Raw genomic sequence first — 72,089 nt, 5'->3', positions numbered from 1 at the left:
CAGTTGAAGTAGCCACGGGAATGGAAGAACAATGGAGTTTGTAAGATATAATTCAAGGAAAATGTGCAAATGGTGTATTGTATTGTTTTCATACTTTACAAATGTAGTGTGTGATTTTCCTTGATACAATAAATTGGTTTACCAAATCAAGACTGCGTTCATTACTCAGATACATGAAATTTGTAGGTCCCAAGTAGGATAATATATTCATCCTGAATTTCAGTTTTGGCCACAGTCCAACTTTCCTAAATCTTTGATTATTTGCTAAAAGTTTATATATTTATATCTACGGTAAGTCAGCCATTAACTGTATATTATAAATAATTTTTCCAATCGTAACTATACCTTTTAAAGGGTCTATTATATATATATATATATATATATATATATATATTCTCTATCTGAATAATGTTTCCCCTGTTGGCTTTTATTATTATCTAACTGATCACACAATTCATATCTTTCAAAAAGTATACGCGTAAGTAATCTGTATCTTGTAAATATTTTTGGTAATTGTTTAATTTCCAGGTGCGAGCTTTTTCTTTTCTTTCTGCTTTCATCTTCATGTCTGGTTCTGGAAAATTATACTGTTTTAACTATATTTTTGTTTTAAACATTTTTATGTCGGTATATTGTGACTACTGTAATGGTTTAGGATGATTTCAAAAGAAAAATGTCACTTGAAAAATGTACAAAATTAATATGATCTATCATTGGTTATCGCTAACTTAATTGCCATGTACAGATTTGTTTACTTGACTTCAAATCATACCTTTAGTTTAAGGATCAGAATTACTACCTGGTTATCTAAGCCGAAGGTGTAACACCAAAGTAAGAACCTACATTGGTAAGTCGAAAAAACCCTAGCCATTGAGTTTTTGCTGCTGTCTAACATTTAAAACATAGGGATACATCCACAGGTATCAGAGTGAATAATTTTTCTGTGTGGAGTTGTTGAGGTTGTTGAGTTTTACTGAAATCACAAACTGGTTTAAGTTGGACAGCCATTGAAAACGTGTAAGTATTAGAAATACGTTTCGTCCTCGTATAAGATTCACTGGAAGAGCTCATCCACGATTCCACATTTGAGAGTCGAACTCAAGACCTTCAGTCTCGCTCGGGACCGCTTGATTTTTCGCCTATTGAGCCGGTATACAATAGTGGATAAGTTTAACTTCAATTAATTGACGATAATGCCCAACCGTCTTCCATGGTCTTCAGTTGGTATTGTTCTCACACTGAACACGGTTGAACTTCACTGGTCATGGGTTCCTATTAAAATTCAGCGGTTTTCTAACTTAGACCGGTTCGTGTTATAACTTGTGTTGCCTCCTGGATGCCCTGTTGATGTATGACGCGATGATTCCCGCCAATTAGAGAGCAGTGAATCGATTGGACCAATGACACACGAAACCCATACGAGCAGTATAGAGTCATTGTCGGTCCTGCTTTCTGCCTAGCCCAGCGAGTTAAGTCCAGAACACTAATAACAGCCTCCGTAATATGAAGCATTTACTTCAAGCACACAGGGTTTATATACTAATTAAATTGACCACATCGTACCATAAAATAGGAAATAACATCTGTACAAGATTCAGCCAAAAGTGGCTGTGTATGTGGGGAACAGTAATTAATAAACTGGGGATAACTCAAGAACGGCAAATAGTCTATGGGTCAAAATAAAGCTTATAATAATAGGAAAGTGAATATGAATAGTTTAGGTAGTTAACAATTATACAATAAAAATATACACATAGTATTGGTCCATAAACGGACCCCAAAGTTACCGTTCACTATTCTTATCGGGACATAACAATTCGTGATTTCAATGAATAATTCTCGTTTAAATTAATCTATTCTAATTGTCAATTTGGGCTTCGTGTTTTCTTTTCAACATAATAATTATTTCTGATACATTTAGCATTATTGTTGGTCATTGATTCTAATTGGAATCCTGAGTAAATCAGAAGTTTCTGTTTTCTTTTTTTTTCACATGTTTAGATTCTTTTGGACAACTTCCTTTTAGTCAACCCAACAATCCTTGTCTGGAGCTTTTATCATTTGATAAACCAGATGAACCACCTGCAAACTCTCCGGTTGAATTTTTGTCTAACCCTCTTAAACGTGTGCGCCACCTTTGAAAACAAATAAACATATAATAAACCCTAGATGTCTTATTTTCAGATTATCTATACGATATAATGCGTGCTTTTATCTCATTCTTTTTAATATGTATTCTCTATCTTATAAACATGGAACAATTATATCGTTGTATTTAATGCACTGTTTCGCACGCCTTCATAGACATTCACTATGTCAATTTCATGTACACATATGAATATATATAGATTTCCACATAAGTCATCGAACCTTTTTTCACAGTTCCTTACCATTCTCATTCGTTGTTTATCCTTCTGTTTGTTTTTATATTTTTAATCTTTACGTCGTTTTCTTCTTTTTTTTTTTAAAAAAAACAAACGAAAAAATCACTTTCATTCTTCATGTGTTTCTGTTTATTTCTCTTTCATTTTTAATCTTCGTAACCAGGATTCCTATTAGATAATCTGTGTTAATGAATAAAACGAATCTCCTAAAATAAAAAAGTCAGCTTAATATTTCCAGATAATTTATGTGCAACACTAATCTATTTCTGTATTATTTTTTTTTCCTGAATTAGAAGAAAGGAAATACGATATTCTATTTTCTCTTATTAATACTTATTTTTTTTCCGGTCTATTAAAAATTATTATTTTATTGCCTTAGGTATGTATTTCTCAGAAGCGCCAATTGTACTTTCAATTTCAAGATATTAATACTTTCTAATATTGTTTTTTTTTAGTTTTGTACATATGTCGATTATTAATACTTATTTAAAAGTATGATATACTTGAGCGTAATCACTTAGTTGATGATGATACTAAGGTTACATGAAATCATATTTTGTCGTATCGAAATATGATGACAACTCAAAGAAAAAAATTCGATGTCATTCAATAGGTTCATGTGCTAATTGTTCCACTTTTGTCTAAATCAACGTCCAATCTCTTCATAATGCAAATATGATTGAGGTAATTTTTTATTTATGTCTTTATTTCTTTGAGAAAAAATAATTTCGGTATACAACCAATCTGTTCATAATAAGTATACAGTTCTTATGTAGTCAAGCTGATGTCAATAATACATGAACCTTAGCCTCTAAATTTTTAATCCTGGTATGACTAATAAATTTCTAGATTTAATGACTTTATATGATAGTGGATCTATGATATTGTATTTTTTTATATAGGTTTATTCCAATGTATTAGTGAGTACTTCTAATTAAACTGATCTGATGTGAGTGGCGGTAGTTTTACAAAAATCAGTGATAAAATGAATTTTTTTGATTTTCTTTATATGTAATTCGTTACCACACTTGTTTATAGTAATCTTTCTTGTTTTTTAAAACCTATCGACGGGTTTTCTCAAGACATTTTCACTGTTTAGTCGAGTTTTTGGCTAAAGATGCTTCATCCAAATGTGAAAAAAAAAACTAATACCAGCAGTATTCACTAGTTAACAAGTATAATTTCATGGTTATTCTATAATCAAAGTAACAATCAAATGACTGAGATTTTGAATACACCTTTATAAAGTGATTCATAAGGCTTAATTAACTTACATCCTAAAATGCTCAGATTAAATTGGTCTAGAATAAATTTGGAATAGTAATTATTCACTTCAGTATGAGGTATGTATTAAGTTTCATTTCGTTTTAATAATGGTGTTAAACAGATTCAGACATTATATAGGGACAGAAGTGTAATCCTGAATATGTTTTCATAGTGTTTGATTTATTTGAACTTCTAGATAAAATGATGAGCTCAATTTTTACTGGATCATAAGTTTCAATTATGCTTCTATGAAACCAGACTTAAAACCTAAAATTCTTGTGTAATCAATGTACTGGTTTTAAAATAGTACGCTGGGAATGTTTTGTAATATATTCACCTATTTTTGGCATTTGAATATTTGCTTGACATAACAAATAGACTTAGTTGATAAAGTTTCGACGAGATGTTAAAATTATTGCTAAAATGTTATCAACAACCAGTTGATTTAAATCTATTCAAATTTTTACGTTAGTGGAATTGGAAATTCAGTCAACTTCTTCATTTCTTGCAGTCAAACTTTGTATTTGTCCATACCAGGATGAAAGCATAATCGTTTATTTGATTGGTGCACAATCCATACAATCTATCTAAGATTTTTTTAAACTGGCACTATAGCATTAAGCATCCTTCCAGTGTTTTCATCTGATAGAATCATACCGTTTGTTGACCAGATCTCCAAGCTAGATTTCTGTCATGCAAACTACAGCAGATAACATCACATTCATAAATTTGCAACACGGCATAACTAGAATGATATTAGGTTACACTGATATAATTGACACTTTGGATGATAACGCATTACAAACTCTGACACGGCTGTGAGATTCAGTTGAGATGCATTTGTTGCCTACTATGTGTTAATCCATGAATTTAAAGTCATACTTCACTGTGGTATCTCCATTGATGACGTATGGTGTCTTCTTACATCATGGGAAAGTGCTATTGCAAAACATCTTGTGTTAGAACCGCAGCACTGAATATTTATTGGTTGTAGGATTTAAGAAACTGCTCTTGTCAAGGTGATCCTCCTGTAGATATTATGACAGCATTTCTATCCTTTCTGAGTCTTACCAGGCAATTCCAAGTATGAGAAAACACCATTATACTTACCATCAGGTCGTGATGACTAGTCGATTTCGCGTTCACCATAACCTTTCCAGCTTGATGAATGGGGGTGGGTGTGTGTCAATATTTAATTTAAATTACGTTCGGGTCATGAGCAATCAAAGTATTGTTTAGACCCTATCGACCTGTATATCAAAATGTTTCACCTAGCGGCCCAGCTCTCTGTACAATGGTTTACCTACCGCACATAAAGTTTCATCAGTTTAGTCATCACTACATATCTTAAGCCGAAATAAATATAATGTATAGTTGGGCACCTAACATAGTGCCTTATATGAAACCTTTTCCAAAATGATGAGATCTTATTTGAGCTTTGATTATAGACACTGTCCTGTGAATAAAAATTATTTTTAGTTTATTGTCATTAATCCTATATGCCTGGTGAGAAATAGTTATGTCATGTTAGTATTTCTTCAGTTAACCAAACTACTGTGGCCAAACTGCCTAGATTTACCGCTACGTTGCCGGTAATTTTTCAATATCTTCTAGGGATTCTAAAGATTAGATATTTACGTAGTTCACGAAAATAACCTCAATATGAATTTTCATGGTGTACACTTCTTGGAGTGATTCGTTACTGTCGAGCTGAAAGTAATGCATCATTTAAATTGATTCTAATGAACTACTTTATCCTTTTCAGTTTTACAAAATTATCTTTAATAATTAGCGCCTGTTATTAAAATGTCATTAGCTCACCATTATGATAATTAAAAAGAGCTAGAGTAAGCACGAATAAAATAAAGTTAGTTAGATAACAATGATCAGTTTGCCATGATAGATTTTTGACCGTTTATAATTCATCCACAACTAGTGATCCTTCATAAGAAAAGATGGGTAGTGCCTTGCAGTGGAATACAGGACGCGCGTTTCTTACTATTGTTTACGCCTCATAAATAAAGTCAGGAACGCAGTTAGGAGCAGCTTTTGTTAAAAACCTTTGAGGTTAATGTATATACCATGTAAGTACCTGAATATCGTAAGATATCCAATAAGTCTTAATTGTGCTTGTTTCATCTATTTCTGATACTAATATAAAAAGAATAATAGCTAGTTAGCTAAATTGGACACTTCCTTTTGGCTTTCTGCTTCTGTTTTTCTCTTACCCCACGTGACTTTTCTTTACCGAACGATTATATATCAGCAACAACTATACTGTACCACAATGTTCAAATAATCAACTAATTAATATCTTACACAATAATGTTATTTATTACAAATAACTATGGAATCTTTCTTACCGGTCGAAAAATCCATATCAATTTATTATAACTGATTGGGTAACTCTTAACCAATCATTTTATTTCACTTGATAGGAATTTTGACAATCGTTTGATTGCGGCTGATTATTCTGGTTACATTTATTTGGGATATTTTAAAAAAAATATATAAGCACCTTGACCTAAGTAGATATCATTCTCAGCCTACAACATATGACTTACGGTCAATGTGATATAGTTAAATCTCTGATGTAACCATGGCAATAAGTTCACTATACTAAAAGCAAATCATTCAAAAAAGAGTAAATTATTATAAATGGGAGTGTTTTTTCGTCGTTGAAAAGTTGATATATTTAAGGAACTACACTTCGGGAAAAACCAGAGAAAACTATCATTAATGTTGTAACCGGATTATTTAACATTTCGTTATTTATTCATCAATATAAAATACACTACGATATAACATGCGTAACAAGATTTAAACTTTATATATGGACAAAAGGAAAACATATGATGATTATTTTCTATCATGAAGAAAGCATTAAGATGTCAGATGGGTGGCTATTGGAAACATTTAAATCCATTCTTTAATTTTTACCAACTTATCTTTTCTGGGTCGCATTTGATTCGTAAGCACAACACTACTGGACTTATAAGCTTCATCAACACTTTTAAGTGTTTATATCTTCTCTCTGTTAACTTTATGAATTCCATTTGAGCAACCACTTTTGGAGTATGTGAGTTTGTAGCAAGAGATACTGGGTGTCAGTATAAACACTGGTATAGAACTACATTCCGCTGACAAGTGCCTAATAGGATGAAGCATGTGTCCCGGATTCCAGTGAGAACATCTACTCAAACTTCGACTAATTACCATTGGTTCAATTTAATGATTACATCGTTAAGTAGGAACTAAAATAAATTATTGAGAAATATACGACTTATCGACTATTTCCTACGAATTACATAATACTTTTAGTCAACTGTCTATTAGGTTAGTAAATTATGTAATTTATTAAACGTTTTCTTTTCATTATCAGAGAGGGGTTTTGTGGATATTATAGCAATTTAATAGTTGAGTTCATGAGTCAGTTGAAGCTAGATCACCATGAAAAACCTGGAAGCACTGGACGGCTGTTTTATCCTACTGTGGGACTTCACGATCCCGTCCCGCGAGACGGTGGCTCAATTTCGTGGATTGGTTCATGTTAGACATTAACACCGTTAGATACCGGCTCAGTGGTCTATAGGTTAAGCGATCGCGAGTGAGACCGATAGGTCCTGGTTTCGAATCTCGCGAGGTGGGATTGTGAACGCGCACTACTGAGGAGTCACATACTAGATTGAAACGGCCGTCTAGTGCTTCCAGGTTTTCCATGGTGGTCTCTCTTTATTCAACTCATGAACTCAACTATTAAATTACAATATAATCCTCAAAACCCCTTTCCGATAATAATCATCATATGCTCACTAGTGACTTGCTTCAAGAGTTATTTCCTGGAGTTCTAGCGAGAAAAAGTGACCAGTGCAGTTCAATTGGGTCTGTTGTGAGATAGTAACTCACTGAAGACAATGGTGGACGGTGGCTCAATTTCATTTTCTTTTTACTAAATTATCAGCCAATACCTGTCTCTTAACTTCTTAAATTTTACACAAAATTTAGTTGTTTCATTAGTAGAACATTTTAAGTGCCTTTCCATAAAGCTAAAGCCTACTTCTATTCGAATTTCTTTTATTATAAACTACTATTTATTAAGTAGTATCCAACAACTTTTGTAATTAGTGTAACTACTGTTGTATTCTGATTGATATCGAGTTTGTCATTTTGTTGTTGTTTTAAATTGAATTGTTTGTTTGTTTTTTTCATTCTACAACTCTCATTAACTACTAACATTTGGAAAATATCTTTCAGTTGACAATACTTCACTTATATTAAATCTAAGATTATGAAATTATTCAAATTTCAGTTTATCATTTTCTGTAATGTAGGAGAAAACTAATAAAATTAAAATGAATCTATTCATTTGGATAATTCATTCTTGCTAAGTTTATTAACCAAACATATTTATATTTGAATGAAATTAATTGAAAGGAATAACTTGAGCATGATAGTGAAAATGAAAAAAAACTGGTACATGATCGTGATGATGAAGTAATGTTATGTATTTGAAGTTGATGTAATCTAGTTGAATCAATGGGACACAAAATAAGAAAGGAAGTTTATTGAGAAAATCACTGATGGATTAGTTGCCTTTCGATTGATTAAAACAAAAAAATAAAAACTCTAAATAAGTTAGAGGTGATGACATGTTCTGTTAAAGGTGTGATGGCGATTGTTATTTGCCGATTACCCACGCTTTTTTTGAAGTAAATGGAAAGGAAACTGAAGTAAAGGTGGTCATAACGACTTGATAACCTGACCTCAACCTTTTCTTGACTAACTTAGGATGAGTTAGCTTCTTGCTTTTGAGGCCTTACAGCAAGCGACGGAAATTCGTGTGTCATGGTGAGGTGTTTGAGTTTTGGAGTCGAGTATTTATTACTGCCTACTTGTTTAGTGGGAAGGCAACAGCTCTCTAGATTCTGGATGTTTGTGAAAAATATTCTACCACGGTTACATTTCTATATATAATTTTAAATGAATTGAGAATTGGGTAGAATGTTAATCACAAACAATAATGATATATTTGTGAAATCTCAATAAGAAAACGTAGTGTAAGGCACTTATTCAGAGAACGCATGAATAAACAAATTAAATTCACACAAGTTTTAACTAGGATCATTAATCGATCAATATTATACCAACACTGGAAACCCAAAAGCACTGGATAGCTGTTTCGTCCTAATAAGAGACTCCTGAGCTGTGCTCATCCACGATCTCCACACAGAACTCGAACCCATGACCTTCGGTCTCACGCGTGAACGCTCAACATCTAGACCACTGAGTCGACAGTGTTAATGTTATACTCTAACCAGTTCACGAAGTCGCGTAACCATCTTCCATTTTCTTTAGTGAGTAACTACATCGCATCCGACACGGTTGAACTCCACTGGCCACGGCTTATCACTAGAACCCTGAGAATTCCCTCTTCAAGCTGATCACTAGTGAGCACATGATAATTATCAGTTTGGGGTTGTGAAAATTGTTGAGTTCTTATTGAGATTGTGAACTGATCAATACAATATTGGGATGAGACGGCCGTCTAGTGCTTCCAGGTTTTCAATGATGGTGTAATACTGATCTATTCATGATCTCAATAAAAGCTCAACAATCTCCACAACCGTATACTGATAAGTCTAAATATTACTATGTGACAAAACAAGGATATATTTTTCCTTATCAAAAAGAAAATCTGGTCAGATCAATGTCAAATATCTCCGGTCAAGGTGATCTTTGTGAGATGTACATCCATACTTGTGTGTTTGTCTCTGGGCTTGTTATTGGTAATGTGAAAAATTAAAGTTGAACTTATTTGTATGATACTGTTTATTGGTGTGTTTTACATATATCTTTACACTCCCATACAGTTGACAATGCGACTTGACTATCGGATCACAAGTTTGCTGCTGCTTTATTTTTATCATTTACCAATAAATCTATCTGTCATGATACAGCCTATAGGTTTATACTATTAATAATCCATGATTTTTCATGTAGATTATTTTAGTTACAATCTTTGTAAACATTGCCACTGATATGATAGTAGTTTTTCTTGTACTAAGTTGTTTTCATCAGTCAATCGATAACCGTTATGACCTGTCAATCATTTATATTCACTCTATTGATTACATAATATTTATGCCAATTTTACTGCCATTACTTTCTTTTTATTTATTTTTTTGTAAATATAATCATAGTTTTCAAACCAGTAAAAAACTGTGTGGGGTAAAATAACTCACAATATACCATTTATTATTCATATACATCAAAAGCGACAATATAGCCAAAGTTACCAGAACTGACTCCAGTTAAACAAATAAACCCTTGGTTAGCGGCTCAGTGGTCTTGTAGTTAGGGTCTCAGTACGACACATGAAGGCCCTGATTTTGATCTTCGGTGGTGTAGTGGATACGCACTGCTGTGGTATCTCTTACTAGGATGAAAAAGACATTCGGTGCTTTCTAGCTGTTAATAGTCGTTCGACTATGATCAGTCCGTATTGTTTAAACTATAAAACGCAAGTCATTACTGATAGGCATATAAGAATTAAAAGTATGAAACCTATATCCCATAGATGGACTAATGTTTACATAACGTCAGTCATTTATGTTTATCCAAAGTAAAGTAATCATCAATATTGTTAGTTATCTAACAGTATATTTTGCCGATACCCTGATAGTCGTGTTTTTACGCAATAGTCGGATATAATTCCCATGTTCTCATGATATTGCTAAACTTCATCATAGATCATCAACCTGGGATTTGTGGGAATAGTTATCACAACTAATGAAACTTCAGAAAGCTTGACTAATCAACTGGAAAACTATTTTAGAAATCTGCTTTTTATGCCCAATACACATTTGACGTGACAATACAGATATTTACAGTAAGCTACTAATCAACTATTACTAAAATATGTCTTTGACAGTAACTCTGTCATGGACCTAGACTTTCATGCATGACTATGTGTATTACTATAAATATTGTAATAAATATATTTGTAGTTTTGGTAATTATAATTATTGTAATCTTTCAAGGTGGATTTGTAACTCTTGTACTGAATAATCGACCGCTTATCTCAGTCCATCAAATCAACAATGCTGAATGCTGAAACTTTAATTAATTGACTATGGAGGCTAGGAAGAATGGCAGCTTGGTTGAGCTTTTATAACACCATTCATTTTTATTTTTACCATCACTTTACTGGCGATTCCATGATAACCTTTGAGCTGTTATTAATAGTGTTCAAAGAATATATGATTACCAGATTAGGAAGATATTTTAATTGCATTGTTTTCACGTAAAAGGTTGCTTTATTCAGTATCTACACAATTACATTTAATCCTATTGTTTGTTTAGGTCGTTGTGTGGTTGATATTTGAGTACTTATTAAATTGTCATTAGAGCTTCTGAAGATATGTGTACATTTCTTTCCTAAATAAAGGTAATTTTAGATAACCAAATATTTTTTGTTATTAATAGATGGCTTATGTATTGTTAAATCCTTATTACTTTTAAGTAGAATATCATTTTTCTTTTAATTAATCATGGAAATTGTTTAAAATGAATAAATGATCTACTTACAGAACAATGAAGTTCAGATTGTTTTATTGTTTATATGTTTGGTCTTCGAAATAATAATATAATTGTCTTTTAAAATTGAAAATCCTAGTGTTTTAATTAAAATAAACCCTATGACATGGTCACAGTTTATCACTAGAACCCTGAGAATTCCCTCTTCAAGCTGATCACTAGTGAGCACATGATAATTATCAGTTTGGGGTTGTGAAAATTGTTGAGTTCTTATTGAGATTGTGAACTGATCAATACAATATTGGGATGAGACGGCCGTCTAGTGCTTCCAGGTTTTCAATGATGGTGTAATACTGATCTATTCATGATCTCAATAAAAGCTCAACAATCTCCACAAACGTATAGTGACAAGTTTAAATATTACGAAGCGAAACCTACCAAGACGGTTGATGCAGTCACTAACGTTTTAATCTCCAAGTTTTACACGAAAATTACAAGTTTATTTTAGATCTATATAAATGCATATGTTGTGATATCCACAGAAAAATGACTTTCAACTTGAACAAGTTATTGTGAGATAAAATGTACAAATTAGGCATTAAAAATGCAATATGTACAACATGGATTGCAATTAGTATGGGCTAGAGTAATCACCACCATTGTCCCTTACTCCGTATCCTCGGCTGCGATCGCGTTGAAGTTTCGTTAGGGAATTTTCGGAGTTCTAGTTAGCAGCCGTGACCTGTGGAGCTAATCCATGTCAGGTAGAGACAGGTATCTACCTCAGTACAATGGAATATGGCCGCCCAATTTCGTGGATTGGTTGAAGTTAAACATTAACACCGTTGGATACCGGCTCAGTGGTCTAGAGGTTAAGCGTTCGCGGGCAAAACCGGAGGCCCTGGGTTCTAGTCTCAAAATCGGGGTTGTGGATGCGCCCTGCTGAAGAGTCCCACACGGCCGTCCAGTGCTTGCGCGTTTTCAACACAGTTCTAACATCAATCGGTCCATGATCTCAATCAAAAACTTAATAATATCTACAATGTCGTACTGATAATTCAATAGGTGTGTTGAATTTAGCGCTTTCAGCCATTTACCAATTTTTGAGTAGGTAAGTGCGTAATATTTCAGTGTAGCTCTAATTAGACATTTCATTTCGAGCTCTAGCTTTTATTACAGTGACATTCTTTATCCTGCATAGTAGATGATACCTTACTGACTTGTTCATTGAAGATGAGAATAACTACAGAACCTTAAAATTTAAAACCATTGTGAAAATCACACAAATTTGCAACAACTACTCACTAAATAAACGGGAAATCGGTCGAAAATGAGAAATATAACACACTTGTCGGAAAGTGAAAATAATGCGGATAAATTTAGCTCCGTTCTCACTTACTGATTGTAACTATTTGCACTAATTATACCGTCAAGTTAGTGAGTCGATTTCATGAAGAATACTTTGTAGTTTAAAAAGCTATTTTTATTCTAAATTACCATCAGTTCGAGTACTTTTAAAAACAGTAGAATATTAGTCATGTATTCGGCTCTAGTTCACGATTCCTGAGAAACCTTACGTAGAGATACAGATGCTTTAGTAAAACCTATTTCAGTCTATGCTGTTTGTATTGGTGAATTTAAATCTCTTTTCACACTTTAACGCTAATAATAGCAGATGTATTGACACGAGGAGGGCAAGAGTATTGTGAGTTTATGAATTATACTTAGCTCATCAGTAATTCAAACAACTAAGTAAACAATAATCCAATGTAATCAAATGAAATGTGCAGAATGAGTATTTTCAACAATTAAACATGCACCATAACACGTACTGTGCTTGTTCATTATGAATTTGTCATGGTCCGAAAAAGTACTGCGAACCTACAGAGATTATGAGATACAAAGAAAGAGAATTGCTCAATAAAATCGGAAATAAAAGATCTCTAAAATATAGGGGTTATCACGTTTGATTGCCTGTATTTATTTCCTCAAGGACTTGGTCTACTTGTACATTGACTGTCTGTCATACTGGGATGGAAAAAAACACATTTCTACATTATAGCGTTAAATTTAATCATTTTAATATTGATATGGAGAACCAATCAGAAGTAACCTATTGAGGTCAATAGGTGGCAACCGGAAGTGACCTAAAGGACAAATGCAGTTCATTGGCTAAGAAGTGTTTCACTTTCCTAAGGATTAGAGTGATATATATATATATGAATGAGTATTTGAGCATTTTGTTCGGCAGCGTAGTACAATCCTTCGCCTACTCTTGCATCTTTACTCAAGTAGTCAGCTGGGAGGGGTTAGCGCGTAGCACACCGTGTATCAGTATCGGATTTTAGACACTACCCGTCATAACAGACATCATCACGTACGTAGATATTAATTTAGAACTAGTCATATTAATAAGTTTTAAAGTAACCGATCGAATTAGAATGAAGCATTTAGTTGTCAAGTGATTTTCTGTCAACATTTGTACTACAAACAAGTAGCACTTGAATGGTCTTGTCCTATGAATATATCATACCATTTCGGAATCAAAATCCTATAGAACATATTTCCAATTATAGTCACGTCTGAGTATAAATCAACCCTTATTTAGAACTTTATACGCTACTCCCTTTAACTTAAATTTAGTGAATTCGTAGGTTGTATCCTTTAATTATATAACATAAGTTCTTATTAAAGCTAGTCGACGATAAGCATATAAATATGATCTATTGAGATAGTCTTATGAAGAATCCTTATTTTATTTAACTAAATTGGTAAACGTTTTTAAGCATTCTATATTTTTGATCCTAATATTAATGGTAGGAAACTACATTCCCAAACTATTTTGAAAATTTTACTCATTGATACCAAAAAATGAATTCAAATGATCAAAATCTAATTTATTCTAAAATAAGAAAATAAATAATAGTCCTCTTGCAGTTTACATCACAGGTTGACTTTAGTTATACAATCATTGAAAAACAGCAAGCACTGGGCGGTTGTTTTTTCCTAGCATGTTTGTTCATTTTCGTGAACTCATTAAAGTTAGATATGTAAAGCACTTTTTATCCCGGGTCAATAGTCGAAAGCTTAAGTGTTCACATAGAAATCTAAAAGTTACCAAATCAATCCTTTACTAGGGTTGTAGATGCCAATTACTAGGGAGTCTCAAACTAAGACAAAGAACATGCTCAATGGTCTTTGATTTACAACGATTAACTAAAATCAGTTTGTGATGTAAACTGTGGCAAATCAAACAAACATTTTTATATTAATGACATTTAATCAATGGATTAACTTTATTTTCAATTACATGTTACCTTTATATTCATAGATGTTTATTTATTATCTAAACGATAAGGTTATTTAATATGAAATAAAAATCATTTAATTTATGTTATTAATTAATAACCTCCAATTTACATCATACTCTTTTACCTAGAAGGAAAAATTATTGATTTTTTCTACATTATTTAATTAATTTATTTGTTTGAACATATAAATTTTGGTACAAGCAGGCACCAGATACATATGCACGGCATAAACATTTGCCATTTCATTTAATTGTGTGAGGGCTATGATACTGCGCAGGTGCCAAGACCGAAACAGGTGGTTTTCTTGATGAGACACACCCGGACCCTTTGATCTAAAGGTCTGATCCACAATGCAGTGGAGCAACGTCAGGAGATGCAGTTCTGTGGTAGCTGGTGACTAACGATTGATTCATACGCCATTTGTCCCCTCAGGATACTGGAGCCAGCCCATGTGCACCATTGGTTTGGAATCAGGATTTTCCAACTCCCCTAGGTGAACTTTCCGTGTCCACTAACCCGGTTAAAGCACCGGACATTCGCTTTACGTCCTCTCAATTTCGTAAACAACATCCCTATCGTGGGAAGTCAGTGAGTAGGACTTTCCTGGCAGAGGCTGTATACGCGTGGCCATGTGAGATCATTTCGAGAGAGAGGGCCGGCCCTCCTCACTCTCGGCCGTACCAGGGCATTTGAGGACACTTTATTTAACGATTGACATAAACAGATTTTCTAGTATTGGATAATATTTAACAAAGAAAATCATTTAACAACAGAATGATTTTCTTTTTACATAATAGAAGTTAGTTATAGAAAAAACAAGATTTATTCACTTGTTAAATATTATAATGATGAACGGAACAAACTAAGTTGCAAAACTAAATATTATTATGATCTGTCAATAAAGTACAAATATTTTATATCAGAAAGAAAAATTGATAAGAAAAAATAGTTTTGATTCTTTTAAATTAGTCAACCTAGAAGAAATAATGTAACAGTAGTAAACAAACAGTTTTTTCTTTCAATGAAAGTTTATATTAAATAAACATTTTCTGTAGATTTAATTAACCAGTGTGATTTATTGTTTAATTCTTAGAGGTTAGTTAGTGATAAACATTTTGAACCTGGTAACAAACCGGGTATGTTGTGAGATAGTTACATATTGAAGATAATGGTAGACAGTTGCTCAATTTCGTGGGTTGGTTCATGTTAGACATTAACACCGCTGGATACCGGCAGGCTTAGTGGTCTTGAGGTTAAGCGTTCTCGTGCAAGACCGATAAGTCCTGGTTTCGAATCTCGTGAGGTGGGATCGTGGATGCACACTTCTGAGGAGCCGCACAATAGGACGAAACGGCCGTCCAGTGTTTCCACACTTTTTAAGGTTGTTTTGACTTTTAAAAGATTGGACGTATGCTAATTCGTTATTGATTTTATGTCCAGCTTTTATCACGTGAATTATCCACCAATCGAAATACTTTTCTAATCTTAACACTGTACCAAATCAATGACGTTCGACCAGTATGAGTAATCTGGCGCCCTTATTGGTCCCTTGCCCCCTTAGCTCTTCCAATTGAGTCCAGAACACCAATTACAGCTTCAGCTATGGGAATCATTTATTTCAAGCATACTCAGTTTATATACCAGACAGACGGGCCGCATAACACCATAAAATAGAAAATAATATTTGTACAAGATCAAGCCAAAATGTGACTGTGAACGTGGAAGACAATAACCAATAAACTGAATATAGTTTAGGGACAGTAAATCGTATAATAATAATTTATAGGTCAAAATGAGGTTATAATAGGATGAATATAGATATACATAATCCAATCACTCAATAGTTAAACAATAAGAATATGGGCTATTCCATGTGTGTATACCAATTCAGCTGCTCCTGTGGAGCTAGATACATAGGCCGTACTCAGAGGGCTTTATCCTTGCGTATTCGTGAACATGTACCAGCATGGTTGGGAAAAGGAGTCACCAAATCCATTAACAGCACCATCCTTTCTCACTTGGTAGATTGTGAGCATCATATCAAAATAGAGGAAGCTTTCTCTGTTCTATATCAAGTTCCGAAAAATCTACCTCAAAGAGCTAGATTACGATTACTTTACATAGCCGAAGCCATCTGCATCAACTCCAGGAAGCCAAACTTATGCATCCAGAAAAGGTATATCCAGCCTCTAGTTTACCTTGGCCTACGACTGGATCATCGGATACCTAAACTAAATATTATTAACCTCTCCCCCATCCTTTTTTGGTCACCTCTATCTTAATCTTCACATCCATCATTCCCAATTCGTTTATCGTAATTACCTCGATAACACTACTTTTATTACATATTATATTCACACACCAATCTTATTATTATTACTATTACTATTTATCATAATTATCTCAATTAACAAGATGAAATTCTCCTACTATGCATTTTATTCACACATTTCTCCTATATTACTATTATACTGATTGTGACTGGACACTTCATTACAAATCATTTTGACCTTTATTAAATGACCTTCCTAATTTACAAATAACACAATTTTGAAGTACATATGTCGTAATAGCAGATGCAAACGTTCACCATTTTTAACATATAACATTGTCAAATTAATTAATACATGCCTCATTTTGGCCTTTGTAAAATATCATCATAATTACTGTAGAGCCTGATAATGAAGTTATTGAAAACAATTGTTCACTCAAATATTGCTCATTTTTATATTAGTTTTAAACTATGAAAGAACAGTATCAACTTATGACTTGTGCTTATTTTACTAAAAAATGGTAATGTCAGTTATGAAACTTATGTATTATTTAATTAAAAAAAAAGGCAAAACAATTTTAATTCAATCGATCATTCTATCGAATAATTGATCCTTGAATTCGTCAACACAATATTTTTTTTTCACAATACATTTTCTAGTAAATTTTTCTGGTGTTTATGTCTAACTCTAATGAATCAACTAATTGGTATGTTGGGTAGTAACTATTAATGAAAAAAAAAATAAATACTAACAACTAACAGGGATGGCTCACAAGTTAATTTATTGCTAGAAAAAAATTAAAACTAAACAGAGAACAATCATAGATTGAAACAGAATATTCATGGTTATTAATAATCTATATTCACTGATGATAATGATATTATTATTATTATTATTATTATTATTATTTATATAATATCAAAATAACTAGACAGGGAAATCAATACTAAGCAATTCAAGGTTAGTCATTACTGTAACTTAAATAAAAACAGTAACGATAGCCAGTATTAAAACCAACAATAACGATAACACAAAAAAAGTAAATACATATAGCAACGAAGAATAACCAGTAACCGACTCTTTTGTATCTATCTATCTATCTATCTATCTAACTATCTATCCTGTATGTGTTTTTCGTAAATATCACTGGGACAGATACCTTTGCCATGTGGATATTCAAATATATATATTTCTGAATTGTATTTATAAATACTATTCTCTAGAAATGATTTCTTCATATAATTTATCATTATCATTTAATCTATTTCAATTTAGATATTAGAACGGTACTGATGCTATTAACTAAAGACATATATATTTAAATAATATAAGGAATAAAAAAAACACGTTCATTGAAAAAAAACTCTAGAAAATGTGAATCAACCTTAAAGGGGTATAAAAGATTGTAAATTTTCATTGTAGATCGGAAGGGGTTTTGTGGAGAATTTAGTATTTTCATAGTTGAAACCATGAGTCAATTGAAGCTAGACCATCATGGAAAACTTGGAAGCACTGGACGGCCGTTTCGTCCTATTATGGGACTCCTCAGCAGTGCGCATCCACGATCCCGCACTCGCGAGATACGAACCCAGGACCTACCAGTCCTATGACTCCTGATTTCAACTATGAATAATTTTCATTGATCAAGGATAATATTTTTTTATTTGTTATTATCATTTGAAAAGTACAGTCCAAACAATCATGACCATAATTGTTATATATATATATATATATACATATATATATATATATTGTTATGGGATTATTAATTTCTAAAAAATCCCTCATAAGTGTTTATGGCTAAGGTGATCCATTGATTCATCAAAGTTCAATAAATGTGCAGTATCTATTATTATCTGGTACTTTATTGTTTATTTAATGAATGAATACTTCTTTGAAGAATGTAAGTTTCATTAAAGATTTCACTATATATGTGTTTCTGATTTCGAATGTTGGAATTTACTATACCGATGGGTTTACAGTAGAAAAAGCTGTAGTTAACTTCGTTTGCTTGAAATAAAATTTTCAGTGAGCTTAGCAATACTAAATGAAGCATTCGTTTATTAAGCGAACAGTAAAATGCCAGAAAATGTTGGATGCTGAACTCTTATTGAACATCGAAAAATAGATACATAACCTCAGCCCGTATGTATCATTGGTAAAAGTGTTGTTTAATTCCATAATAACATACTGTTGCCACTGTGGATTTTCTGAAATCTTATTGTAGGTTAACTCCCATGTATTTTTATATTGTTTAATTAAAAGTGTTCACCGGAGAAAAACGCGCTTATCTTATTTATTGTATTACGAGATTGTACCTTATAAACCTTACGTGATTCAATTAGTTATAAATCTTATGTTTTCCTTATCCCGAGTTATTTCCCATATAATGCCCCCAAATGCCCTGGTTCGGCCGAGAGTGGAGAGAGTCAGCTCTCCCTCTCGAAATGATCTCACATGACCACGCGTATATAGCCTCTACCAGGAAAGTCCTACTCATTGCCTTCTCGCAAACGGGGTGTTGTTTACGAAATTGAGAGGACGTAAAGCGAATGTCCGGTGCTTTAACCGGGTTAGTGGACACGGAAAGTTCACCTAGGGGAGTTGGAAAATCCTGATTCCAAACCAATGATGCACATAGGATCCAGTATCCTGAGGGAACAAGTGGCGTATGAATCAATCGTTGGTCACCGGCTATCATGGGACTGCAGCTCCTGACGTTGCTCCACTACCTTGTGAATCTTATCTTTAGGTCAAAGGCTCCGAGTGTGGCCACCTAAGAAAACCACCTGCTTCAGTTTGGGCACCTGTGCAGTATCTCAGCCCTCACACAAATGAAATGAGATTTGTGGGGCGTATATGTATCTGGTTCCCCCTTTGTACCAATATTTATGTGTTTAAATAAAAATTTAAATAAAATAAATCCCATATAATTTTTAGACAAATCCCGTTATGTAGTAGGATAATGTGCTATTAAAAAGTTTAATACGAAATGTTTCTGCGAATATTATACCGCAGGTATGCAAATCAGAAAAAATATTACAGTACATGGACCGTTGGATTATGGATTGAGTTTGTAGTTAGATTATGCATTAATTTCCAAATTGATTTATTTAGTTCAGACTACTTAATAAGATAACTGGATAGACAAACACACATACCTAGGAAATGTACATGAGTAAATAAAGTTAACAACAAATTATGAAAATTAATATCGGTGACCGAAAATGGCACATATAATAGTTACAAGAATCTCTGGTTTTATGCTGATTCAGACAAGAATAGATTTGGATAAGGGTGCAATGGAAAACTTAGCTACTGTAGTCTATTAATAAGTACTTTTATTAATATACAGAAAAAATCAAGTAACTAAACGAACTGCCGTTTTTAAAATAGTTTGGATGTTTTTGACTGCAATCATAAAAAATAACTTTTTCAGTTGCAGTGAGTTGTTTTGTCATATTTATTGTCTTGGTAATCATGATTGGCGGTCACTTCACATATTTCCTTACTGTTGTAGTGTAAATACTCTTAAACTATGAACAAAAATGACTTCGTCTTCTTTTAGTGAAGCTTGAAGCTAATCTTGGAAATGAATATCAAACTTTTACTGATAAATTTATTATATCTATAATAAGATAACCAAACAGGTCTACAGCATTTGTTCATAACCATAATAAATAGGATAATAATTTTATGTAGTTAGTAGAACGAAAGTTGGTGATATCACAGTAGCTGTTTCTAGCAGGCGAAATTAAAGACGTTGTGAGGAAAACGTCGATCGGTATAAAATAGATATGTGTTCAAACAAAACAGGTATAGCAACTCTCGTACAGCCAATGTCTTCTATGGTTAAATTTAGTTAAGCCCTTTTATTAACTTACTTAATAGGCTGTTATTTGTACAGTAACAATTCGCATATTTCTTTCTACTATTATGATCACTATCTTGTCTGTATAAACATGTGTACTTAATCACGTGTGACAGCCTACGCACATATCTCTCTACGATGTTAATAGCCTAAATATCTCTCGATGATTCATTCTCTTTGTCATGTATATATGTACTCAAATCCTATTTATTAGTCTTTGCGTTGACTAGCTGCTCCTTATTCTATTTGACTATGAGTTTGTTTATGTATTTACTCGCATATACACACATTCACCTCTCTGCTTCAAATTCGCCTGATGGTCTTTCTTGTCTGTGCTATCCGCTAATAAACTGTAGTCGCCGCTTCTTATTGCTTTCTGATTACAAACACCGTTTGGGTTTACGTAATAACGGTTATTAAGGTTATTGATTAACGAAGCTAAGCCACTACACAGGTCATTTGTAATCACTTTATCATTTCCGAAAACATAAAAAGTATTTCTAACTTATTTAGAGATTTACTCGGACATCTTATTTGAATATTTTTATTTATCTAATTAGATCAAAATTAAGATTAAATATCTCGGTTAGATGTGGTCGATAACATTTTCAAGAATTTTTTATGTAAACTAAATAAATTTGAAGATCAAAAAGAAAAAATTTCCCCTCTTTGTTTGGAGTGATACTTTAATACAGGAAAATCATATCATTATCTAAAATAATAATAACTTGAAAATTTACTTCGACAAAGAAAATTCATATCTGTCAATTGGATGCTGGCTCAGTCGTCTATGGGTTAAGAGTTCGCGAGCGAGACTGGATTCAAATCTCGTGAGGGGGGATCGTGGATGCGCACTGATGAGGAGTCCCACAATAGAATGAAACGGCCGTCCAATACTTCCAGGTTTTCCAAGCTGGTCTAGCTTCAATTGACTCATGATCTCAATTATTGAAATTACTATAACATCCATAAAAATCCTTCTTGATATTAATTGGACCCGAAAAACTATTTTCATCCTTATATTCCTTCCTTACCCCTTGATTATTGCTTAACCTCATTTGATATTTAATCTCGAAAGAAAATTCAAATAACATGAGATAATTCATTAGAATAATATAAGAACTTTCGTCTGAATTAGAGCGAATAGTTTCACAGTATTTGGGCGCCGAGTTGATGTAAGACATTAAAGAGGAAGAATATGTTCTTCATATTTAATATGATACCTATCCTCTTTTTTGTAAAGTCTCAGCGAATGAATTTGAAGTTAATCCACCGTTTCGCCTGGCACTCTGGTTCAAGCTTTTTCAAGGAAGGGGCTTATGTTCAATTATTGTTTTAACATATGGTTTTATAAATAATGAACATTGTTTAAATTTAAAACATGCAATAAACAAAAAAAGTAATCACATTTCTTTATTTTATGGAGTTTAGAATAAAACATTAACATATATAGCTTCATTGTAAACCCTAAAATATAAATTTTTTTAATAAAAAAAATGGTCATTAATTAGTTTTACAGACAACAAACACTTATCCACATGGAGATAATGTATTTTAAATTTAATGGAAACTGAATGAAATTATTTAGGTAAACTTGTGCATTCGGAAGAATGGAACAACTTTTTTGCAGTAAGATATTCTTTTATTATTAATTAACAAAAAATGTATTTTTTATATATAGTTGGAATTATAAGTCAATTGATGCTAGACCACCATGGAAAACCTGGAATACTGGACGACCGTTTCATCCTATTGTGGGACTCCTCAGCAGTGCGTGTCCGTGATCGTAACCAGGACCTGTCGGTCTTGCGCGCGAACGTTTAACCTCTAGACTACTGAGCCGGTACCCACCGGTGTTAATGTCCAACTTCAAACAATCCACGAAGTTGAGCAACCATTCACCAATGTTTCCCAACAGACCTAGTTGAACTCCACTGGTTACTGCTTCTCACTAGAACTCCAGGAAATACCTCATGGAGCCAGTCACCAGTGAGTATATGGTGTATTTGTTTACATTTAAAATAATAAGACTAAACTATAAACGAATGTTACAGTTTTTCTTAATGTTACTTCCAATTTTATATCTAACAGTAGTAATAAATAAAAATCTCAAGAAAGGTTTTCATCTTTACATTGGACTCTGAATATTCACTTAGGTATTTGAAGATAGTTGACAGGAAATACAGATTGACCTGGGTTTCATATTCTTTGAGACTCACAAACCATGCTTATCTGTTCTCTTAAGGGGACTAATATTTTTTGATAGGTTTGATTCTGTGTCACATAGCTTTACAGCTTTTGACGTTATGATTGAACTACACAGACCTTCAATGACCTTTTATAGAACTGAAATGTTCCCAATCGATTGATTATTGTACAAGGACTGATATCATATTTGTTTGATCCTTTACATCTGATCGAATTATAGCTATCAAGTCCCATCGTGGTCAGCTATCAATCTCCTGGACACTTTGTCATGTAATGCGTGAAAGCATAGATGATTTTTTATTGCTAAATGTATTAAGAACTTCAGCTGCCTTCATTTCGATGTATGGATTATACAGTCGGTGAAAACCATGACTGATATACAATTGTGGAGAATTTTTAGTGTGTTGTGTTCTCATTCGTTTTTATCTTTAGTCTTTAGGGAATCGAGCCTCATCGATAGGTTCGATCTCACGTCATTCAGTAGACAAAAAATCGTTAGCATCGAGCGACCCAAGAAATTATTTGGTCGCTACTGTCAAATATTTCAATAAGTTAAACTGTTTAAAATTGTAATCAATCACTAAGTAATATAATTTATGTAACACTTCAAATTTCTTTCATTACTATGAATTTAAATGCTTCGAAAAGTCTCTTTCAGTGAACTTAAACACGATGAACATGGTATTTACTAAAATTTGCATTTAACCAAATCTGTTTCATTTCTGATTGCATTTCGTATATTTATACACAATATTCATCCAAATGTACTGAATCAGTATCGTTCAATGATTGAAGTTTCAGGAAAATGATCACTTTAATAATTTGTCAAACAATGTGTAGGGCCAGTGAAATGTCACTGAACCCTAGTCAAATCATCCGGCAGTTGGATCACTAAGTATCGAACAGATCATTGATCCCCGTCAAGGTCAAACACAATCAAAGTGCATCAGTTAATCATACGCCATGGACCGGCCCATGCGGCAGTGGTTCTACTTTCGTTTGTATCTACTTTAACTAATATATTCCTCTAATAACGTCCTTTGTTTTGTACAGTCTTCATAGCATCCATGGTCCCTTGATACGTCGATGAGGCGATCCACGTAAGGTGCCGATCGCGAGGTGTGACTTCGAAGTTAGTTTGTTCGTTACACCGTTCCCGTCTAACTGGAGTAGGCCTCCAAGCATCCGACATAGATCATCAACGTTGATGGTCTACAAATGTAACTCATATAACTAGACGAATTTTCAATTTTGGCTGTATACCTAGAAGTATTGATTTCTAGTTGATTACCAACTTGAAAGAACTAGAAGAAAAGATGTTATTATATTTTCCAAAAGTCAAATAAACAATATTGTAAATTACATTACTTGTATAAAACATGATACGAACACGAAATAGATAAAATTATGTAAGTTCATTTATCTGAAAACCATATACTTGATCAAATGTAATAAGGAATTATCTATCGTTCACAATACTATTCACTTCCTGATACTATATCTAATTTAAAGTTTATAAGTCTACATTTTAAGTTTATTACGGATGGAAAATTGTACAAAAAAGAATACTCTTGAGAAATGATACATTAAACCATGAGTGTGAATGTATTTACTTATGTCGATGCATAGATATATATGTATATACGGTTGTATAAACATTGACAAACGATGTCTACAGAAAGAGTGTACTGTAGAAGAAAGTACGAAATCATAAACTACTTTAAAGTTAACACTTTAGATATACGTATATATGTATAATAGTTATAAGTGACTATTTCTACTTCCTTTGTTTATATATATAAATATATTTTTTAATTCTATCTTATTACATTCAAAGAAGATAGTTTCAATATTTCTACTTTCTTGCTTCCTTTGTCTCTATGTTAGCCCATACTTCATTTGGAGTATTCTCATTGCTATGAAAAGTAAAATAAGAGATAGAACTGTCTACAAGATAAGTAATTTCTAATTATAACTATTGAAACAAACTATTTTTAGACCATAGTTTTTCTTTCATAGATAAATTAGCTTCCGTTTGAAATATCATTATTGTTGTTGTTGTTAGTGTTTTTGATTCTTTTTTTTCTTTGTCTCTACACATTTTTCTTTTTTTATTTTGTCTAAAATTGACTATTTGCATAGAAACATATGCAAACATCCAATTATTTTTACGTGTATATTAATATTTGATAAAAAAACATCAAACAAACCAGAACAGCAGAATGCAATTTACATGGAACAACATATCAAGTTAGGGAATATTTCCATCTATATGTAATAAGATACTTTTGACCAATAGAATGACTTTGCCATAAAATAAATAAAAACCAATAAAAATACACTGGGTACAGAATATAGAAAAGAAAACAGATATAGGACATTAATATGATTGGTTCTTCTTTATTCATGAAGTTAGCAGTGTATCTGTGTATCAAAGTTGATATATATATATATATATATATATATATATATATATATATATATATATATACATATATATGTAAGCTTTATTCTAAACGGAAATGGTTAAATAGTTTCATACAGAGAGTAACTTTCATTATTAACAGTGAAAACTCTGTAATCAACAAAATTTATTTGACAATTTAAGAAAATTGTTGAGTTGCTTTTTGAAACCAGTTTTTAAAGATGAAATCTAACCGATAGACTATTTTCCAATTTTGCTTATTCCAAACAATCAGACAACATATAGTAACTCAGATAGTAACTATTCTACATAAAATTATATTGTATGTCATTAATTAATTTTATTTTCAATGGTGTTTTAATTAACAACACGACTTTAAAATAGATCTTTTTTGTAAATAATGTACATGTTTTACACTTCACCGAATGCCCTGGTACAGCCGAGAGTGGGGAGAGTCAGCTCTCCTTCTCGAAATGCTCTCACATGGCCACGCGTATATAGCCTCTACCAGACGAAAAGCGAATGTCTGGTGCTTTAACCGGGTTAGTGGACACGGAAAGTTCACCTAGGGGAGTTGGAAAATCCTGATTCCAAACCAATGATGCACATAGGATCCAGTATCCTGAGAGAACAAGTGGCGTATGAATCAATCGTTGGTCACCGGCTATCATGGGACTCCATCTCCTTACGATGCTCCACCACCTTGTGGATCTTATCTTTAGGTTAAAGGCTCCGAGTGTGGCCACCTAAGAAAACCACCTGCTTCAGTTTGGGCACCTGTGCAGTATCTCAGCCCTCACACAAATGAAATGAGATTTGTGGGGCGTATATGTATCTGGTTCCCCCTTTGTACCAATATTTATGTGTTTAAATAAATAAACAAAATTCTGACTTGATAATCAGTGGTTTTATATATTATACATCTTTCTTCAAGTATTTCAAATATAACCTCAATATTCTACTCCAAATGTAGCATTTTCATGCTTTAGATAAAAGCGAGATGAAGATGAATTCATAAAGTGATGTTTCTTATTTCAATTTATTCAAGAAATTATCTTTGCAATGCTATTCTGAACAATAATTTGGTATAAAATTCATACATAAGTTTCAAGTTTCATTTATTTTAGATATCAAAGGTATATCATAATTATTACTGGTAGAGATAGAACTATCATTCTCTGATTAAATGCTAATCCACTTTAGAATGGTTGGAAAACAAAAACAAAGTCTTTGTGCTTTAATATCTAATAACTAGGAAAATGATCTAAGAGGGGTATTCTAACAATAATCCTTTTTTCTGGTAATTTGTAAGTTTACAAGAAAACTATCATAATTTTGTAGTTCTACATCAAGGAATGACTTTAGTTAGACAACTACTGAAAGCTAAGAAGTAATATAAAGTTGTTTTTTGAGTATAGGACTTCTCAACATTTATCATACAACAACCTTTAAAGAATCCCACTTAGGACCTACAGTTCTAGGGCGAGCGATTATTCTTCGGACTATTAATTTGATAACAACTAGTTTATATATTTAACTTCATTCACTTTGTGATACTGCACAACCATTATTGGTTGCCGTTAGTGATATTTGTCTCAAGATTTAACATTTGTCAAACTCGGCTAGCAATGGATTCTCATTTGAGCTTAGAGAATCACCTCTCCAAGTTAATCACTAGTTAGCATATCACGAATTTTCTAGAATATGGGGTCATTCGGCTTCTTGGATTTAATGGTTTTACTATAATGGCTTTCTAAATAAAACTTATATTTCTTGTGACTACTTGTCGATATAATATTAAACCAAATTTTTGTAATGTAATATTGAAGTGATTTTAAAAATAAAACAAATTAATTGTATTCTGAAACCAAGTATATAACTTCAAATGAAATCCGTAGTCAGAAATAGATTACTTTAATCAAAGAATGAGATACAAAAGACAAAGGTATAATTAGCAAACTGATAAAAATTTTGAAAATGAAACAATCACCTTACATTATATATTTGGTGAAATTATTTGAAATGACCCTAAACGTAAAATGATACCCACTTTGAAACTGTATGAATTAGATTGTCGATTGTCGACTAATATTCATCCGCTGGTCAATATTTTCATGGAGCTGGTTAAGTTTTCAGTCAAATGTATCGAAAAAATTGTCATAAAAAGCCAATTAGCTTAAATCTCAAACTGTTAAGTGTAACTTAAGAATGGACTTAAAGTTGGTATTAATTCAAAAAGAGAAATCTCCCGACAAATATTTAACCGGTTTCTAAATATTCACATAATTCAGAATTACATTTACATCATATGCTCACTAGTGACTGGCTCCATGAGGTATTTCCTGGAGTTCTAGGGAGAAGCAGTAACCAGTGGAGTTCAGTCAGGTCTGTTGGGAGATATCAACTCACTGAAGACATAGGTGAATGATTGCTCAACTTCGTAGATTGTTTGAAGTTAGACATTAACACTGTTGGACACCGGCTCAGTGGTCTAGAGGTTAAACGTTCGCGCGCAAGACCGATAGGTCCTGGTTTCGATCACGGATGCGCACTGCTGAGGAGTCCCACAATAGGATGAAACAGCCGTTCAGTGCTTTTGAGACTTCCATGGTGGTCTAGCTTCAATTGACTCCTGATTTCAACTATATAGAATTACATTTTGTTAAAAATAATCAAGGTTTACATCGGACACTAAATATCTATAATCCATAAACACTCGTGTGAATAATCAGTCACAAAGAACAATCATAAAACTATACTCATCAATAAATACTGATATTAAATACTAATGTGGTGAAAGAGAACACAGAAGTGGAAACAACCAAATGTATTTGGATACAGAATTACAGGATATCTTGATAAAATCTGAGAACCGTACAATAAATTCTTCATTTGCAAAATGTCAGTCAATTCTCTCAGACTTGATTATTCCTTCGTTTCCACACCAATCTTTCTCTGTTCTAGTTCTTCCATCTTCTTAACCTTCTGCCTCCAGTCATTTCACTTTCTATTAATGATATATATTACTAATATCAGTCGATATCAATAGCATACACCACACTAAGACTATAAGATTTTGTGAATTTGAACAGATAGTTTTTAATTAAAATAATATACAACTAGCCTTAGCAATGTTTCACTTATCCACGAATAAGTTTTATAGCTTCACGTAAAGCTTAAGTTAATTGCTGATGTGACATGCTATTAGATTAATTATATTATTCATCAATGTGTTTAGTTGATTACATTCTAAGTAACATAGAAATAATGCTCTACTATATATTTTTGTACATAAAATTCGTTTATGTTATAAATAAGAATGAAGAGAGAAACATTTGAAGATTGAATTACCTACTCAGATTACTACATTTAAACAAGAGTTTTATTTTTAAATTTATTAGTAATGTATATTGTTAGAATTTTAAAAAAATCTTATTTCAAGTGATTATTTTCATGTATATCTCATTTGAAATGGATTACATTCAGTTGGATACAAAAGCTTAACGATTATAATGAAAACAAGGTAAGGAAGTTGTTCCATTGAATAGCCTGAAACTTTCATATTTATATTGAGTAGAGTATTAAACTTATTCTAATGTTATTTTACACGTTGAATCTTATTTTTTTTATTAAGTTAATTTTATGTAATTTTATAGAGCTGAGATCATGAGTCAATTGAAGCTAGACCACCATGGAAAACTTGGAAGCACTGAACGGTCGTTTCGTCCTATTATAGGAAACGGCCTCAAAGCAGTGCTTCCAGCTTTTCCATGGTGGTCTAGCTTCAGTTGACTCATGATCTCAACTCTATAAAATTACTAAAATCTCCACAAAACCCTTTATGTTGATTTTATGTAATTTGACAGATTTAATCAACAACATTTTCTAATCTATTCACATAAAAAATAAACCAATCTCAATACAATAAATGATGAAAAAACACGTGTAAATTGATAAAACACTTCTTTTTGAAGAAACAAAGATAATCCGAAAAAAGTTTTCTTTTCGATTATATTGTTTACTGAAGCTGTACAATCAAAAGGAAAGATTATGATTTCATCTGAAGAATAGAAAGTGAAAAACGTTTTTCTTTCCGCTTAGTTGAACCCAGCTATGGAAATTCGTATATAGGCCATTCTAAGATGGCTTTATGTATAAAAATCTTTGTAAGTATTAATATTGATCTTGTTTTCATTAGAGGATCGAGCAAGCAGAATTTCGAGTCTATCTTTTATTCTTATGTGAACTCAGATGAATTATAATAACTGTCTAACCCATACGAGGTGAAACTGAGGTGGCAGTGGTGGTATCAGTAGTGGTACTAGTTGTTGTTGTTTTTGTTTTTGTTGTAGTTTTCTCATTGGGCATGAGTCACGAACAGTAAGGTTGTTAAATTCATTTGGTATTGGTTGTCGGAATCTTCCAATTGATGTTTAGGATTGCAATTGACCAGTCTGTTATTAGCATATGTGCATACTGTGCGTATAACCTTGTACTTAAAGAACGCGTGCTGATGGGCATAGCAGTGGATAGACGATGGCTACTCAATAAGTAATCCACTATTCTGTCTGAACCTGTCCGACTACACGTGTTTTGGGTGCCCTATACAGGCACAAATCCATCCAGGTTGATAGAAAGGCTGGATTAACACTTACCTGTTTCTTGTAAAGGTGACGGAATGAATTCTTCATAAATTTAATCAATGTCATAAATCCTCCTCCGGTTACTAGATTTCTCACCCCCATAGGGTGGTCTGGCGTTATCCGACTTATTTGGTCTGGGAAGTCCGATTGTCGTTCGGGAAGAAATCTTTGACGCTAGACTTGGAGTTTAGGAGGCGATTCCCCTGGGTTTTCACCGTAGTCGGTTTAGATTTGGCAATACTGGGAATGGACTTTTTAGAGAGATATGAATTTCTAGTCGATACTAAAAGACGACATTTGACACTGAAAAAAACTTAGAGTTACACAAAAGGAAAATGATTTCACTTCACTGCTCTTGATGTGATACAAACTTCGTCAGTTACAACTGAAGAATTTAGGGATATATTCGTGAAACTTCTAAGCCTAACTAAACCTAACCCTCAGCCTTCCAAATGTAAATTAAAGTAAGTCATACGATCAAAACTGAATGCGTACTTGTGTTTGCTATACCTAGGAGACTGGCACCAGATAAGTTTAAAATCTGTAGAGCCTAATCCAACTACATGTTACAGCTGGGTAGTATCTGACCGTTTTGTTATTCGGTGGCAACCGATAAAACTTTATCAGTACTGAAGACATTATCTGCAATATGATGACCAATTACAGCAAATATTTCAGTCCTACAAGAGGACTGAAAAGACCATAGATTGTGAAGCTGGATGGTGCAGGTTTACATCTCATAGAGAAAGTTAATTTCATCAATATTCTAGTATGACTTCTTGATGAGTCTTAAATACTGCTAAACCAAGATCAAGAGTGTTCGTATGATGCTTTTCAGCCTAAAAACATCAAAATCAACACTGAATGTAAACGAGAAGCAATCACTAGAAAAGCATTTTCGATACCCTGGTGGAATTCATTTTTCTTTGTTGACTGAAATTTATATGAATTTTAAACAACTGTTCATCAGCTACTGAAAATAAGCTGATCTCTCAGGCATATTTGAAACTTCAATAATGAGTTATCAATTTAGATATAAATTCACGTTAAGCACTGGTGTTATGAAAAAAATCAATCAAAGCTCTCTGTTAGTCACTTTTAAACATTCAAATAAACAACTTTACTTATTTTATGAATGTATTATTCTGTCATCTGAACGCATCTTGCCAGTTCCTTTTGTTGATAACCCCAAAAGTAATGCTTGTCATAATTTATTTGTGACCGAAATCAACTAACTTAAATCTAGCCGCTTAGTTTAATGATTCTACATAAATAGTTTAAAAGAACAATATGGTTCTTACTAGAGTAACACAATAAATTATAAATCAGCTGTACTGTACAACGAATAAGTATGAGAAAATCAAATACGACTATAATTACCAGTCAGGTAATATGGAACAACATTGATTACAGTTGCTCAGTTTCATTCATTCATTATTTTCTTTTAGACCACCAGTTTTATAATAGTATTTCTTAATACTTTATTTCGTAAATATGTTACCAATTACCTAATCACACTTCATGGCGAAACTCTGGAAGAGGTGGAAACATTCACGTACCTGGGAAGCATCATTGATAAACAAGGAGGATCGGATGCAGATGTAAAGGTAAGGATTGGCAAAGCAAGGTCAGCATTTCTACAATTGAAAAACATATGGAACTCAAAACAACTGTCAACTAGTTTCAAAGTGAGAATCTTCAATACGAGCGTCAAGACAGTCCTACTGTACGTACAGAGCTGAAACGTGAAGAATTACTACATCCATCGTCAAGAAGGTACAAGTATTTATAAACATTTGCCTGCGCTAAATACTCAACATTCACTGACCGGATACTGTCAGCAACAGCGTTTTATGGGAGAGAACAAGCCAGCTTCCAGCTGAAGAGGAAATTAGGAAAAGACGTTGAAAGTGGATAGGATATACATGAACGAAATCACCAAACTGCATCACGAGGCAAACCCTAACTTGGAATCCGGAAGGGAAACGGAAAAGAGGAAGGCCAAAGAACACATTACGCCGGGAAATAGAAGCAGATATGATAAGGATGAATAATAACTGGAAAGAATTGCCCAGGTCAGGGTTGGATGAAGAATGCTGGTGGGCGGCCTATGCTCCTCGACGAGGGGTAACAGGGGTAAGTAAGTAGGTAAGTAAGTAAGTAAGTAAGTAAGTAAGTAAGTAAGTAAGTAAGTAAGTAAGTAAGTAAGTAAGTAAGTAAGTAAGCAAGTAAGTAAGTAAGTAAGTAAGTAAGTATTGCTTCCAATTCAAATGTATTCATTTATATTTAGTCTTTCTTCATATCTCTGATAATAATATTATTTTAGTTATCTTCACCATTTAATTTGTTCAATTCATTTTGATATGCAAATTTAAAATGTAGTAATATAAGTTGATAGATAGTTTTCAAAATCTTAATTTGCTCATGACTAGTAAATTTTGATTAGGAACTATGTGGCGAAAATTATTCAAAATAATAAATTATCATAATATTGACAATACGATTAACAATATGTATTGAACTTTGTATTAAATGTAAGCCATATTAATTACTAAAGTTTGTTATAATATCAGTTCTAACTGAATTAACTTGAAATATAAATCTTGTAACATATCAAAGTATAATGTATTATACTCCCCTTCTCCTCTCTTCTCACAATAGTTTATGTTTTGGAAATAAATATAATGCTGTCATATTACTGAATACATTAAAAATGACAGTAACTAGACTAATGTAAACTCGAAGAAATCCTACAGTATACTTTATAGTTTTCACGTATATTGAACATTTCTACGGAGATAGTTTATTCATATTAGGCACAGATGTATTGAAAGTATCTAAAGACATTCTTTTTGTTTAATAAATGGTTTTTATATGTACGTTAAGATGAAAATTCCTTACTGTTTGTTCGTAATTAAATTTGTATCTATTTTCAAATGTCTAAAAATACTATATTTACATCATTTAAGCTTTTGCAATAATCATATGACAATCTTAACGACAAATTATTTGTAAAGATAATTGAATATATCTTAAATAGGTTTATCGGACGATTTTGGTTGTTTACTTTTTTACCTCAATAATTATATGATTAGCACTATTTGTAAAAGTGATAAGAACCAGAGATTACCATTTGAGTATCTTTTCTCAATTTCAAACTTTCCGGAGGAATTTGATTAGAGTTAGACAAGTTTTAATTGTCAGTAAAGGGTCTTAGAGATTGTTGAGTTTCATTGTATTCATGAGCCGAACTAAGTCAGACCATCATTGAAAACCTGAATCTATTGAAGCTAGAGATTAGCACTGATGAATGCCGGCTCAGTGGCCTGGATATTAAAAGTTCGTGCGCGGGAATGAAGGTCCTGGGTTCGATTCCCGAGTGCTGAGTAGTGAATGCTCACTGCTTGGGAGTCCCATACTAGGAAGAAACGGATGTCCAATGCTTCCAGATTTACAATGGTGTTCTTACTTACATTACTTCATGATTCAAATGAAATTTCTAATTGTTTTAAGATATAGATAGTCTGAAGAAATACTTGTTTTCACATGGTGAATACTCTTACTAAACATAAGCTCTACGTGGCAAGTAATAACCATTAAAATCATGACTGAATCAAGTGCTACTTCAGAAATGGAGAGACTCTTTTGATAATAGTCTTATTCACTATGAGTTCAACATTCATCACCATTTGAAGCTCATATTTCTATGTTCTGTAGATAAGATAATAAGACATGTCTCTCACCAATGTGTTTTATCGATGACATGGTAAATTCTATATACATGTTTACGAAATACGACTTTCAACTATTTTTTGGTTGTACTCCACACGAAAAAGTGAATCATCAGTAGTATTAAAATTTTCCATAAAAATATATTCAGGAAGTCAAGTATGATAACATTACGAGACTATGATTTTAGATTTTATAGTTCTTAGCTGACTTAACTGACCATGAAATATTGTAGAAGACTCATGTGGCATGTCAATCATATCACAGAAAAGATCTAGAATTTATCCACATAAAGTAAGAAAGATTGGTTCAGGGAAGAGTCTCCTTTCCGGAGAATCCATTTTCACAGCTATGCAATCACAAATGTATACTTATCTTTTGAAATAATAATAATAATAATTACAATAAAAGTAATAATAAAATTCTGCTAAACATGGTAACAGTCAGGCAGAATAAACAAAGCCTTCAAGACGTTATTTTTATTAAGGTGTAGTGACCTACTTTTATGAAGAGAACGCGATTAGCATGATGGAAACAATTATTATTATAACCAACTGTACCAGTGTATGTTCTACTGTACCTGTTTGTTTAAGTGTCCCAAAAAACACTTTTCCGTCGTTAATGACCTTGCACAAACTCTGGTACACTCAGTAGTCTCGCTTATGGATTTCGGCACAATCTCGGTATTATTTCGATACCACGAGATCGCCAACAAATACATCTTACTACAACCTTCAATGCCTTCTGATATTTAACCTTCAGAGGGGTCCAACCTAGAAAATGGCACGTAGTTTTCCTGTAGTTGTGATCATAGTCAACAGCAACTCGACACCAACTACAAAGGAAACTGATAATAACTTTGCTGAGAACTTGAATATTTACCATGAAGATAGGTAAAGAAAGGCTTAGAGTGTTAAGATTACAATGTCGGGATCCCTGGGTATATAGCTGGTGCTTCGGCAATGCTAAGATGGAATATGGCTGCCTTTAACAGCTTTCTACTTACTTTGTAGATGACTTTGAACCTAAAATTATCGTTGAATATATGACCTGTGTTCACAAAGTGTTAGATTATTGAGCTCTTCATTGGGCCATTTCCATCTTTTTTCAGCCAAGTGAGGTAATGTTATCGGATCCTTTCGGATAAAATGCGAATTGAACAGCCTATATAACTGACTCCACATGAACAGATAAATCGATAAACGCACATAGAATTGGTCAGATGGGATTATTCATCCTTGAGATTATCGTTGAACATCGAACATGATGTGTGAAAGGAGGTAGTTTGAAAAAATATAAACCTAACCTTTCACTTGTGGTATTAACATGAAGACCACAAACCGAGGTCAGTTAGTAATTCAATAATCCGTTTTTGATCAGTTCAACATCATTTTGTGTAAAGTTTTATTTTGTATCAATTCAATATAGGCCTTTAGTTGCGTCAATAAATCTTGAAATTCCGCGTTACGTTGATTCCTTGTTTATACTAAAATGCATGATTTCGTCGACCGATAATCACTTTACGTAGACCTGGTATTCATCTACATGTTGTCCTTTAGAAACAGCAACCATTATGGTGTTTTTTTCACCCACATGTATAAACTAAGTTGAAACGTAAATTTTCTTTGCTTATGTTGACGCCTTTAGTTGTCAGACTTAGAGTTGGCCTTCGTCTAACTGAGAAGTAAAGTATTCGATACTCATATAAGTTATCTACTTCATTGATCTTGTATGATGTTAATTAATTTTAAAAGGTTTGTTTTCTTATTCTTATTGATTTTAAGATTGGCTCCACCTCATATGAACCGGTTCAATTGCTTGGTACCCAAAGACTGTAAGAAGAATATGTGTTAGCATTCGTTACTGGATAAAGGCTTATCTCAGTGCCACTATTCCTAAGTGATTGCTCAAAATGATAATTGCTTTATACATCAATAATTATATATTTCTGACATATCAGGTGCATACCATTTTCGATGCGTTACTTTACTTGCGTTCCTGATTTTCTTTTTTGTATTTCAACACCAACCCCTTCATAGCTACTTTAGTACATTTTGAACAGACTGATGGCATTCCATTGCCAGTTATCTCACAAGTGGTCACTAACTTAGGCAGCGAAACGTCTGGGGATTGAAGAAATCGGTCAAAAACTGATTTGCGGCAACAAAGGATATCTGAAAATATCTTACGAAACAGTCAACCAAAGTGCCCATACTGGATATTGTCGAACATCAGCTTCTTATTGATGAATACTTTGTTTTTCTAGGATGAGCTACAAAGCCTTGTACGCTCACTAATATTCCGCGTTTGAACGTATGCACTTCCGAACACAATCAACTAGTTAATGCTTTTCCCCTTATTTCTTTTGAAAAGCACTGTACCAGCAAGGAAAGGAGCTGAAAGCTTTTTTTAAATATTTCAGACTACTGCATGTTTTTGGTCATATCAATTCAAGAGACTTTAGAAGTTGCCCGGACACCTACTCTTAAGATTAGTACTATTACCATGAACATGTCAGCTAATCAATAGCTAAATTAGAGGCGTAAAACAAATTTTTTAAAAACGGAAGAATAGGTTGACTAGAACTCATCATCTGTGGCGTTAAAGAACACTGATATCTTGTGTTTGGATCAGAAATGACGACAAAAATAGGTGATGGCTGTTAAACCTAGAGCTCTACGTCTGGCCTATAGGTACTTTAAGTCTTAGAGAAGAGTGTGAAGCAGTGTACACAAGAAACCTGGAAAATAGGAAAAATGGGTCGATAACCTTTCAGGCACAGAAAACTCATTTACTTCTAGAAAGGAAAGTAGTAGAAATTAATCGGCAGTGAGGCAAAATTAGGCTTAAGGTTAGCTAGAAGTAGATAGCACAAGGTTCGAACCCGTTATAGGTAACTTTATTACATATGTATCTCAAACATAAATAGCAGCAACAAATTCAAGTGCGAATCGCTTATAAAGCCTAATTGTAGTACAAATAATAGGGCCATCCTAACGTGTGACTTTCAGGGCAAAAGAAGGCACCAAGTTGGAATGGCCTGGCCTTTTTACTAGTCAGAGTGCATCACCATGTATAAACGCACGAACATGCAGTCTAGATTGTATTCGTAGTAATGTGATTGCTGACGTTGAATTCATGGAATCTGAGACTGTTTATTGCTATTAAATGTCGGCGATTTCCAGGGCAATTCACAAAACCCGATTCAACCTACTACAGGATCATTAATAAAGACGCCATAAACTCAAACAGATCTAACAGTACTCTGGCCCAGTCAGTTGATGCCGTCATTCAACTGGCTTCACTGCATAGTTTATGTCTATAAAAGTGACTTACGTTGAATCTCAAGGAATCGAAGCTGATTAATCGAAGTACTAAAATATTGATGAAAGTAGAAAAATACCGACAAAGATGGATCCCAAGATGCGTTCTTAAAAACGAGCACTACGGTCAACCTTACTGTTATTAACCGGCATCTCTTGATTTTTCCGACCATCTTTGACAACTGCTTTACCCGAAGGCAATTTGTTAACATTTCTTTCAGAGATACATTTGTAACCTGCACAACATTGAGAAATGAGGAACAAGACTGTTATGCATTATGTCTCCGGGTACCCTTTTTTCTAGCATTTCAATATAACCCAATCAGTACCTTGCGAAATCCTTTGTGAATTAAGAAAAACTAATTCTGTGAGACGAAGAAACTTCATCTCATTTTCTTGCGCTCAAACCCTCCACATACGTACTGGTTCGCAAAACTTAACAAAGCTTTTTAGATGTTACTCGGTGCGTATTATGTATTTAGTTCACCAACGTAAAATAGTTACGGATAAAATCTATATTTCTGCAAGTTGAATTTTATGGGAAGACGTAGTGAGCGGAGGAGACTATGATGTTCAATAAGCACATGCGAATTCCTGTCATTAGAGTAAGCAGAGTAGTAAGTGTTGTGAATCGCCAAAAAGCAGTATCATACTAATAATAATAGTAACCGTTTTCTAGAGTTTATAATCTTGGAGCTTCTGCTTTCACCCGTTTGTACCCACGTTCAATTTTCATACATTTCTGTACACCTATCAACTTCTGGAAACAACCGTTATTATGTTTAAGTTACAGATGCTCGTAATTTTCATTGATAGGTTTGTACTTTGTGAATGTCCCTCAAACTTTAATCTCCGTAAAAATGTTTTCTAAATCCGAATTTTGTGTTGCAGCAAGGTAACCTGCGAAATGGAGTTATTAATTAAAATGGATCATGACAGTCAGAGAGAATATGAGAATAACGAAATAGTCGGATATCTAAAATAATAAACATTGAAACGTTTACTGAATAATTGTAGAGTGATCAAACCTTGAAAGTCTGTAACGTTCATCTTTCAGTAAGTTCGCGTCTAGCCATAAGGTGCGAGAAGCAGTATGTGAGAGAATATGAAGGCGAAAAGAAACGAGAGAAAAAGTCGGCTGTTTGCTCAGTAAACACAAAACACGCACCTACATTTATTATTGGACGCGACTAACAGCAGTTAGAAATAATATAAGCGTGAGAATAAGACAGTCTGATAAAACAAAGTAGAAGTTAATAGCTTGAGGTCTAGAATAGATTGCAAACTATAGGTTGAAAGTAGTAATTTGGTTAATATAAGCTTCAAAAAAGTTGTGATTCAATAAGATTTAGCCAAACAACCAGAACTAAGCTTTAACGATGTTTTGAATGAACTACCTGAGGGAACGATACGAAATTGATGTTCATCTACAAGCGGGAACACTTACATTAAAAACATTTACATACCAGAAGAAGAATGAAGGAATTTGATATTTGTGCCCACTAAAGTTTATAGCAGTGAATAATAATAATCACATTATTATTGAATAATTGACCCTTAGTTACTCTATAGGCAAAAGTTCAGAAAAGATTGTGATTAAAAAGACCAAAAGTTGTGCTATTATTTAGTTTAAAATGATTTGGTAGGATGAGCACAATTGAACAATATAAGAACCCCATGACATTGCTGAAATCAAGAGACCTAATGGATGTTCGGAACACCTAGCGTCCAAGAAACCTCGAACGAGCCAACTCATATTGTTAACCTAGTCTAAACTTATATGTTAGGGAGAACTATGAAGACATTTATTTGGGAACGGTCACATTCGGGGTTTGGAATCAAAACAACGAGCCTTTGTTTCAAATATAAGTTGTATATCATAAGAAAGGTTCAGTGAACAAAGGCTAAGGTCAACCAACGTGCATCAGCCAACTACATATCGTGAACTGGCCTATGAGGTGGTGGTCTCAATCTGTTCTTGTACCTACCCTGACTAAAATATTTATGTTATAACGCCGTTCGCGTTGTAGGATCATCAAAGCAGCCATAGTAACTGGATACGTCCGAAGAGTAATCCACGTTTGGTACTAATCGTGAGGTGGGAATACAACGTTAGCTGATAGGTCGCACCATCGTCGTCTAGCTCAAGTGGGCCTTCAACCGTTCGATACAGATCTTATACGTTGGTGATCTGCGGATCTCGATGACCTCAAAGAGTTATCTAAAAGTCATTCTGAAGGATGCTATTCTGTGCTGGATAAAAGTTTAGCCGTACAGACAGGGGTATGCTTCAGAAATATCTTGTGTATTTTTTGTACAATTTCGTTAGATTAAAGGTTCAATTTAGCGCAAAACTAGGATGTTTACATTATCACAAAACCCAAGCGACTTAGAACAGCTTGAAGACTATACAGAAGCTGTTTTGCATATTCGGACTAACATTGATTTATTGGATCGTCTTCTGCAACCAAACTCCCTGTATAAACACTCTAGTTAAGATTTCCACTTTACACTTTTTGTGATTCATCTTTTGAACTTGTTCATGTCTAATCCACACAATGCTGGTTAAAAGTTTTGCCTGCATTGACTATTATGGTCCCTTTCTGTACGTTTTTCCTATCAGAGGTGGTATGCAGCATGACAGCTGTATAACATAGAATGATGCACAACAATTGATGAAAATACAGTCCGCCTTTAATGAGTTTAAAACATGAAGAATAAATGTTTATGAGCTTGATGGCTAGCGCTGTTAGCTAAGCTCTCAATGAGGGTCGAGAATTCCACTTTCGACACGTCCATTGTGTGAGAAGTGTCATTCCAGACTACATACACGCGCATACTATCAAGACAAAGAGAATGCCACTCGTCGAAAGTGCATTTCTGGTAAACGCGGTTGACCAGGATGATTTCAACCATACGATGTAAAGAGAGAGAAACTCTGTCAGACAAATCAGATATCTCAAAAGAATGGGTTCATTACAAAGGAAAAACGGTGGGAATCTTGTAGTTACTGGATTAGGAAGGAAACATTAACGGGACAGTTGCACGCCACAGACAAAACTTTTAAAGAAGCTAAATCTACTTTTCAGTTTGTTTATTTAGGATATAAATGAGTTGAAAGACATCGAGCCTACTAAATGGCATGTGCTTGATCTAAAGTTCGTGGAGTCTGCTATCAGGAAAAGTAATACATCAGAAGATGCCCTAGAAGTACATGTTGCCATGATAAATGAATTTAGTGAGAGACCCAATCAAGGATGATCTTAAAGTTAGTAAATGAATGTAAGGGGAACAAGGACTTTACATTAAACCACTCACAGAAACGTCGTGACCCCAATATTCACATGCAATGAGACTTGTCACATGGGGCTCGAATAAAGCTGAGAGGTGCTCCGACACAATTATAAACTTGAATGAAATATTGTCGGTTCTTTTCCAAGGTTTACCGTCATCGAGTGACGAGATCTTGAAAACTGACGCTTCGAAGATCTGTATAGATAGGACTGGTGATCATCATAATACAATTGTACTACATAAACACTCGTAGTCTTCGAAATGAAATATTTAGACTAAGTGTTTTAGCGAGGGGAATAAGATCCGACATAAATGTCGTCACTGAAATGTGATTCGTCGTGAATGTAAAGTTTTATACAATAACACTGAGTGAATCAATAGACTGCTTGAAATCTCATCTTTATCCCTGGCAAGTGTAGACTTTATTCGAATAAAGACATATACCAAATGATTCAAACGAAATTTCACAGACAAATTTAGACTCATGAACATTGTTTATTCCATTCTTTCCACCAAATGACCAATATAAATTGAACATTGCTTTATCTTTCGATTTGTCCCTTAGTGTGCTTGCACACTTTCTAAAATTCAAGGTTACTGATTTGGATTTTAGACTGTCGTAGCTGCCGCCACTGGAGTTTTTTCAACAGTAATTGACAGTTATAATCATAATTTCTGGGTCAGGTAAACTCATTTATAGGTTGGAATGTAACTTTTATTTCTGAATACATGTCATCTTGGGGTTTTATTGTTTCGTTTTGCATTTATATATAGTCTTTGCGTGTAATTATATCTCTTGAGCGAAACCAAGACTTAGTCCTGCTGGGATTCGCGGAAAGTACTGATTGCACAATTTTCAAGTTCATAATTAACTACTTTATTCCGCAAAATAATTTCTACAAATCCGTTTGACTTGTCACACTTTGTGCATGTCCTATGTTTAACTTGTCATATGGACAAGACTTTGATTTGTAGACGAACCAATCAGATTTATGACTGCAGGTCTTATGTTTCGAAATTCATTTACCCATTTGGCTAAATAGCGTTTTGGTGTCAGTTTTTGATGTCAGTTCGTGATGAAAACCCTAAATATAATTCCTTACCTTAATATCGACTGAAAATGGTTATCCTAATTCCTCACACTGGTTATAAATCCTCATTTAGTCCTAGTTACTAGGTGGACACTCTTGAAGTCACTTTATAGTTGCACAAAGATCAGTTTCAGTTCGGAAAGGACAGGAAGCTTGATGGCCTGTTTTAATCCTGGCAATGATAGTCTCTCAGTTGACTCAACTTTCTTTTGAAAGAGTCGATAGATGGAGCCTCAACCACCTACTGAGGTAATGAATTCCACTCGTTGATGATTCGATGGGAAAGTCGATAGTCAACTGACAAGTAATTTGGGCGGAACTATAATTTATGGATGAGTCAATCAGAAGCGTTTGTGGGGTTTCAAGGTCACAGCTCCAGTTTCATTACTTGATGCGCATGTACAATCAATTCACAAAGGATTTTAGAGAAGACGTGACAATTAAGCGGCTACGATAAATGGGACCACTAAGAAATTCCTTTATTTGTAATTAAGGTAATCAATTGGCTTGTAGACCTTGTTTGGACTGCCATGATGATGTTATCTTTCGATGTAATACGTGTTAGAGGAAGAAGTCTGGTAGTATAGGAACTTTCCTCTCTTGATCCAGATTGAGACTAAGGCGGATTATAATATTTGCTGCGAACAGTATAATAAAAGCACCAGTAACATTGGCTGCAATATTTCCAGATGTTACTGAAGCTTCGGCTGTTCAGTAGTATGAGTATTGTGGGGATTTATGCGTAATAAAAATGGAAAACTTACACAACCGGAGTACATACAAACAACATTGAAGCTATGTGGTCGAGGCTGAGGGGGTTTTTGCGACCTTATCGTGGCTCCAGAGACCGAGTATTATGGAGCGATATGGATGAGTTTCTCTACCTTATGCATTACGATTTTAAAACCTTTGAACCTCTTTTTAACCTAGACAAGTTTTTGGACCATGTAAAAGAGGTGTATCCACTCTAATTCTTTGGTGTTGTATAATATATTTTTACTCTATACTAACTTGCCTTGTTGGCTAATATTTCTCAAGTTCACTTTAGATTCGTTCAAAGGTCGTCCATAAATTATAGTCTCGCCGTAATTTGTTCTGGGCTTGTGAACTTTTTTGGGGTGTCGTCGTAAATTTTCTGTTTTGGAAGACAAGAAAAATGGGGGCATATCAGGTGCAAATTTATCACTAAGCAATTTGAAATCTGTAATCAAGTGGCCTCTGGTTCTTCGGTATGACAGCAGGAATAGGTTTGGCTTGGTCAGTGTAGTAGCATACGGGAGCTTCGCTATTCCGGGAATCAGCTTAGTTGCTGTTCTCTGAACCCTTTTAAAAAACTCACTGTCTTTTTTCAAATAGGGGCTAGCCGCTCGTATGCAGTACTCAAGCTTAGGACGCACGAACACTGTATACAAAGTCAAAAACGTTTTAGCGTCGATATGACTAAAAGCCCCACGTATTGACCATAAAGTTCTAAAACCTTTGGCTGCTATTGCACGACAGTGTGCAGTAGTCTTTAAGTCTTGGCTAACGATGACGCCTAGGTCATTGTGTGCCTGAACAATAGGTAACTCAGTGTTATTCATCGTGTATGTATCTGTACCCTGGTGGCCAATATGCATCACAATACACTTGGAAGTGTTTATCGGCAATTGCCAGGTTTGGGACCATTCAGATAAATTCTCCAGGTCGTTTTGGAGTTCTAAGCTATCACCCCCACTTTGTATGGCTCTCCATATCTTGACATCGTCAGTATATAGCAAGACCGATGACGATAGTAGACGAGGAATAATAATGAATAATAGTTTCACCACTTGTGGAAATTAAATCGAGTCTTTTTTAATCTGAAAATTGTTAACTCCATCAATCTCTCCTACTGCTGGCGATAATTTTTATCGGTTGTTTGCATTCTAGTTACTTGTGGCAAAGGCCAGATATCCATCTTCCAACCAAACGGAGAGTTCGCTCCGTTCTACTTTATGATCGCGAAACATGACAATTGAGAGTAGAGGATATTCGAAGATTACTGGTATTCGATCATAGTGTCTTCGAAAGCATTGCCCGTGTATTTTGGGGATACAACAAGCAGTCCCTGGGTTAAGAATAGAGCACTAGAAAAATACGATAAATCGATTGATGTGGTATTCAGTCTCCACCAAATAAGGTGGCTGAAACATGTTTTACGTATGCCCAACCACCACCTTCCTCGAAGGGAAAAGTTGTCTGGTGTAGCAGTAAATTGGAAGAAAGCTAGGCAAACCAAAACATGGAATGAGTCTGTGAAGTCATTGACAATTGGACTGAACCATGCTAACAGGTGTAAAATACCTGATTGTGGTCCGCGTGATTATCGTAACCAATGTTTAGAGACTTTGAATGACATGGCTTAAAACATTTAGTCATGGCGCAAATGCATCCATTATTTGTCTTTCCCCAAATTCTGAACTTCTGAATTCCTCACTACGTTTTTTATTTCACTAATTTGTATTGTCTTCTCGGTTCGTATTTTCGATCCTTAGTCTTTCGTATTACTGTTGTCGCTTAAAAGTTTTGGGATTCTGGTATTCGGCTTGAAAATTTCACCTCTCTGTGCTAGTGGGATATGACAATTTGGGCCAATGTACATACATATAGGTTCTATGTGATTGACTGGTTGACTGCTAGTCTACTAATTATAAATGTTTACAATGATCTAAACTGTTAGCAGATATTAAATTTTGTGCGAGACCAACGATTCATTATCTTGTTAACATGGCAAAAAATAAGTGTGAGAACATTCTTGTTACGGAAATACAATACGTTCTCACCATTAGTTATTCATTCTCAAACCCTTTTACTTGTACTTTTTTATGGTTGATATATTTACCTGTGTTGTCTTAAGATGATTTCATGTTTCTTCTTCCCATCACTGGACATCTTTTTGCTGTTAGTGTATGCGGCTTCCAGTGTTTACAGAGTGTGTTAAAAGCCAAATACGTTAAATCTGAACTATATCATCCTCATATGGATATTACTTAGTTGTTTTTATTGGTATTTCTTTCTTTGCTTTGATTACTGAATAGCTAAGCTTTGCACAATATTTGAGCCTGTGACGTTTATTCAAGTCCTTAGTGATTTAAGTTCGGACCACCAATTTTTGTTACATCTTCCACTGCATCCAACCAAATTGCGAATGGATCTAATGACATTTAAAGACAATATTAGTAGTTAGTAGATTTATCTCCTAAAACAACAATTGATCTTGTGCAAATATTGATTTGGTATTTTATGATCAATCATAGGAGTTTGCATTTTCTCCTTATAATCTTCAGCGCTAAACTAATCTTTGTCCCCATGCGGCTCCTCAAACGGATGCCTTGCTGTTGTCTACTTCGATCGCTTCTTCAATAGCAGATGAGAGTGGAGGCCAGGACTTGTGTTTCGTCACATTAGTTTCAGGTCATTTGGGCGTTCGTGCAACCCAGCGTTGATATTCATACTTGGACTTAAACCTAGTATCTATAACTCCAAACGTCAAAACAGTGTGAAAACCAACGCTAGAATTCAGGCACGTTTAGATAACAAGTCCTTAAACAAATTAAATGGACTTTCTGCATCCTAGTGCTTTCGAGATATAAGGACTAAGGGTTTGCACGATGATTGTGTCTATTTTTAAATTTCATTTTATTAGCTGTCGTGTAAGAACGTATGAACATTTATAAAAAGTTATAATGGGCACTTAATTATCGAAAACTTGTAATAATATAAACGCCCAGGCCATCTTGAGCGGATTTCATTTTTCGTTCTGAGCTTACCAAGCAAATAATATCCAGAAATCACCTATTTTTTATGCAATTGGAATACTTAACCTTTTTTTAAACAATAGACCTTCAAGATTGTTGATTAACTAGAGAATCATTTTGGTGAGGGTAAAGTTCTAAACATTAGATAAATGCAGACAGACTTAACCTTTAAATCTTAGCCTTGCTACAATATCTGTCATCAGTTTTCATATTGAAAAGCCTACTTCAGAACTATTTGTCACTCAGTTTATGTGCTTAAAATATTTTTCTCACGGTTTTGCAATTTCAATTAGGGTAAATAACTAGTTTGCACAGTTTATAATTTTCATGTACTCACGTTCTACCAGATATCCCACAAGCTCATTGTTTTACCGTCTTCTATTAGAGGAACAGTCATCATAATGATCTGAACAAAGTTGAAAAACTATATACACTTATGTCTCATTGACAACTATACAGTCTACAGTGGATTTCTTGAAGCGTACCGGGAGAAACCTTTCTTCATCCATCTTTTGGAGGGTGGTTGATTTTCATTTTATTAATTATCAACAATGGCCCATAATGTCTCTATGTTCCTTATCTTTACTTACAAGTAAACCTATTAGGAAACGAATACATAAGTAAAATTTATGAAAGCCGATAATGAAATAGACTTTATTTAATGTACTATTTTATTGCGCCTGAGTGTCTGAAGGAAGTCATTTGATCGCTGATAAATAAGAGTATTTGCAAATTTAGAGACACCTTTTACATGAACTTAAACGCTTTATGATTTTAAAGTACTCCATACATCTTTTTGTGATGAAATTTAAATTTGCTTAAATGTAGCTGGGTTTATTTTCTCTACCATATTGTTCAGTTTCTCATTTGTTTCGCCACAAATAATAAAAAATTATATCGTTAAATTCACAAAAGATTGATATTTATAATGTCATTTTACTTTTTGAACTGGCGGAATTTGTGGTTTTCTTTACAACAAAGCACGGTAGAGCTTAAAGGAAGTAAGGAAATCAAAGAAAAACAGTAATTACATTTAAAGATCCGTTATAAATGCCCTTACCTATTCACAGACTCGTACAAGTTCAAACTAACTTAACCTTTAGAATAATGTATTCGACAGGTAACAAGTATTATTTTAATTTTTAATGATTTTTCTAAATCTCCACGTAAATGACTATGTACGACTTTATCATGCATTTTTCTACATATTTACTCCGCTTACTAAAATTTAAGTTGCTTAAACTATATATACGTACACATTTAACAGGCAATGGCTCGACCATTTGCATACTTATCACTCCATCCATTCTCCTTGCTCGTTTCCTACTTATTAGTCGTACCGTGTGAGTCGTGTGTCTGAAATAAATTATTCTATGGTTTATACACCTTTGAGAAATACTGTGATAACGATTGTACCGTTGATTAGTATGCAATGTTTAAGTGCAGAAACTTAGATACCCGCTAAAATGTAAATGGGAACTAATACTGCGAAGTTTGTGAAATTAATCCCCAGTTTCATATCTTTATTCCAGTTCCATAATATTTCATTATCGTTATGAGCTGTCGTCTCAAACTAATTTCATTTCAACGAACCTAAAAGTATTTATAGGATATTTTTCCTAAAGTTTTTCGTTTTTATTAACCAAAATAATCTATTTTAAAATACATTTGATATTTTCACTGAAAAGAAATAAAAAATCCCCACTTTTGTTTTTGCAGAACATGGAACGGATCAAATTATTTGGAACTTTCCCTGTGACGATCATTTTTATCATTCTAGTGAGTGGAATTAAATGTCAGCAGGTCATAGACAGTCAAGTAAGCTTACTTTTGTTATAGCAGTATTAGTTGTCGATAAACCTGTATACTATGGTATTTATTCTCAAATAAATCATTTACTGTTATGATTATCTGACCTTAAATATTATTACTTACTACAACATTTATGATAATAAATTTTAACTACTGCACTTTTACATACAATATCATTCTTGCAAAGATCCGTATTTTGAGCTACAAATGTCGTTCAGATTTCTATTTACAGAAAAGGAAAACAGCAATCGTTTTTCTCTTAAGAAACACCATTTTAACAGCACACATGCTTAGGTGTGTGTTTCACTAATCTTTTTAACACTTTTGATCAATTTAGTCTTTTTATTTGGACACTTTTTTCATGTATCATTTACACTAATAATTAAAGCTATGTAGAATGAATAATACGTTATGCGAGAAGACTAAATTCATTTATTTCTTGAATTCCTCCCTCTTCTGTCATATCTTTTTTGTCCCGCTTTAAAAAATAAAGCTATTTTATTATATGAATTCGCCCTAACATTAATTGAAATCGTTTCTGCTACAAGTGATGTAAACAATTTGGTCCTTCATACACATTTTAAAGATTTTAAACTAGTCAAATTAATCTGTTTGGATTTTATAAATTCAGAATAACAGGTTTGAGTGTGAAATGATTAAGAGCGGTGACTAGCTTAATATTTTAAAATTGCTGAATATTTTCGAAAAACATTTCACTGCTGGACGTACCTATAATAATAAGATCCTCCTATGTCCATCGTGGGAACTAATCTAAGGTCGCTTCTAAAATTCACAAGCTATGGTACATAATAGGTCTTCATTCGTAATATGTTGGGGTTTTTGTAGGCCATATGAAATATTTATGAGTAAATTAAAAGGGACTGCGTTAACCTATTTAGTCTAGGTTTAATACTGGAAAAAGGATGACATATTGATCGTTACGTGCTTCTAATGACTCCGAGCAAGTCATTTATATAATCATTAATCAGCTCACATTCAACTCTTTTAATTACATCTTTAAAATATTTGAAAATGATATCGCTCCATGATCTGCACGACCAAAAGTCGGCACACAACTGAAGCTAATTAATGCTTCCATTCCCTCAATAAAACTATCACTTTTCCCCATGTTTTCGTAATTGTAAACGTACTCACTTATCTAAACTTCATAAACTTAAGTATATTGAACATTTGTTAGTAATTAAATTAACAATTATGATTTTAGCTTGTGTGCAGCCGATGAAACATCGCGAAATAGAATGCATTCATTTTATTTTGCAAACCTTGTTGCTTTTGCTTTGTTTAAATTTACCAAGGGATTTGGTTTTAGAGAAAAGTAAAAGTATGATTTTTGGGGTTGTTTATTTGTAGCATAAGTTTTCGCTTCAAAGTCGTCTAAGCTTTGACAACTATATGTGTGTGAGAGTAAGTGTGAGTACAATCATTCTTGATGGTTTACTATAGGCGTCTCTAAACTATTGTCTTGTCACAAGGCAGTAGATCACTTACGTAACTGGTCACATGACACGAATGCCATTCAATTGACGAGCTAAACTAGGTGTTGGCTAAAAGCAAAGATGAATTCTTTAATAGCATGACAAGTATTGTTCTGTTCATTTTTTGGAGTAGCAGTCTGTCATCAGTGGAAGGAGGAAGAGAAGTTCCAATTAAGGGCTTTGAATTTACCTAATTAGCTCAAACAGTCCACCTAGTTTCAGACATTTTTTGAAGATATACCGACTGAGTCAAATTTCATCCGATAAGTGTAAGAGAAGATGCAGCCATTTTTGTGTTAAGTTCACGGTTTCATGGAGGAAGTTTTCAATAGGTTTTTGATGGAAATTTCATGAATTTGGCTCTACTCTTAAAATAGTGTATACTCAACATTTTAAACTAATTACAGGATCTTCTAATTGAGCTAGCTCATTTCTTTTTTACAGATTCTGTTTCACAAAAACACTGAAGAAAACTGTCTTAATTAATCGTTGGTATTCACTAAAATTAAGTATATCAACTTTTATGAGTACCATAATTTTCACCTTTAAACATCATCAGTTGTTTAGAAATCGTTTGTATTGTTACGATATAGGAAAAACGTGTTATTTAGGTATAAAGGGATTTATCAGGTAAAAAGATCAATACTGGATCATGTTTTATTAGCCCATTTTTTATTCTTCTCGGTGTATAATTTGCTTGTGTTGTCTTCTTTACTTTCTATTTCAATATCAACATTGAAAATGTAAATTGTCAATCACTGACTGGTACACAGACGTTCATATAAATTATTGACTATGATATGTGTTGCCTTGTAGCCAAACATCGATTAACTTTTAGCTTATTTTCAGCAGGCTTTTTCTCCAATAGTTAACTGTGAAAATTGTTACATTAATGTATAGGTAGGAAACGTACATAGGCATATACCCATAAGCTAATATTCTTATCGTTAAATTCATTACCTATTCTCTAATTGAAATCTGTAAATTTTCTCTGTAATGAAGCAATTTTCATTTTTTTTTTGTTCTAGCTAAAGTCCAACAGTAATCAGTCGCTAGTTAACAATAGTTCAAAGGCAAACCCGAACGCTCCATCGTTTTCAGAAAGTAAGCTTTAACAATACAATTAAACCCTAATTAATTCAATATCATTTCATGTTTAACCTTAAACATTAGGAAAGATAAATTAATAATTTAGTTGTCAATCAGAAATTTAGTGTATAGTTTTCTGTTATAAACATTCGTTAGAGTGAAACTACCTCATGAGAGTTTGATGTTGACCCGATAAAATGACGGTCCTTGATTAATCAATGTTTTTATTATTATTATCATTATTATTAGTAACAGGGTTATCGTTATGAATTACAGAGCATTCTCTATTTTTTAAAAATGAAGGTGAAGAACTAAGCTTCGAAATATTTAATATTTGTTAGTCTCAAAAGTTACTTGTAATGTAAAGCATGACCTTAGGTGCGAACGCATCGAATATACAAATGACAATTCCAGTAGCGTTTATAAGTGATCATATCATAAACTAAATGGACTAGGATTTTCTAATAATTTCAGGATATTTTATTTGTTAAATTTTACATTCTACAATAACGGCATTGAAATTCAATAAGAAATTTCATTGTAGCTAATAAGGCTCAATAATGCTTGCTATAATCATTCAGGATTTCAAGTAATATCAAAAATACTTTTTAAAGATACTAACTGATAGTTTTCTTCTTATCCTTTCGATTAGGCTTATCCGTCTTGCTAAATCAATTAATTTAATCTATTTGTTGTTAATTGTGCAAACTATTTAGTGCAACATCGAGTTACATGAATCCAAATTCCAAATTTATTAGGACTTATTGTGTATTCTCAATGGCACTATTTAGCTGTTTGTGTGAATATAGGCGACTTGGATTCGAAGATTATTTGATTGTTTAAATATTTCCCCTTTGCTTATAAACAATCGTATCATTACTTTCTGGTTGGGTGTTGCAAATAAAGAAATGAACACAAATTAAATGACACATTCATGAATCTGTTCGTAAATAAATGACAAATACATATTGTCGTTTTGTATTGAAAGTTTTGTTCAGCATTTTTTTAGAAATATTTTAGTTGGTGAATTATAAATGTATTCACTAAATATCCTGTTATTTTGCTTTTTAGGCTTGGGTTATGGATTTCTTTGTGTCACTCTAACTAATTTATGTGCGCTTGTAGGAATTATATTTACGTTTCTGAAAAAATATCGTTTCTTCCCAACAATACTGTCATTTATGGTGGCTACTGCTGTTGGTTCATTATTATCAACTTCCATTATTGTACTTATACCTGAGGTAAATATATGTTTCTTTTCTAATTTAAAACCGCCTAATTATACATACCCATAAATCCAGGTGTGGTTAAATCCGAAATCTTCAAGTCTTGGAGTGTGCAAACTATCTATGGATCACTGACTTATAATCTGTTGATTCATGTTTTCCATTTAAAATAACTAAAGAGACCCATTGTATCGTTGAAAAAGAATAAATACAGTTCAGGAAAGAAAATTCTTTCTTTTTAACTATTTTATTTGTTTAAGCTATAAGATCGTATTTATAGTTGGTTTTATTTTCTAAAAATGTTAGTTTATAGTAAAATACAATAGTGTCGAATAATTTGAAAAAAACTTGAATTGTTTACGGAAATGAAGTCTTGAGATGAATTTGTGTAATAATCGACTAGTGGATGATGTTAGGGTGAAGATAATTGTCCACCTGACACCTGTCAAGAACAGAATAATTAAAAGTTGTGATAATTGGTAATTCATAGTTGTGAAATTCATTGGAAAGAAGTAGAAGTATAAAAATCGAAGGATTATTAAAGATAGAAAGGAAGGTTAAGACCATGGAAGGGATTGAAAATACTATTTTTGTACACAAAGGCTAGGTTTGAATTAGTGGATAGTTTTAGCCTCTGGTATACTTTAGTTTTTCATTTCCATTCCTTTTGGACTCTTCATGACAAGGCTCCAATTCAGGTTTGTTTTATTCATTAAACACCATCCTATTTTACTACAGACTACTGTTTTTTAGCAAATAAAATTAATAATAAATATCAGTACAGGATTGTGGAGATTGAACAGCTTAAATAAATGGCATCGTTATAACGCAAAAATGTTTCTTCACTGAACTGTCTTTCTTCCGTTTCAGTCAATTTGTGATAATGCGTGGTACTCATTCAATGTTTTAGTGTTATATTAGAACCTTATCTTGTCAAAAATATTTACTAAAAGAGAAGTTCACTCTTTTCAAACCTAATCAATTCTCCATCTTGATAACTATCTGAATTTCAACTTATTTCAAAGCTCTATTAGTCTATTTAATAGCTTGTCTAACAGGTTATTTGTTTAATTTAAATGAAAATTTAAATGTTTTCTAGATTACATTGTTTTTCTAAACAACATATTTGAACTAGATAGGAATAATATATTTGTAAAATCTCAGCGAATGAATTTGTAGTAAATCCAACATTGGATTTACTACAAATTGTAATTTACTTCATAAAAATAAAATTTGTACGATTATTTGTATGCAGATTAAAATCAGGCTTTATTTAACTAGTTTATTGTTAAAGATAATAATTATATCTAGTTTTTGATTTGTAGCCTGCTTAATTAGAAAGTCTCTGATAACTGAAATAATTAAATTTTTGTAATTATGTTGTTGTCTGTCAAGGAAACATTTTTCTGATATGTGAATAAAAAAATACTTCAAATAAGCTAAGCTATTTTTTAATTTTTGTATACTTTTAACGTGTATACCAGAATATATCTTTTGATGGACTTGCTTTCTTGTTTTAGGCACTACAAATCATTCATCCAGCAGGTAATAACAGTACACAAGGTTCCAACTCGTATGTCATTAAGTCGATTGCCGTATGTATTGGTGTATTTTTCTTCTATATTTTGGAATTCCTCCTACGTCTTGTTCCACAGTGTTTTCTGGTACGTAAATAATAATAATTATTATTCTTAATTTTTACCTTTAAAAGTATCTAAAGTACGTTACTATTGAATATTCACTGTTTTTCTCAAACAAATTTTCTTTCATAATATTTCGATTCAGAGTGTATTTGAAGCTACACTGGTGATGCATTAGTTGATTATATTTTACTTAAATGTTTCTTTATCATGGCTTAAAAGTGATCAGAAACTTAACTCTCAATTTATTTATATATCTTCTATTGCTTGATACTAACTTCATGTTACAAACTTACACAGATTATTAGTAATTTTTTTGTTCTTATAGAAATCTGTAAATTCTAATACACTTATCACTGATTGATAAAAATCATGTAAGCTGGATTAACTTGGGTAGATATATCTAAGCTAATACAAAAATTGCGTCATGATAGTAGTATAAAATGACAGTCTGCTACGCTTGAACGTATTATCTCAAACCTCTGCATTACTTTGACAATGTTGCCAATCGGTTGTAAACAATCATTTGGTAGAGACAGCGACAACTGAACATAGAGTCTTCGAAAATCTTCTGTTCAGTCAGGCCAGATTTTACAAGTATAAAGTACAATTGCTTTCACTGATAGATTGTATTTTTCACCTTTTATAATCAAACTTACGTCATAACATACTTAGAGATAACTCGAACTGATTTTTATGAAGGTGGTTTTCTATTACTTGATTAGACGAGATTTCAAATGTTAAGACCGATGAGTAGAGTGTTAATCGATATATGAACAGATTGATATAATGTGTCTGAGAGATGACTATTCACGAGACCGTATAACTGAATTAGGCCTCCGGAATGATTAGAAATCAAAGAAAAGACAACAAGCCAGATGAATAATTTTTCATGTAATAAAGTAACACGGAGAATATAAGCACAAAATAAACATGAGAAAATGTTCTAGGAGATAGAAGGGAATTAACTTTCAGATCACTAATTCTCCAGTCTGTTATAATTGTATTTGCTAATGAACGACTCAGCTACTCCTATTGCTTAGTATTCGTATACAATGACACTCGACAAGACCCCAAAATCAGAACACGTTGAACAGGAACGAAATTGTATTCAAAAATAACAATGGGAAGTGAACAGCAATCACTGGTTTGAATAACGTTCATATATTTATAGTATATACATAAGAAGCTTCTAGATTTTTCTCCAATAATTTGCCAGGGCTGATTGGTTTAGAATTAGCCAATCAGCGCGCAGCAACACCATCATGCATGAAACATGCTTTAATCCAATCTATGTCCCGCTAACACAGTCAATTAAAACTAAACTGTTAAGCCTAACTTTTGTCCGTCGTACCTCTAACCTTAGTTGTTCAGTCTTTATTGTATTTACTTTGGTTTCATCTACCAAGGCATTGTCAGCACATACAGTTGCCCAAACATAAGAATATCTTAATTTTTTCAAACACTTCACATGAGGTAAGTGTAGGGACAGGAGCCTCAATTCTTGTAAGAGGATTTTAAATCTTTATGACACAAAGCACATTCCATACTTGCAGCCATTGATCTCTAACTAAATAAGTGTCATTTTGATAGCTATAAAATCGTCACATAGTAAGACAACGTCATCCGTATACTCCATGTTGAACAGTCTGTTTTCAGGTGCCAATTTTATACTACCATATGATTTCTTTAGTATTATCTTAAAAGTATCATCGGTGGAAAAACTGAAAAAGAATGGCGAGATTGTTAAACTCTATTTAGCTCCACTGCTAGTTCTGAGCAATCTAGAAATAAGTGATTCAGCACTGATACTCTGCTGGAAATAATTTGTATCAGGACTTAAAAATTTTATCAAACTTTGGACACTTCAGTATATAATATCAGAGGATAACTCTGTCTAGCAAGCAAAAACGCGCCCTGGTGTCAAAAAACACTATTGTTGTTGTCCTGCAAAACATGTGAAGAAATACAGTCATTCGATGGGGGTAAAGATGTTATCTATGTATCCAATATATGAAACAAAACCACTTTAATTCTTTCGAGTCAGTCTTTTAGGAACTTCACGCAATATGTGGAACATAATGGAAGCCAATATTCCGAAAGCGATCAATGATAAATGTAAACCCCGATTTTTTCGCATGTCCATTACGTAGGGTTTTTTAAATACATGAATAAGAATCGTTTCATTCTAAGATGATGGAATAACCTTAGCTTGTTTTCAATTTCCAAACAGTCCGACCACTATTTCTCTGACTATAATTTCTTTATCCTTGAAAGGCCATGAGTAGGTCATCTGAGTCATAGTTTCTCTTGGATTGTCACTTAGTTACTTTATTAATCATCACATAACGAATAAATGACCGTCTGTTTAGAGTTTCAGCGGCGATGGACCAGTCACATTGTCCTTCGAAGTGTTCCACTCGGTGTTCAAGACATTTTCAGAGGTGACACCAACCTCACTCACTATATGTTAACACCAAGCTACTTGTTGTTGGTGACTCGAATAAATTCAAACAGCTTCCGGAAGTCATCAGACATGGGCCTGGCTCTCTACTAATTGAAGCACTCAATTTATCAGTTTTACATTTTTATTACGTTATAGCAGTAAATAAAATGAACATTTGGTAACATTTATTATAAATCATCCTCAATCTTAATGAAACATTTGTGATGAAATGATCTGAAGAGGTGAAAAAATGTTTTTACGCTTCCGACAATGTTAATCATAGTTTTTGGAATAGAAAATAGTGATGCTGACTACTATTTTGTCAATTATGTTAACTTGTCATCCTGGATCCAGTCGTTTACTTTTTTTGAATATTCTTTCTGTTCTCACGTATCTAGAAAAAGAAGACACATCCGAATGATAAAAGTCAAAATGGATTTCATATAGATCAATTTAATCATCATCATCACCATCAACATTGTCATCAACAAGGAAGACCTTCACTGGTAATACCCGTCGAAACCGTAGTAGACGGTGATAAAGATGGGCCTATTTTTGAGTTCACACCTAACCGTTCTGATCAGTCGAAAACAACGAACAGGTCTCTGGTAGATGGTGAGACAGATTTACGGTGTGAATCGCCTCCAACTGAAGACGCAATAAATCATCTGCCTTCATACGAGGTGGATAACTTGTTTACTTTAACCGATCATTGATATTAGTATTATTTTCTATTTTATTAATTTATATCAGAACAATCGTGACAATTAGTGTTATCATACACAGTACCAATATGATATTATACTAATACTATACATCATTGTGCCGAATTTGAAAATATCAAGTCAGCAAAGTTACGTTTTTTCTACAGAAACTGTTTTATTCCTATTTTCTAGTGTTTCTAACTATGATAATCATGTGTCAATCGACCATTAGTGTTGTATTGTTTTCGGTTACATGATGGAGACCTAATTTTTTAGTCATCGTAAACTTATTTCTGTCTTTTGATCTAAATCAAAAGAATAAGGAAACCATACTGGTAAAATAAAATTACCGTTAACTTTTACATCTAAAACAATCTAACTCTCCAGTGGATCATCATCATTAAAAATGTTTTTATTTGTAATTCGGACTCAAATGATATTTTAGGCTTTGCAGACTGGCTATCAACAAATACTTTGGTAGATACACACTAATGTGTCAACTTTTAACGCTTCTCAATTGACTGGGTTACCTTGTTTCTCGTCTGAAAATGACTTATAAAGAGCAGCCTGTCCTACTTTTGGATTTTGCTGTGGTCTTCCATAGCTCTGACTTCATAGTTTCCATAAGGATTCTTGCGGAATGTTGTACATCGTCTGAACGACACTCTATTTTTATGTTCAATATTAGTTGGAAATGAAAAAAGATAAAACATATCACAGTTCCCTAATAAAGGCATAATTTTTCTGTCTTGAATTTATCACTGTTCTGTTCGTGATTGTTAGAGACTTTATTTCCAATCGGTTGATCATTGGATAGCGACTAACCTAATGTATGTGAGGTCCTTCGAATTTTATCGTCATCATTCGGGCCTGATAGCTCGGTGGTACCGTCTCTGAATGTGAGGTTGTGTGATACGAGATCGAGCCCGCCAGAGAGCATCAGTAACCTCAAGATTACAAATACTTTTTATTGATGAGTGCCGAATAGCACGAAACTTAGGTCTGGGGTTTCCTGTCTTCTACTTCTAACCACAGTCTCTGCTAGGAATAACTTTCTCGTCTGAATTTTCAGGAACTGATCTCCTTCCAGGAGGTCCACTTGTCGACTTAGAATACGCTGGTGACATAGTCCTGTTTGGTGAAGACGCTGATAAAATTCAGTCTCTTGGTAACACTTAGCAACAATGCCGGGATGTTTAGGATTCTTTTTCCCTCTCGAAATTAAAATTATTGTTTCGGAACTGGCCTGCGTCAACATCAGAACTAAGGATAATGAATGAAGTAGTCAAATGCATCGACAACTTCACTTATCTTGGAAGTCTGATCAGCCATAGTGGGGTTGGTATCTGACGAAATCTCAGCACGGATTCAAAAAGCTCGTCTGGCTTTTGCCAAATTACGTCACCTATGGCGAAGGCGAGATGTCCGTCTATCAATTAAGGGATGACTATACTGCGCAGCAGTTCGCTCTGTTCTACTTTACGGCTGCGAAACGTCGCCACTAAGGGTAGAGGATACTCGTTAGTTACATGTATTTGATCATAGATGTTTTAGAAATATTGATCACATCTTCTGGGATCACCGGGTAAATAATAGTGAGGTTAGACGCAGGGTATTAGTGAATGATGATAAATCAGTTGATGAAGTTGTAAATCTTCATTCACTGAGATGATTGGGCCATTTATTATACATGTCCACGGCACGCAATTTCGACTAGTGTTGGAGACGGCTGGAAGAAAGGTAGGGGCGATAAAACCAAAACGTGGCATCAGTTTTTTGAAGTTACTAACTTCTAGTCTGAGCCATGTTGGTAGATGCAGACTACTTGGTTGGAGTCCGCGTGACTATCGTGATCTGTAGCTGGAGACTGTGTGTGACATTGCTCAGAATCGATCACAATGGCGTAGGTGTATACACTCTTTGTCTTCCTTTAAACCGTGAAATTAAAATTTATATCTTTCTTTATCTCTGTATTATATTATTATATGCAATCTTTCTTTTATATATTACTACCATTAAAGTAACTACTATGAATTCGGTGTTCATCTTGTTGTACTAATGAGTTGTGGCAACTTGGACTGATGCATATATGTGCCTGGTCCCACGTTGTAAATGACTGACTGGCCTTACTATAGTTCCAAGTCAAGCAAAGAAGTTAACAAACATTAAATATTTATTTCCTTATTTCATAGGAATCTTACGCAAACTAAGTTTTGTTTAATTTAATAGTGTTTTTGCTCTGCATACTACTTATGAGTTCATTGTTTACAAAATCACTCGGTACTCAGTCAGTGTGTTACGTAACTGTTATAATCCTTTAGTCTTTAGGTATTTTAAACCTACTTGATCATAGTTTTCTCATTCACCATGTGTATCTGTGTTTGTACACCACAACATCAAGTTTTACGTGATTTTAACAAATATATTATTTAAAGAAATTAATCAATTTATAGTGTAATAAATCTAAATACCTGATATTATGTTTTATCAATGTCAAATGTAATTAAATCTTTATTGAACCTAAATAATTTTGGTCTGAAAATTTTTCAAATCACGTACTACTTCCAAAAAATTTATCCATATTGAATATCAGGATGATCAACACATCATTCCATTTTACCTTGTTACTCTCATAATTGACTGACTGATTCACTTTACAGAATTCGAAACGATTTTTTCCACTATGAATCTTTTCAGTTTCAGTGACTATCATGGTAAAACTGTGATTTATTGACGACGTTTGAGCGACGTTAAAGTGATCTGAAGAATGTTTATCTACTTACTAGAGCTGAATGAGGGTTATAAATCATTGTGAGGAATTAAGATTATGATGTTTTGCTGATGGTTTGGGTTAGGAATTAGATTTAGGGTTTTCATCACTAACTGACACCAGCTATAATGTCAAAACGCTATTTAGCCAAATGGGTCGATGAATTTTGCGCCAAAATACAAGTCTGATTAGTTCAACCATAAATTATAGTCTCGCCACTATCACTGAGCCTTAAAAATAAAATTCGAGTTATGCATTTTTGCCATATAGGCTTCAGATTATTTTTGTATAAATAAACTCGATTATAATCATAGCTGGAATTCGAGAAATAGTTGAGGCAAATTTTAAATTTACTTAAGATTCTTCCTTATTCAGAAGGGGTTTTGTGGAGATTTAGTATTGTCATATTTGAAAGCGTGAGTCAATTTAAGCTAGACCACCATGGACAACCTGGAAGCACTGGATGGCCGTTTCGTCCTATTATGGGACTCCTCAGCAGTGCGCCTCCACGACCTCTCCTCGCAAGATTCGAACCCATGGCCTACCGGTCTCGTGCCAGAGCACTTAACCGATAGACCACTGACCTGGCATCCGATGGTGTTTATGTCTAACTCCAACCAATCCTGGGTTCGAATCTCGCGAGTTGAGGTCGTGGATGCGCACTGCTGAGGAGGACGAGCTGGCCGTCCATTGCTTTCAGGTTTTCCTTGGTGGTCTAGCTTCAATCGACTCACGCTTTCAACTATGAAAATGCTAAATCTCCTCAAAACCCCTTCTGATTATAATCATATGCTCACTAGTGACTGACTTCGAGAGGTAAATCCTGGAGTTATAGTGAGAATTAGTGACCAGTGGAGTTCAAACCACGTTTGTTGTGAGATAGGAACTCACTGAAGACAATTGGTGAACGATTGCTCAACTTCGTGGATTTTTTCTTAGCTTTTATCATTTTATACTTTCAAGGCTACTTTAAGGATATCTGTTACTAATATATTTAATCGATAATATGTATGCTCTTAGTTATTTCACATGATAATTTCTGTTTTGTAAATCATTGTGAATTTCCACAGTAATAACAAATGGCCTTATAGTAGGGAAATTAACAAACTTCTCATGAAACCAGCCAATCAAATAACAATTAAGACTATTATGGTACTATAATTTAGAAAAAGATGTATTCACAGTTCTCATTACATAGCACCACAAATACTTATTAACTAAACAGTTGAATAGTATAAAATCATCCTAGTTACATATATTACATTGTTTCTTATCTGTAATTCAATGTAATAAAAAGAAATACCTTAAATCATCTGGGTGTTTTTCGTTATGAACCTGAAGATACAACTAGTTATTTGATTGTTTTTTAAAAATTTTGTGAATTTTTTTGAAACATTGATAATGTTATCAGATATTGATTAGTTTTTTTTATTTAGAGTTTAATATCATTAAACAAAGTATTAGCTATTTTTCTAAAAAAAACAAAAAAAAAAGGCGACGGCAACATATGTATATTTCATTAGTAACTTTTTCAAATACAAATATACATTATTTCTAAATAAGTAAACAATAAAAATGAATGATTACAGTCGAATATTATTAGTATGATATGAAGGAATGAATGAATGTAATGAAATGATTTTTTGTCTTCCCTAAATAAAAATGACATGTATATATATACATAGTAATCTCGAATGATTCATAGTGATAGTTATTATTATTACCATTATTATTATTATTATTATTATTATTATTATTATTATTGTTCCAACTAACTCATTCCATATAGAGTCAAGTGATCAACATTGAATTATTCAATTTTTTCATAGTACAAATGAATAATTATGTCTTAACTGTATGATTATGATAATCTAAAGTATTTTCATAGTTGCAAGCGTGAATCAATTAAAGCTAGATCACCAAGAAAAACCTGGAAGCACTGGACGGCCGTTTCGTTCTATTGTGGGACTCCTCAGGTTTTCCTTGGTGGTCTAGCTTCAATTGACTCATGCTTGCAACTATGAAAATACTAAATCTCCACAAAACTCTTTTTGATAATAATCTAAAGTATATTGAATGAATAATTCAATATTCTATTTTGTTAATAATAATTATGTTTATGTCTTTTTCAATGAAGATAGTTCTTTATAAATTAGAGAAAACAAATTATATGATTAAATTATTTTATTTTAATATGGAATATCATGATTACTTATGGAACTGTGAATATTTGTTTTGGAATATGAAGAAAATAAGTTAGATGGTTATTGTGTTGTAACGAAGCTTGTATTAGGAATGTTAGAATGGTTTGAACTATTTTACATAATATTATTAAATAATTAGGTTTTTGTATTTCTATATTCCTTATGTTGTAGGCTTCCCTTGAACTTATCGGCTGTTGTTAGGGTGCACTAAAGTTTGATGATTCATGTAAATAAATTAACACGTGTTTGAGATTAAGGCACTAGATGCCTAGAATGGAGCAGTAGATGATTGTATGCTGTATTCCTCCCTATCAGACTCGATACTGAAAATAGAAGAACGCTTGCGTATCAGTGGACCAATAAGAATTTAGATCATCCCGACCTCAACTCAAGGTTAATTGTATCATTTAAAGTTTACCATTGGCCAAAACTTACAACGCTTGAATTACGGTATGGGTGATACGGTACTTGCGGGGTAGAAAAGTTATAACCAAGATTCTGATTGATAAACCTCCTTAACATATTGATTATCCTGCATTCATAAAAAACTGGTACATCCATTCATTGTATTATATATAACTTTCCCATCAAGTCTTATCAGTGTAAACTTCATTTAGGACACTAAAATATTTAGTGAATCACGGATGGCTTTAAGCTATATTCATCATCATACTGGAGCTAGAGGATAGGATATATATTCCCAAAATCATAAATTTTTTCTCGTTAGATCGTGCGTAGTCGGGTCGCTAATTATAAACAGTAGTTGTCTTTATCAAGTCGGTGATTAGTTCAACTTCATACCTACCTGGACGAATAACCTCATATTTTACCAAGAACTTAATGATCATGAGTAACGACTAAGAGATTTTAATAATTATGGGCCAGTGGGCTCCTAATCCGGTGTCAAATAAAGAGACAGTGAGCATTCAGATCCGTTTAAATGTTTATGTACTTTCATAACTCAAAAAAATTACGATAACATATATTAAAAACTTAAGCATACATCAACGCAAAAAGAATTTACATTGTGTACACAACATGAATTAGAATTAATAAAAAGCCGGAGAAATATAAGAATCATTAATTAACCTTAATTTAGGAATGATAAAACATGTATCAACAGTTTATAAACTAAATGAACGCTGATACATAAGACATTGTGGAAATACAATAACTCATACATTTAACAATTATACAATAAAATTATAAATAGTAATTCCCAGTAGGATAGTTCCGAGATTCCAACTTTTCTCAATTCCTTTCCGATATCATAAAATGAACTGGACTAATCGGATCATATTACATGGGATGAAATTATCGTTTTATCCAGTGTTATGATTGAGAATAAAATCGAGTTTTCTTTTCTGTATCTTCACAATAATACATATAATATGTGGAATTATTTTGAAAAATAATTGAGATTTTATGATTTCCTCACCCTTTCTTTAAACTTTTATGCACTCATATCTGTTTCAGGAACTTTCTCCGGAACTTCAAAAACCTGTTAGTAATGAACAAATAAATACACAACCAATAATCCAGTCAACCCATACACTGAAAAAGCATAAAAGTTGGCAACATAGACTACGTGATTTAGAACCTGTTGCCTGGATGATTTTTATCGGTGATGGTGCCCATAATTTTATGGATGGACTTTCAATAGGTGTTGGATTTACTCAAAGTATCGGTTTAGGAATAAGTTTAACATTGGCTGTTTTATGTGAAGAACTTCCACATGAATTAGGTAAAAATTATTCTTCCTTGTTTTGTCTTTTTTCCGTTGAAAGATATGTTCTATAAAATATCTAACACATCACATTTTGGCTTACGTAAAATCAAAAAAACATTACATTTCTCTTATATTCTTCACGTGTAACAGTTAACCGTTTATCTCTGTAGTTAACTAATTAAGGTGGAATTGGCAAACTCTGTTTCATATTACCAATATTCCGGAAAAATCTAAGGATCTGGTCAAGTTAGGGAGATAGTAAGCGAATAAATAGGAAAAGTTGATCAGACTTTCGTCATTATTGTCCTTGATCTTATCATACTCAAAGTTTTCATGACTATCGTATTCTAGACCGATTATCTACATATACATTTAATCCAAGTCTCACAAATAGAAGACAATACAAATTAGTTATATGAAAAATACGTAATGAGGAATTCAGAAGTTCAGACTTCGGAGAAAGGCAAATATAGGATGCACCTGCGCCATGGAAAACGGTTTAAAACCATGTCATTCAAAGTCTCTAACCATTGGTTACGATAATCATGCGGACCCCAATCAGGTAGTTTACACCTGTTAGCATGGTTCAGTCTAATTTTCATTGACTTCATGGACTCATTCCATGTTTTGGTTTGTCCTGAAGCAACATCTTACATTTGGAGGAAGAGAACTGCTTCCTGAATGTGTTTACATTGTTGCTTAAGGTGGTCAGAAGACTGCATTTTGTCAGCGTCATCACCAAACAGAATTATGTCATCTGTGTACTTTTAGTCAACTACTGTATTTCCTGGTAGAGGACCGACGCCTGGAAAGCCAGAGGATTAAAGTGTTACCTCTAAAACCTTGTGTGTGGCAACGTTAAATAACAATGAGGAAAGCGAATGACCGTGACGAACACCACTTAAAGTAACCAATTCTGATGACAGTTCGCCATAAGCTCTGAGTCTACCATTAGTGTTTGGATGGAGAGTCTGTACAAAGATAATGTACTTTATTGGTACTCCTTTCAATGAGAGACACTGCCATAAAACCTCATGATCAACGGAATGGGATGCCGTCCTAAGGTCAAGGGATACAACTATTGTTGGAAATCGAGAAATATGTCTATGTTCTATAATCCGCCGAAGGGTGAATATTTGGTTTGTACATCCACATCCAGGTCTGAAACCAGCCTGGTTTTCTCGGGTTTGCTCTTCACGAACTCTAGTTAGACGTCGATATATTATTGAGGATAATATTTTAAACATTATATTAGTGAAACTTATTCGGTTTCGATTGCCACAAAAAGATTTGTGTTCTGTCTTATAGACTAGGACTATCAGCGATCGAGACCAGTCAGATAGGATCACATCCAATTTCTAGATTTTAGCTAAGATTTCAGTTAATAATGACTGCTAGCACTAAACTACCATCCTTAAAAACCCCAAGATGTTAGTCCATCAGGTCCTGTTGTTCCCCCTCGCTTTAGATTACTTAAAGGTCAGCTGAACTGTTCTCTAAAGTGCCCACTGGTTCAATCTCCTGGATTGAGAGTGGATACTACTTCCGTTTTTTTCACGAGATATTTTCACTGATAGCCAGATTTTTAACCCCCGTTACCTTGATAAGTTTGAACAGTTGTCTACTGTTACCTATCCTTGTTCCCTTTTTCATCTCTTCTGCTTTCGCTATCCACCATTGCTCACGATCATTACGTAAACTTTTTATCAGCCTACGTTTAAGCTTCCTCCGCTCCTCATTGTGTTCGGAGCCAGACATGATGAGTTTCCGGGCATCTATCAGTTGGTTAATTAGGCACCCATGAGATCCACTGATTTTTCCTAACCATTTGGTTTAAGTTACTAGTAGATATCACTGCTGTTTCCACAGCTTTTTGGCTATCATACCAAACTACCTCGAGGTGAATATCACTTTCATTGTTGATTAACTCTTCTAGTTGTTCCTGAAGTACATTCTTAACATTTTCACCGTTAAATTGAAGCCTAAGGAGTTTTCTTGCTGTAGCTTTTCCACGTCCAGTATGACTCAGACAAGTACGTGTGTTGAACTACAGGCTGATCTGAGACTAAGCATGTGCTGCAGAATGAGCGACAGTCTTCTGTTGAGCCTCTCCAACGATAGCTGATGGCATTGTGGTCTACTTGAGCCAATAGCTGAATCCATTGTGTAGGTCGTCACGTCATACGATGCTTTTCTTTATGTTTTAGACTGGTGTTTGCTAGAAATAGGCGGTTATCTGGCCATAGTTCCAGCAGACAGCTTCCATTATCTGAATACCGAGCTGCAATACCGTAAGATCCGCCTGAATGCCTTCCAGTTTAGTTTAATCTACCTAACTGAGCATTAAAATAACTCACCACTATTACTTCATCAGGACGTCCAACTTTTCGAGTGAGATTGGACGGCTTCCTATAAAAATTAGTCTTTAATTTTATCCAAGCTGCAGTCGGTAAGAGCGTAGGCAAAGGCAACGGTATGTCCATATCTTTCTGAGTTTTTGCTGTCCCGTTTAGGTGGACAACATAAAAGCGACTCTCTATTTGAATCCAATCTCACAGAGGCTATTCTGCTTTAGAACTTATGGCTATGCCTACACAAGCGAGGTCGCCAGAAGCTTGTCTCCGAACATACACAGCATGTATCGATGGCGCAAGATTCTAGAGTCCCAGCTAAAGAAGCTTGCTTTCCTACCTGAAACAAGGTTTGAACATTGAAAACTTCAACTTGGTTTCAGGAGACTAGGAATAACATTTCGTGAACTTAAAGCATTGGCATCGGTGGCGCGTGGGGTAAAGATTTATGAGCACTGTTAGTCGTGGGGATGGAAGAATTATTCAGAAGTGAAGGGGTTTGATCTCGGGTGCTATTGGAGGAGGTATGAGGGCGGTTGTCACTTCCCAGTTGTCCACACTGTGGAAGGATATTTCTTCCTGAGCGACTGAAAAAGAAGCTGAGTTGGCAGTGGTCTTAGCGATCTGTGAGCGTGACCTCAGAGCTCAGGGGACGAATGTTTGAGGCCTGTTACGCATAGGCTTTTTATGGGAAGTTCTGAATGTGTTAGCTCCGCGCTTCAAACGGTCTTACTGCCAGAGAAAGAAATCCGTGGGTTAAGGTGAAGTGTGACATTTTTAGGACAGACCTTCCTTTCGTTATGAGAAGGCTGCTGGCTGTCCTAGAAAAACATCTTACTATTGTCACAGCCCTCTACAGTCATTAGTACAACTTCTTCCTCGTGCTCAAGTCTCTGCTTTTAGTCTTACCGTTCCCCAATCGACCTGCCTGGCATGATAGGACCTAAAGGAACATGTGTTCCAGCCAATATAGCTCGGTTGAGTCATCAGAATAAGCAAACCCGACCACTGCATCAGAGTAACAGCTAAGGTCAGGTGCGTAGACGTGTTGTTATGTAATTGTTGAGATCTCTAAATGCTGTTAAAATGAACATATTCAGTCACTCATATCATAGCTATCCACGATGTGCTAATACGTAACTAATTCTTATTTGTGTTTCATAATTACAATCGCTTCAACATATATTTGTTTGTAGTAATCGTAATTTCAAGTATATTTCTATAAACAACTTCTAAGTAGGTGCCGATTCACGCATCAGTTCCCAAAGTAGTTTTGTCAAACTAAACATATGATCATCAATGCATGACTTATTGACTTTGTTGTGACACATCCATTTGACTAGCTTTATCAAATAGTATGGAACATGGATTCTATAATTTCGCTATTAATCAATATCCATAATGTATATTTTTTTGTTAAAACATGCCAACAAACAGTATATATATATATATATATATATATATATTCCTACTTTCATATTTCATTTTCAAGGTGATATTGCTGTACTTCTACGTTCTGGACTAACTGTACCAATGGCTATGTTATTTAATTTTGTTTCTGCGTGTACGGCTTATATAGGATTGTTTATTGGTTTATCTGTTGGTGATCTAAATGATGTAGCGCCATATGTGTTTGCTTTAACCGGTGGCTTCTTTATGTATATTGCTCTTGCAGATATGGTAAGTGGCAGTAATCTGTAAATAAATTTATAATAGAGTAGTGTTTAATGTTCATTCGGCTTGTCGACGTAAATATAGCATTATATTTGTTCATGGATTTTATATCACGAATCGGTCTTAGATTATCATTGAAAACCTGAAGGAATTGGACTACCGCTTCGTCCTAGTTTGGGACTCATCAAGAGTACTCCTTGACGACCCTGCATCCGGGAACCGAACCCAGGACCTTATTAGGTCTCTCGTGGCAACGCGTGACCTGTAGATGGCTGATTCAGCGGTGTTGATGTATAACTTCAATTGACTCATAGTCTTGTGCAATCATCATCCATTGTTTTCGATGGATAACTGTTTCACACTTGATAAGGCAGGTTTTCCATGGTGGTCTAGCTTCAATTGACTCATGATTGAAAGCAATTTATCTTTATTTCGTGAACTCACTATTGACTGGCTAAAAAAGAACATAATCTTAGTGCATTAAATATACGTTTTACAGCTTTTCGTATACGTTAAATTACTATTTCACCGGCTATATCACCTTTGAACTGTACTCTCAGGAATAAAGGCTGTTTCAGTACCGTTGATGTTTTTTGCATGAGCTTGGTTCCAGATGTATGTTTCGTTAGGTACTGTGATGGGTATCAGTGTTTATTTTGCAAATTAATGATAAATCTTAATTCCCCTTCAATAGTTTCATCGGAGCAAATAATTTTGGCTCTGTGGTCTAAGCAGTCGATGTATGTATTAACTTTGTTTGGTGGATCTATGATGAACATTTTTTATTGTTGTTCTTCTCGTCAATAATATGTCTAGTAGGCAGGTGGTTTCTCAGTTCTCTTCTTCCTTTATTAAAATGATTTCTCGGTGAACTTCCTTAAACGTTTGTAGTAGGCTCCAAGCTTCTCCTTTTTTTATTATCATAAAAGTGTCATACACACAGTGACAATGAAGTTCTACTTCATTTATAACATTTTTCAGAGGATTATTTCTTGGTTTTCAGCAAACTAGTAAATAAGCCCAGTTAATTGTAAGATACTTACACTTCTTATTTCGCTTAACGTCGGTACTTAACTTCATGTTATGATCGTTGTTCTACAATATTGCACACTGATGCTCGTTTTTTCCCACAATTTATTGAATACTTGACTGGAAAACGTGTTAACCCTATACAACAGAAAATCGAACATCTAGTGACAAATATTCAGCTTATATAATTCCCTTCATAATGCGTGACAATGTTTTATACGTATATGAAATTAAGCCTATGATCAGTTAGTAAACAAAGATAAACATATCCATCTACATTTAGTATAATCAATAGTGTTGTATTCACTTGTCGACTACTTTATGTTGTGTGGTAATAATAAACTGTCATTCTGACCTATAATATCTGGTTGATTGGATCATTGAACCAAGTGTATTCATATGATCGAGTATCATGACACATTTAACCTATTTATTTAGTGTCTAGTTCTACTTGGTTTATTTAGTATTTAGTGTTCAATAAAAGCTCACTGAAATACTCTTTTATTTTTCTTAAAAGTGTTCTTCCGTTTTTTTTCTCACACCTACAATACATACATATATGTATATATTGTAGCTTCCAGAAATGCGTGCTATGGAAGATGCAAAACGATTAGAGAATGGTAATTGTTGGGCAATGTTTTTCACCAATCTTATTGGTCTCCTATTCGGTTTTGGATGTATTGTTACGATTTCATTGACTAGTGAATATATTAATATATAATTATTATTATTATTACTATTATTCTTTCGTAACTTACCAAGTATAATCAAACAATAAACTAAGAATTTGTCAATTCAATGATTTTTTTATTGTGATTTAATTTTTTTTACTTACTCTTTTCTCTTTTTTTCGTGTTCTTTATACTTTCCCGATTTCTGTTTATCCTGTATCTGTCTATTGAATCTTTCATTACTTTAAATTTTAATCTAACTATATACATAATTGTTTTAATTCTTTGAATGTAAAATCATTTGTTTGTTTGTTTTATTCAAAAGATATACCCTTTGTTTACTTCAAATTGATTATGTAGTCTGAAAACTGTCCTTTACTGTTTTGTTCTTCCATCTTTCCATTAATTAATTAATTAATTGTCTTGTGTTTTCATTTAGTGACAAAGAGAAAAAAAGACCATTGGTTAGTTTATCAGTTTTACTTTAAAAATCACAATTATCCATTTTTATTCAGTAACTTTTCACCTATATATATATTTTTTATGATCAATAAAAAGAACCTGTTTTTTGTGTATATCAGAAATTCTTTATTGTGTTTTGATTACAATATGCATAAACACTTAGATGAATACATAAACACGTAAATATTATATATATATTTTTTTCTAGTCAATTTATTCTTGTATCATCTTCCAATCCGTTATTATGTTTGTCGTTCTTATTATCATTGAAATTGCTATTATCAAACATCCTATGAATATCCATACATGATTTACAAAATAGTTAAGTACATAGCCTGTAAATGAATTAAAAATAGATCCATTCAAATCTGTTAGGAGAATACTGGGATTGATTATTGTAGTGATTTATTTTGAGTACTGACAGAAACATTTCATCAAATAGTTGTTCTTTAATTTCTTGTTTATTCTCTGTGGACTAGGTTATCTACTATCATGCATAGATCACCTTATATATATATATATATATATATATATATATATATATGTAATTTTGTATTTGCTCACTGTGAATATATTGATTATTATTACTCTATGAATGTTATCTGTATTTTGTTTTTCTATGAACTTTCACCCTTATTCTGTATTTCTTTTCTCTGTAATTGTTTTTTCTAAAAAAAATCTCTTTATTTGTATCTTCGCTATTATTATTATTGTTATCATTATTAATATCATTGCTGCCAATACGATAACAATGATAATACCACTGTTTTATAGTTATTATCATTATAAATAATATTATTTATACACTGGAATTTTGTTATATAAGTTACTTGGCAAATGGTATTTGAATGGAAACAGATGAATAGTACTTTTTTGAATCATTTGACTAATATGTATATGCGCATCCATTACAATTTATAGGCTTACACAGGCACCATTATTAATATCATCGTTCCGTAATTTTTTTTATTACATCCATGTACGAAGTTTGACAAGTAATATAAATTTGTAAATACTCGGGGTTTTTTCATTACCTAGGTTAGTATTAGTATACTTGTTTTGTATATTTGTTGTCTTTATGGAAAAAAAAAGAAACAATTGTTGTTCTGCCAACATTTCTCTTTTCTATGGCTTTTATTTATCTAATTAGTGTAAGCATTATATTTGATATTAAAGTTAATCAGTGATAAATCAATTCAATCAGAATATAGATTTGTTTTTATGTCGTAAACATTATTTTCTCTCTTACGCAACTTCGTCTTTAGTATACAAAATTTTAAAACCGCCAAGTCGTTAATATTTCTCATTATTTTTTGAGTAATAACACAATAAACATTAAGTTGGCAATTGAGAGTAAGATTCAAACTTTTCTTTCTTTAAATAGTCGAAATCATTACAACATTATCAATCTACTTAACAAAAGTGATTTGAAGTATTAAGCATTCCAGTTTCTATTCATTTAGTTTTACTGTTAGTTTGTTAATACATGAACAAAAAAAGTGTTTGTCTCTATATAGACTTACCTAGACTTTCTTTACATTGGAACTCTGTTAATTTTCAGTCAGTTGTAAACCTATTCAGGGCTGTTTTGTATCACACATTATTGTTAATTATTAAGTGTTTTCGTGCCATAATCATGTCGTATAATGGTATAGTAAGATTTATATATAGCATTTTATGTTAAAGAAACAACACGTTTAGTGAATGGTCCTTTTTTAAAATTTAGATAAAATCTATTAGTTTTTTATAGTTGAAATCATTAGTCAATTGAAGCTAGACCACCATGATAAACCTATAATCACTGGACGGCCGTTTCGTCCTATTGCGGGACTCCTCGGCAGTGCGCATCCTGGGTTCGAATCTCGCGAGGCATGGCCGTGGATGCGCACTAATGAGGAGTCCCACAATAAGACAAAACGGCCGTCCAGATTTTCCATGGTTGTCTAGCTTCAATTGACTTATGATTTCAACTATATAAAATTACTAAAATCTCCACAAAACCCCCTTCTAATATAAATCTATTAGTTGTTAAGATGGATATAACTGTCAGTTTATTTAAACTTCTGAGTTATTACCATAGATTTTCTTGTCTCATATTTATTTTAATTTACAAATTATGTCTTATGGCTGTACGTATAACGTTTATGATATAACTTAAATCTAACTCCTATAAAACTCATGATGTATCAACTCAATGGTTCGTATATTTTTGTCTTTCTTCTCTGACCCTTTGAGAAATGACTGACAATAACTTTAAAATTCATACATCAAATATATTAGGTGTTGGAAAGAGGTGTTACATGTGCAACAGGACTGATCGTAAACGTTTACAGACAAGAATGAATACCTTCTAATCACTTTTTAACGCTTTCGTATGCTTATTTTAGGATATTCACAAGTTAAATGTTCATTAAACGGAAATTTTGTTGAATTATTCGGTATTTTATACTGAGGTTTCATTTGTACTAATCAAACAAACCGCATTGGATATAGAAAGTTTTATTATCGTTAATAAATAATTATAGTAAAGAAAATAGATGATATTTTCTGGAAAACGTGAGTCATTAATAGGGTGTACATATAACAAAAAGAAACACTAGATTTCTTTCAGTTTACACATATTCTGCCACCGTATAAATAAGGTAATAACGTCGGCTTTAAATTTCCGCATACATTGTATATTTCCTGTTACGATACAGGACCTCGCTCGGGAAGTTCTAAGGAGTCTTAATTGAGAAACACTAAATAGACCGATGCTAGTTGAAATGGATTAAAAATATTTAGACCGAAGTTTGCTATATGGTATCTCTTTCAACAGTTCTGATTATCACTTATTAAATAACTTACAAACTTAACTTTCACTAAGTTCTTAATAAAAAAAATTATCTAATTATGACTCTAGAAATGCTGTACGAAACTTTAAAAAAATCAAAGTAAAACTTTGAACATTAACTATAAACAATTCGTTTTTACTTATGGTTTCGTCACACTAACTGAAATAATTAATAACTAGAGAGTATGAATTAGTTTATTTGTTTGTAATTCCCCAACAATGCATCGTTATAAACCCATTTAAAGCGAAACAAAATTTTCGAAGTTCAAGTATCGTCTGGAAGGTTGGGTTGTGATTAGTAGTGAAATCCAGGACACACAATTCACCATATTCACACTCGTCAACTGGTGATTAGTAGTGAAATCCAGGACACACAATTCACCATATTCACACTCGTCAACTGGTTCGATCGCCACCCCAGTGTTGTCGAACAAATGAGTTCAATAACCTTTAAACATATCAAACCATATGAAGTTATGAGTGTAAGAGTTGACATCCCCCCATCACTGGTACTCGCAACTACATTAGGTCAATCTCTATCCATATATCGGTGTCGTGTGCAGATTGTCTCAACATCGCCACTCCATTTCGTGATGATGTAGAAGACTTGACAAAACTAAATAATTTTTACAGTTTCAATTATCAACAGAATGAACGGTTTCTATGCTCTACACATCACCAAGTTTCATAAATTATGAAATACATTCGAAATCATTCCCGATTTATGTCCAAACCAAACACCGAATTTCGACAACATGCTAAGCATCTACACGAAAATCACTCAAGTTATATTCATACCATTGAGATTGTTATATTTGGG

General features: G+C 33.4%; 2 protein-coding genes across 2 annotated transcripts in view; both read left to right on the top strand.

Moving 5' to 3' along the window:
* The window catches only part of Smp_129430 (putative myocyte-specific enhancer factor 2a), a gene marked incomplete at both ends in the record, with an annotated part of 22,444 nt that extends 20,303 nt beyond the window's left edge, over positions 1 to 2,141 (top strand). Inside the window, one exon of the mRNA XM_018799114.1 lies at positions 2,002 to 2,141. Within this exon, the coding sequence (XP_018650935.1) occupies positions 2,002 to 2,141 (140 nt within the window). The remainder of the gene's footprint in view (positions 1 to 2,001) is intronic.
* A 46,217-nt stretch (positions 2,142 to 48,358) lies between these two features.
* On the top strand, positions 48,359 to 68,024 carry Smp_013440 (putative solute carrier protein; the record flags this gene model as incomplete). The annotated part of the gene is made up of 6 exons (XM_018799113.1): positions 48,359 to 48,370; positions 49,470 to 49,545; positions 50,602 to 50,771; positions 61,997 to 62,264; positions 66,093 to 66,280; positions 67,878 to 68,024. The coding sequence occupies 6 exons, from the start codon at positions 48,359 to 48,361 to the stop codon at positions 68,022 to 68,024; spliced, it is 861 nt and encodes a 286-aa protein (XP_018650934.1).
* Positions 68,025 to 72,089: the final 4,065 nt, after the last annotated feature.

The sequence above is a fragment of the Schistosoma mansoni genome, chromosome 3 (genome assembly GCF_000237925.1).
Source record: "Schistosoma mansoni strain Puerto Rico chromosome 3, complete genome".
Taxonomy (NCBI): Eukaryota; Metazoa; Platyhelminthes; class Trematoda; order Strigeidida; family Schistosomatidae; genus Schistosoma; species Schistosoma mansoni.
This window is presented reverse-complemented; position numbering and strand designations above follow the sequence as displayed.